Source organism: Triturus cristatus, chromosome 4_2, assembly GCF_964204655.1.
Source record: "Triturus cristatus chromosome 4_2, aTriCri1.1, whole genome shotgun sequence".
Taxonomy (NCBI): domain Eukaryota; kingdom Metazoa; phylum Chordata; class Amphibia; order Caudata; family Salamandridae; genus Triturus; species Triturus cristatus.
Genome location: NC_140586.1, coordinates 16,286,470 through 16,358,312, shown reverse-complemented (window position 1 = coordinate 16,358,312; position 71,843 = coordinate 16,286,470).

The window sequence follows — 71,843 nt, the reverse complement described above, 5'->3', positions numbered from 1 at the left end:
TCACTGATTTTGGTTTTTAATTTCTTGCACGGGTGAGAGAGGTGCCATTTCTTCTCTCATATGTCACTGAAACCACTATGTGAGTTAAGCTGCCCATCCCTTTGGATGGGATCATTGTGTATTACATCATCAGTTTTTGCTAGGGTCTCTTTATTGTCAATAATGCTGTCTTCTGGTGTTTGCCCCAGAGTTCACTGATAGTATTTCTAACGGATGCTTCTTCTGCATGTTTCTTGTATATAGAAATAATCTCAGGTGTCAAATTGGATCAATAAACTTTTAAGCCCTGCTTTCCTGGGACCAGATTTGCTACTACAGATGCACCACATTGGCACTGCCCACAACTCTGATGACATTCCCTTTTTCATATCTGTCCCAGAAGCTCAGTGGTTAGGAAGTATAGTTGAATATACTGCCTTTTGTTACCCCCGCCCCCTCTGTACTTCTACAGTAGCAGCGCTAACAGTTCTGTGGTCTGGGCTAAAACCACGTTTGAGTTGCATGCAACAAATGTCAGTATCCGTCTTAGCTACATCTTTGCAGTAATATTGCAGCTTCTGAAACCCTTTCCCGATCAAGTGTGCTTTCCTACTGTTGCTACACTGCTTCATCTGAAGTCCAGACTAATTCAAGCAATTGGCACTTGCGGGCTAGTTCTTATGCAGGTTATAGGTGATTGTACCGATGGTAAGCCAAAGGCCCTTCTTAAGGTGTGCCACTTTCAAAAAATATAGTTCCTAACACTCTAAAGCATATCAAGCATTCTTTGCAAGAACGGAGCTGGGCAGTATCAGATGTTCAAAGGGGTCACAGATTAGAGAGAGTCTGTGGAGTCTACCTGATTGGAGTATTGTTTCTTATAGCCGGCTCTTGTTCCAACACAAAAGGAAAGTTACAGGTGGCTACAGGCCATGTGAATTTGAGGGTGTGCAGTGCAAGTAATTCCACTTAGGGCTAAGCTATCGGGGACAAATCTAGAAACAAAGATGTCCATCCTGATTGTCATATAGGATCAGTTCTTTTTTTCTTGCAGAAGTTTGTCCTGGTAAGAAGTAAATATGGATCTCTCCAGCCCTATGTCAAAGACTGGACGCAGTGAATGTCTGTCCAGTTTCTCTCTTAATTTCTTGAGGATAAGGCGACTCCTCCCAGTATCCACAATATAGCTTTGCACAATGTAACATGTTAAAGTAATCACATGCTCTCCTTAAGAGGGTCCCAGTTAAGATGAAAAAACACAAAGGTCAATAAAGTGGCAATTTGATAATCCTTGAGTGAAGATGGAGATATTGTTGTAGTAGATAAGTCAGGAACCAAACTTTCCGAAGCACATGGAACAGAGAAGAGCCAGACCAAAGAATCTAATGGAATTCAACTGCATGAAGCAAAAATAAAGAAAACATTGTACAATGAACAGGACGAAAAATAGGGAAAAAATGTGTTTCAACTCGTCTTGCCTCTTGTGAATGCTTCACAGGAAAGATTTCTGCTTTATCTTGGAATAGGAACCTCTATTCGAGTTCTCTGGACAAACCACACCCTTGGAAAGGGTAGTTTATAAGCATGGCCTTGCCTCCTTCCTCAGAATTATGACCTTGACTAAACACTCAAATAAGACCAAGTTAGAAATCCTTTGCCGGCTGCTCCACGGCCACCTGCGCAGACTAAAGCTTTTACCTCCCAAAGTACATACACCTTTCTGGCTGAACGCGATCACTGACCGTCAGTACAGCCCAGGCAGTGAAGATGCGCAGTTGCAGGCTGGGTGTAGCGTCCAGCAACACACCGTCCGACTTTGGCAGTTAGTGGTGCCGGGGTGTTTCAATCTCACCAAGGCGGACGGTGCGGCTGGCAGACGTCGGAAGCTGAGGATAGAGTGATCTGCGCAGACTCAACCTCCTCAAACTGCTTCCCGCGTGCTGCGTGGCGTGTGTCATCAGTCTGCATTCTTTCTGGTGGTCGGACTCGGAACGTTACGACGCGTGTGGTGCCATCTAGCTGTCACACATTGCCAAACTGTGGTAGGAAGGTGTGTCTCAGTGAGTCTTACAATTTTTTTAATACAAAGAAAAAAAACATTTTAGGTGAAAAAGGGAAGAAAGGGAAGCAGATAGGTTTTTGGTAAACAGTAGGTAAACATGAGTAGTGCGTCACTTGCTGAGGTTGCAGAAATTCATTTCTTTTGCAGTTTTCCTGGTGTGCCTGGGTGAAAACGAACCCTTATTTACTACATCGCTGCCCGCGTATCCAGAGGACACAAGTCCTGTCATGGCCCTGCAGCCGTCTGTGCCAGACCCTCACGTCGTGTGTCACAATGCCCTCCTCCTCCTCCTCCTAAATGTTATCGTTCTGAGACGAATTCGGAAGGGTAGGAGCAGCCGCAGGTACTGGTCATCTAACGCCTTTTCTGGACGTTTTATTAAAACACCTTCCTGAGCTCCGCCCCGCCCGGACCCCCTCTTCCGGGGCCCCCTACCTACGCTCCCTGCACAGGGCCACCATGAGCCTAGAGCCGCCCCTGCTCTGACGAGTCTTGGAGGTGGGTCCAGGGGGATGACACTGTGGTGGGGGAGTGCTATTGCATCTAATGCGCAGTGAAGCTTTCTCCAGCCCCAGCTGCGTTGCTGGGGCTGGAAGAAGCAGGTACAGGCTGCCTGCCTGGGAGTGCAAAGTCATAGCGCTCAGTCTAATCCTGATGCTGGTTTCCTGCCAGAAGCAGGAAGAGCATGATAGAGCGGACAGCGGAGGCGATCAGGTTGGTAAGTTTATTTTATTTTATTCTGTCCCACGACCCCCTCCCCCCCCCACCCCAGCTCCCTCCTCCGGCCCGCCCCGCCTATTTGGCAGGGAACAGGCCGCGACTGTTGCTGTGCAGTATAATCCCAAACGTTTGGTGAGAGTTTAGTGTGACAGCACAGAGTTTGGGACCTCAGGTGCTTAATGTGGCTGGAGCAAGCACCCTGAAGTGCTTCTGGCCACAGCTAATGCTCACCAAAAACAATAATCTAGAAAAGATAGCATAAACGCCAGAGGTTTCTGAATAATGGTCACAAACATGTTTCCTATAAACAGTGGCGAGAAAGTGTCTTCACTTCTTCATGCCTATATGCCTACAGTTCGGAAGCACAATAGCAGGGCATTCATATAAGAGTGTTTGGATAAGTGTACCTCCTTGTGTGTGTGTGTAAGGGGGGTGGTGTGGGGGGAGGAGTTGACAGAAGGGGGGCGATGCAGTTGCTGCTGCTGCACAGGCAGTGACAAGAACTTCGGCAGCTATGTGTCCTTCCCTGAGAGCATCGTAGTACAAATCACTCTCTTGCTGTTTCTGTGAGAAGATGTCTAGGCAGCCAAAGGTAACACGTTCTGTGGCAACACATATCTAACAACTCACAGGTTGCTAAAGAACGTGCTCCCTTTGGCTGGCTTTGTTCCCATTGGGTCACTCGGAGAATGAATGAGGTGTTCCGATTGAAGGACCATCATTTAAAATGTTCTGTGTTGAAAAATCTAAAGGTGAACAAGTACAAGTGCTTCTACTTGATACACCTGCACATCTCTAGTTTAGAAAACATTTTATATCCACTGACAAGAAAAACAAGATAAATTATACTGGGCGAACAAAAATACCAGCTATCGTAACCCAGTCACCTACATAAGCCTAAAAAACGTGACGCAAGATTTCAACAATAACTAGAGACATATTAGGTATCTGGTCCTTTTGTGATGAAGTTCATGGAAGACATAACAGAAAAAGAGGGGTGTGTGTGTTATATCCTGAGGCTAATCGGAGTCAGTGAACATAGGAGAATGCCTACTTATTGCAGTGTCTATATCTTACAGTAACCAAAAACAAGCATTGGCATAGCCAATAGGTCTCGCTTTTGGGACCTTATAAGTATTTAGTTATGCAGCACAATAGCCTTGGTGTAACAACATCAACTGTTGCATGGCTAAACACTTATACGGTCCCAAAGGCGAGACCTATTGGCTATGCCAATGCTTGGTGCCAACCAGGGACCAACTCTCCTGACCAGGTGAATGACAAATATTCTACACAATCTCTACAGGACATATCCACTTTCGGCTATGCAAAGAAATTAGTCAACATAGGGAAAAAATATATGCCCAATTTAAAAAAATTGAGAAGCCGTGACCAGAAACCAAAACATCTGCTTCTTTCACCGCAGTGTAACCACTAGCTCACATCTCCTGCCATTCGTGGTATTCTCGGCCCAGTTTTACTAGGAAGTGTCGGCCCATTGAGAAAAATACTCATTTGGGCTATTTGTATACATAACCCGACATATCTCCAAGTGCCGCTGACTCCCGGCAGCATTCCCCTCAGAGGCTCCTGCTTGTCAGAGGGGGATCCGGCCCAGGAAGCTTAGCGGGCTCATAATAATGTTGTCGGGGTCGGAGGAACACTTAGCATATTTAATCTTCCAAAACATAAGTGCCAAGACTGACGGCAAAGTCAAACCTCCTGAGGGGGCGGCTAGCTTCAGAGTAACCCGCTGCAACCCACGGACACACATTGCAGGGTTTCCGGTACGTCCCATAGCTGGGCCCTTACCCCTGGGGTACCATGGAGAGTGCGCGCTTCACCGACTCCCATGTGAAAAGGAAGCGCAGAATCCTGCCCCACCGCCTCAGACACGGTGGTCTGCACCAAAGCGAGCGCAGATCCCACGGGCCACACAACCCTGACTGAAGCTTCCTACAAAACCCCTTGCTGCAGTGTTTGGTGCTATCGTGACAGATGCCAGGAGTGTGCTCCCTGAAAAGTGACCGGGGCTGGCTCAAGGTGGCGGGAAATGAGAGGGAAGCCCCTAATGTTGAGGTTCTATGCAGTCTCTGTTTCAAATATGTCTGCAGTGACAACCGGGGTCCGCTTTGTTACAAGGTGATCTTCCACGAAACTTATGTTAAAAAAGTTTGATGTTGGTAAATGAAAAAAACTCAAACAGCAGGGTGCAAAAAAACACTGGCCCGCAGGCAGAATTAACATGTTGCTCGCGGTCATATGTCAGCGGTATACGTCATAGTGAACTCAATGAAATCTTCAGAAATCTAGAATTCGAAGACAATTATGCAAGCACCTTGAAACTATTTTAATTTGAAAATAAGCAATTTCCAGCCTGCATCTTAGTCAGGAGGCCACACTAATGCTAACAGAACCACGTTTTCTACACTTCTTTTGCTTTGAACTTTCCAGTGTGTGTGAAGAACTGGACAAAAACACTGAGATTCGAAGTTTTGCACAGTTACGAAAGTTAGCGGGCAATAATAGGTGATCCTGCAAGGAACAAGACGGTAACACTTCCCCGTTATCAGAAGGCATAGCGTGCATTTGATGATGAGCAGAAGACTGTGGGAGGGGGTTCCTGAGACCCCGGATGCTGCCCACTGGGTTGGCTCCTGCCTGTACTGGGGTCTCGACTTGTCACAGCTCGTGACCTCTAACGCCAGTTCTATTAAGTAAATGCGCCCTTTGGTGCCAAATGTGTCATTTGTCATGTATGTGTGTGTGTATGGGGAAGGGAAAGGGTGAGGGGCGCTGCACCTCCAAACTTTACCTTCTGTTCTTTCCTCCCACCACCCATACCGTCATGTTCCTTGCAGGATCACCTATTAGTGTACGCTAACTTTCGTAACCGTGCAAAATTGCTTCAGGGCACTATCGATAACATCAGAAACAAATGCATGCTCGAGGGTCGCACCCTTATAAAAACACTCCCTGCTGACTCCGGATGCTGAGACACACGGTTCCTTGAGAAATGGCTGCTTTGGAAACCTCAAAATGAAACGAAATTACGTTAAAGACAGTGTTCGAGATATCGTCACATATATTGCCATAAATAACATGACTACAAAATAAAATCTGTAAGAAGGGCTCAAATATATATTAGTCGACCACTCATTCCAATAATCAGTGTAACCAGAACACAATACGTTTTAAACCGTGTGGAATTTATTGGTTTTACTTCTCCAGCCCGCTATATATTTACCCTAACATTCTGTTCACTATCATGATGGGCAAGTAGTGGGCCACTGTAAATTATACATTCCTGTGTAATGTGTCGGCAGCACAGCACTACTTATTAGAAATATGATTACCACACAATATACAGAATATGCACATTCCATGAAGCAGCAACACCTGCTTGTATGTAGTGCTGCATAGATATGTTAGCTTTGTGGCACTGTGGGAACAGTCACGCTGGTGGTTGTTTCCCCAGTCTGGAAGAATGAGAGGCTAACTTCACCAGCCAGGTTTGCAACAAGTGACTAACAATCTCAGACTACTATCTGCAGAAAATTAACCCACTGGGCTGCTGTGTATACTTGTTTGGTTCAATATTTTAATATTTTGTGTGAAAGCAATAAAAGAGAAGAGAGAGGCGCCCTGTTGTGAAAAGTAAACTCTAGGGTAGGTGAAGAGAGTGTTCATACACTTATGTTCGTAAATTTATAATCTGGGTCTTTTGAACTGCAGAGACACGGATTGGATAAGTTATAAACTGCGAACTGTAAATGACAATTCCTTTTATTTATGTTTTTAAAACAAAAACAAAAATAAAAGGCATTGTTATTTGCAATGTCAATATCTCAAACTCGCGTAACTGCGAGACCTATTGCATTGCAAATGCTTGTTATATACGGTGGAGAACCATAACCATATTGGTAGAATGATACTTGCAGCTGGTAATATTTTTCTTAATGTCTCAAAACAAATATTAAAAGTATAGAGGCCAACTGCCAGGCTTGGAGCAATGACACACTCTGAAAGGCGTTAGTGTGTAAGTGTGACTTCTGAGACAGAATTGCCTATCTTAACATATTCGAGTTTGTTTGGGGGACGATAGAGGACGTCATTATCAAGGGCCATCCTTTCTTACAATAATATGGGGAAAATGTCATTTGAATCACGCCAGCGATCGGGAAAGATTGAAATGCTGTGTTTGTTTGGCAGTTTTATATAGCACGAACTCGACCCGAACGTATTGGAGCGCTTTACAGGAGCACGAGCTACATTAAACAAGGACACATTAAACTTTATTGTAGACACAGGGAGATGAAATGATTTGCCCAGAATCACAGGATGTTGATCCGACGCCAAAACTGGAACCCGGTTTCCCAGTTCCAACGCGGACACCTCTGGCCTTTAAGCCACACCAGGGGTCTCTAAAGTGTGACCTGCAAGTTGCACACAGTGCTATTTCTGCAATGTGCTTCACGCTGTACCCATCAGCTGATTCATGAGTAAACGGCACAGTCATCGCTCAGCATTATCGCCATTTGAAAGTTCAGTTAATAGCGATATGCTGGCGAGCTGGCAGGCTAAGTTAAAACTGAATTACGTAATTTAACGTTAATTAAATTGCAAAGTGCAGTGAGACTCCGCTGGGATCTGTTGCCGCGTGTCTCCAGAAATACAACTGGCATTTGGGAACGGTGGCAGGCCCTTGGCATGGAGATATGCTCCAAGGCTTGGCAGTCAGAGAGTGACTGCGGATACACCCTTGCCGGTGGCATGTAAGATGAAGGGGGCGCCTTGGGCTCCACGGGGTCCGACGAAGGCTCACCCCGGGCCCCAACGGTGAAAGATATTGGGCAGCTGCTGGCCACGGATGTAGTGTCTGTGCATGGACACGCTCTAGTGTTCTAACTTCCAGTGATACACTATACACCCACCCACCACCGACGTCACTGTGTCAGGTGACGCGGTTAATAAAAAGGCCGAGAGCACGTGCTCGTGGGCATTCCCACTACACTAACTATGTGTCCTGCGTGAGTCTTTGCAGCGCAGCATGAGGGCCTAGTGCCCATCATTACACTGGCGACGAGGGGGCTGTGCCCGTGCATGCAGCAGCCCAGCAGATGAGAAAAAGGGGGAGAGAGCTGCCTGTGTGAAGGCCTCCCCCCCAGCAGGCGAGAAGCGCCTGATCGCCTGCGGGCAGGTGAAGAGCCCCAGGCTGAGGACGGTGACCGGGAGCCCACCTCGCACCGCCGCGATGACCTGCGGGCGTACACACCAACCCAAAGTGAAGGAGAGGAAGTCGGGTGCCCACCCCGACCCCGTCGACCCTGCCGCTGTGCCCGGAAGTGCCCTGAAGTAAGGCAAGCCGAGCGGAGCCCACCCGCATCGGCTGCGACCCCGCAAGGGGCGTGAACCACGAGGTGCCCACCCGCGGAAAGGAGTAGGCCTGCCGGCCGGAGGTGAGGCCGCAAATCGAGGAACTGACGCGGGGCTGCGCGATATAAATGTGCAACCCCAAGTGCGAAGCGGCCAGCGGGAGCCCACCCCGCTCCCTACGCCCCGCAGCTGATGCCCCGACAGCCAGACTGTAAGAGTGAAGCGGCACGAGCGGAGCCCACCTGCAATGGATCGGCAGCGGCTCTCACCCCCACAGCCAGCGCGGCACGAAAGCGGAGTGAGGCTGCGGCGGCGAGGAGACAAGAGACCCCTGACCCCGTAATGTGGCCTCCACAACTCGCAACCTGCGGCCCTCACCCTGCCCATGCAGCGAAGTAGCTGAGAGGCGGCTGCAAGCAGGGAGGGCGAGGAAGGGAACAGCGCTAGCACCCCCGACACAGCCCAAGAGGGAAGAAGCCGGCGGCGAGGACGTCAGGCGGTGCCCATCCCTCACCCCAATGAACACTCCCAGCCAGCGGGAGTGGCCGGAGCGTAATGAACACAGTCGGAGCAATGCTGGGGCACAAAAGGTAAAGCGCCCCCCCCCTCCCCCTCAGTGGTGCCTTCAGGCGTGTGCCTCAAATCGGTTGTAGGCGGCAGATCAAAGGCACAGTGAAGCGCGAAACAAAAAAAAAACCAAAGAAGCGCGAGGTGCCCGCGCGGCCCGTGAAGTCAGAAGGGGCGGAAGCAAAAAAAAAAAGAAAAAACGGTAACGGCCCACAGCGCAGCTGAATAAATAAAGCAGAGCCTACCCGCAGTGACGAAGGAGCACTTCTCACCCCATTCGCGCACTGACAATGCCTGTGCCCTCCTGCCCCCAAACACACACATGTAAAAGACTTACCTGCTGTCTGGTGGTGTCCTGCTCCCGATGTTCTGCTGGCTCCAGCTCTTCTACATGGCCGGGTGAAGCCTGGAAGAGTGAAAGGAAACAAGACAGAAAGTTCTAGCAGCAAAGAAGGTTGCTGTGGAATGAAATAGGAAGCAACACTGCCATCTAGTGGCCGGTTCCAGCAACTGCACTGGAAGCAATGCAAACAGCATGTTCAAAGCCAGCAAACAAGGGGAAGCCATGGAGGCGGACGACAGTGTGCCAGAGGGACGCAGTGCCATCCCACAGCGACAAGGAGAAAGGAAAGGGTCTAGCCACACCCACCCCAGTGAGGATTGCGCTGTCACCGCATCAAGTGGAGCGAACCCTCGAGCGAGCTAAAGGACTCAGCGCAGATGTACCCCGGACGCGGAAGGTACACAGCAGCGCCTACAAGAGAGGAACCCACTGAAGAAGATGGGCGCAGCAAGAATCCAACGACACTGAAGGGTAAGGATGCAGAGACACACAGTGGCGCCAAGAAGCCACCACAACCAGAGATCACACGGTGCAATGAGCAATGCTACACTGAAGATGTACCACGACGGTACGAAGATGAGCGCGCACCAGCACCCGACATTCAGCGAACACAGGTAGTCACACGACGTGACGTACCTCGTGAACACAGGTAGTCACACGACGTGACGCACCTCGTGAAGCCGACCAGCCGGATGGTCGCACCACAATAGCCAACCCACCAGGGGTTGCGAAAGGAGGTGACCGACGCAAGGGTCAAAGTGAATATCACACCAACCAGTGACCAGCCAGGTGGTCAACACACAGAAGCCAACCCACCAGGGGTTGCAAAAGGAGGTGACCAACGCAAGGGTCAGTGAAACTACAGAACAAGAGGTCTGACGAAAAGACAGAAGGTATCCTGCCAGTGATCGGCAGAGTGGACCGTCAAGTGGTCCAAGAAGTTCAAGAACGAAGAAGACCAAGAATATGGCCACACGAACTTCGACAACCAAAGTAGCCGGTGAAAGGAGAAGACGAAGAGAAGGTCACAACGCTAACTCGGGATGCTAAGGAAGATGGAGAGAGTGAAAAACGTGCAGAGTGCGCGCGCTGCATGGAGAAGCCTGGCCAGACCAGAGGAAAACAGGAACGGTCCAGATTACGCCGTGAAGCGAATGAAGATATCAGAGTGGCACGTTGGCCACTACAAGAACAAGAAGAAAGAAGATATCGGAGTGGCACGTTTGCCACTGCAAGCAAAAGAAGAAAGAAGAGATCGGAGTGGCACGTTGGCCGCTACAAGGAACAAGAAGAAAGAAGAGATCGGAGTGGCACGTTTGCCACTACCAGAAAAAGAAGAAAGAAGAGATCTGAGTGGCACAGTTGCCACTGCAAGAAGAAGGAGAAGAAGTCAGAGTGACACGACATCCTCACGGAGAAAAGAACTGAGGAAAAGAGAGAAGGGGTGGCAAGACTACTCACACCCCGAAGATAAGGAAGGCGACAAGTGTCAGAACACGGAGCGCAAGTCCTGAGAACACCCGTGGCACGGAGAGAAGACCATCTGCTTCACGATGCTTCAGCACACCTGGGATCTGCAGAGGTGAGCAGGCTGGACCATTCGGAACATCCACCTCTGGGGTCACACGGACACTGGACAACGCCAGCTGTGGTGACTCAGGGGCAGAGGCCTCAGGGAGGCCAGTGAGAGAGCGTCCCAGCGACGAGAGATGGTCATCAGCCGCCCTCCAGCAAAGGTCCCAGGAAGATGAAGACATCGCGCGCGAAGACAGGAGCCAACAGCTACCCTCCAGGTACGACTGCGGAACCTGAGGTGAGACTTGTCGTCTCCTCTGCACCCACACTGATCTGCGTGCGAGTAATACGATACAGTACACCCAGCCCAGGACAAGTTTGATAAAGAGGGCCTCAGGGATATCCCGTGGCAGGGGAACACCCGCGAGAGGGGCATCATGGTGAGAGGGGTGTCTTGCAAACAACCCATCTTGTGCCAAGCAGAACACACGCAAGAGATGAAGAAAGGACAGGACTGAAAGATGAACCGCAAGAACTCCAACTGCGTTTGTCGCCATGGAAGTAAAGGGAAGAAAAGACTGTGAGGACAACTTCAAGGCAGAGCCGTCAACAGACAGGATCTATCGAGCACCCATGGCTGGTGCCACAGTGAACTGTTGGTCTCCGTGGCAGGAAGAACGTCGTCTGTGACTCCAAGCAGCTGAGGCGTAAGAGACTCTGCAGAAGTTTGGTCACTGTATCACATCTGTGTATATCTTTCTTTCTCCCACAGGTTGAATTTTGACTTTGGGTTTTCGTCATTAAAAATTGGGAGCGATGTAGTGTCCGTGCATGGACACGTTCTAGTGTTCTAACTTCCAGTGATACACTATACACCCACCCACCACCGACGTCACTGTGTCAGGTGACGCGGTTAATAAAAAGGCCGAGCGCACGTGCTCGTGGGCATTCCCACTACACTAACTATGTGTCCTGCGTGAGTCTTTGCAGCGCAGCATGAGGGCCTAGTGCCCATCATTACAACGGGGAGGCGGGCGTGTAACCACGTCGACGAAGTTTGGCCACATCTAATCCTTGGTGACTTGTAAGTAAAGATGACCTTTGAACCTAGGATCACAGCCATTTTATGTGTCAGAGGCGGACTTGGTTAGCGAGCTCCGTAGTTTACTAGGCCCGTGAACGAGTTGCACCTTCTGTCCAAATCTCTTTTATGGGACTTGCGGTCCTGCTCGTGTCATTTTAAATTAAGGAGTTCAAGTCCTACATTGACTCTCTGCCCGCTTATGGAGCTGGGAAACTTCAGATCTCTGACACTACTGAAAACGTAGGAGAAATCATGACTGGCAGATGGGGGCCCTTGAAAGGCTCATCGGACTGGTGCAGCTACTCACATGTCATTAATTGCCTAGCACATTAGTGTCTCTGTCTGGCCCTGCCAGCCTTCCTCATTAGAATGGGGCAAGGGGCGTTGCCGATGTAATTAAAGGTGCGGCTTAAAAACACTTAAGGTAAAAATCTGTGCTTAGCATAGTGTGTTGCCGGACTGGTATTTTGCTGCTTTTGTCATTGCATCCAGATATATAATGCAACAAGTAACATTACACCTACAACACACAAGTACTATTGGCTTTGCCAATGGTTGATAGTTGCATAAGATAACAAGCTAGAAATTTTTTTTACCCCTGAATACGCTGGACACTTCTGCCCCTAACCAAACAATTTTCTAAAGAGGCAGTGTGAGAGCACAAAGTTTTCTGCAGTTTTCATGCAGGCAGTCATCAGCATCTGTGGTAGAAGTGAGTCCTGTTTTAATAAAAAGAAATTAGGCCTCACTTATTTTAATTGTTTTTTAACGGACTGAGCACTGGTGTTTGTGAAATGTGGAGGCAAAAGAATATGAGAGGTTGAGGTAAAAAAAAAAACACTGGTGTGAGATGCGGACATGAAATTGGGGATATGGAAGCATAAGGAAAACAAAAAGAAATAAGAATGTGACTTATCCAGATAGGGGTGAGAACATGAGAGGTAGAGAGGAGAGAAACTGGATGGAGACAGCCGTGAAAGAATGTGAGAGGAAACTGTGGAAGATAGAGGTGAAATAATAAGATGGTGATGAACGAGAAAATAGGCAAGATGGAAACAGAATGAGAGTGGTGGATGAAAAATCGAAATTGTTAAAGTCAGAACGAAACCAGGAGAGGAGAGCAAAAAAAACAAGCATTGGCCGCACGCGCGCCTCGCGCTTAAAGTAAAAAAAAAAAAACAAGCCCTGGAGTTGTGTGTGTGCGCGCGCGCGCTAGAATCAGGGGGGAGGAGGGGGGCCTGCGCGATTTACTTGCGGGAGCGATAATTGCTACCATATGGCGACGCTCGCTCCCGCAAGTAAATCGCCTCACGTGCACGCGTTGCCATTGAAGGCAATGGAACGCGTGCACGTGTTTGGCGCAAACCTGGAGCGATTTCTAAAGGTCTCTTTCCTATGCAGCTCATGCGCGCTGCGTAGGCGAGACCTAAACAACCCCAAAACAAAGTAAGAGAGACAGAAAAAGAGAGAAGGAGTCAGTGTGAAGAAACACTATAGTGAATCAGTGTGAAAGAATTTGTCAGCCCTAGAGGATCCCTTGTCCTTTCTCTCCAGTCCCAATTCCCCATATCCCCTCGGCGCTGTCTTGGATGGCGTGTTGGCTGCACTGGATCTAGAAAGGGTGGGTGGGCATCGGAGGTCGAGCTGCATGCATTGCTCCTTCTGGACAACCAGCCAAGGAATCTCAGGTTACTCAATCTAACTACGAGTTCTGTTACTTAAATGTGTGCCTCAGTTACATAACTAAAATCTGGCATGGCTAGGAAAATGGGGCAGGAGTAAGGCTATTGATGTACCCTTGGTGAGGGATTGTAGGTCACAGGTGGGCTCCACTGTGAGGCACAGTGGATGCTGGAAAGTGAAGGTGACTTCAGACACATCCATTTTTTTTTACATGGTGTCGGTTCTGTGGGTGTGCTCTTCGGCTGGATGCAGGGGACAACACCTTCCAAACCAGGTAGTGAAGTGTTTATCAATCAATCAATATAAGCTTTATTCAGTTTTAAGTATAAAAACCATAAAATCAATACAGATATACAATTATACATCCAATAAAACCCATCCTAAAAACATACTAAGTTTACAAACACTTATTTAGCCACAATCTTTAAAAGTAAACCCATACAAAATATTTAATCACAGCTATTTCTCAGCCGTACAACAACTTTAAAAACAACTGAGAATGTTGAGAATTATATCTCCTGAGAGCATCTGCAAATAGACAATGGCATGGCGGACCTGAGATAAAATGGCCCTTTTTAGTACAAGGGAAAGGTATAATTTCCTAGGACAGCATAAAATTCACAAAGCATAGTAAAATCTAATGTGTCCTTAGGAGACCTATTGTCGTAGCCACAGGACAAAAGCTTTTGACCCAATTCCCACAGCAAGGGTAGGCTAAGAAAAAAGGCAATAAATCCAGCTTGTTAATAAAAGCAGATCATGCCGGCTTTTAACACACAAAAGGTAGGGTTTGGTGGAGGCCACAGTTTTCATCAAAATATATCGATGAATTCAGGGCTTCAGTAAAGCACCCTCTTCCCTGGCCGACTGACTCCACTTAAAAAAGTGGTCTTTCACCAGGTTATGGTCCTTCTTACTGAACCCGCCTGGGTTATCAAATAATTCCACCATACCTAGGCTCAAAAAGGAATCACAAATATATTTAAACCAAGGGATACAAAGAAAATAATCAAGAGACACGCAATCTTTTATAATATCCTTGCTCAATTGTATTCCAGATCGAGACCAGATACTCACCCAGAGAGAAAGAGGGCAAAAGGATAAGATGTCAGATGAATAGGCAACACCCATTTCTTCATGTACCACAAATGTGGGGGCACTTTGTGGAACACAAACAAAGCGTCTCAAAAAATGTTCACAACCGTTCGCAGCTTATCCGGGTTAATGTATCCACAACTACTATATGCTACTTTGGAGATACACTTAGCCCTATAAATCTGTAAGATGGCCCCGGTGGGTCTGCTGCCCAGCCGTGATGTGAAGTTAAAAACGACAGCATTTGCCCTAACGAAATCCACCCTATTTCTGTTTACCAAAGGATGCCAACATAAGGCAGAATCGAACAACAAACTTAGATAGGAATACAAACTAGTTTTTAACACGAGGACGGTCCAACTTTGAATGTGGACGATTTAGTGGAGGGTGGGCCAACCACCGTCACATATACAATTTTTTGTCAATCACAAGAGATCTAGTTCCTCCATAAAATAGACAAAGGAATCCAACAAAGACTGTAGACCCCTAGCAGTTCTTGCCATTAAAACCGCATCATCTGCATATAATAAGACTGGTAGGCAAGGCTTCCCCACCTGTTTGCAATCTACCTTAATGTCTACTAAGACTAGCCCCAGTTTATTAGTATATTAAAAAGAAAGGGGGCCAGGACTCATCCCTGCTGCACCCCTCTTTGGGTGTTTAAAACCTTGTGTAACCATTAGATCTTTAGAATAATGTACTGCAGCACCGGTATCGCTATGAAGATCTAGAAAAATAAAACAATGTCCTGGTCCACCTCCATAATTTGCATGATCTGTCAGAGCTTGGATCTATTGACACAGTCAAAAGCTGTTGAGAGATCCATAAATACCAGGGGAATGGAACCAGGATGAGCAATGGTGTATTTGCTATAAAGTATGAATTCAGGCATTGATAAACTGTTGTCTGCCCAGAACGAAATCCATACTGGACCTCGGATAAAACGTTGGTAAATCAGCCCAATTAGATAGCCTCTCCAAAAGGATACACCCCACCACCTTGACCACCGAGTCAAGCAATGCAATAGGCCTGTAACAGTGAGTACTGTCCCTGTCCCCCTTCTTAAAAACAGGAACGAGGATTGACGTTGCCCATGAGGAAGGGGGACCAACCATCACTGCCGCATTGATAAGGGTGGTCAAGATTGGGGTCCAAACCTCCACGTCTTTCATGAAGAGGTCGGGTGGTATTCCGTTTGGGCCTGGAGCTTTATTCTTAGACAGTCCATGGATACCCTTCCTAACCTCCTCATCTGAGAATATGAGAATAGCTTTCTCAGCTACCACGTCCACATCCCCATAGAATGTGGAAAATGGGAGGTTATGGATTTTCTCAAAGTGGACCACCCAACTGTCTTCAGAAATATATGCCTCCAAAGGGGAGGCAGCATTAGCTGCAGAAAAGAGGCAGTTGATGAAGCTCCAAAATTTAGAACTACTTCTCAAGGTGCTGGTCTCAGTCAGAACAGACCAGGCCTTCTCCTCTAGGATGGCCTTGCGTCTGGTTAATTCTAATTTGTAAAAGCTACGAGTCTTCTTTACGAAGGAGGAATCCCTTGGTTTAGCATACGGTGCACACTTGAGATTTCTCAATGACTGAGAGCATCCTGAGTCAAACCACCTTTGCAAGAGACACTGTTGCCTTAATAGAGGGGCTTTCAAGAAGTATGAGATAGGGTCCGAAATTATAGAAAAAGCCTTCAGAACACTCACTGAGCTGCGTAGTTGGGAGGCAAAGATTTAAAAATCCTTCGTAAATGGAGTATAAGGGGAATTATAAGAAGAATCTGGAGTTATCTTTGACTATCTAAGCCTTCTACCATCATCTGTGGCTTTGATGACCCCTCTTTTACCCACCCTGGGGTTTGGGCCAACATGGACCAAGAAGAAGTTACACAAACCGGGTTATGATCACTGAGGTGGCGCAGGGGTATCACAAAATCAGAAATATAAGGAAAAATAAGTGCAGAAACAAAAATAAAATCAATGAATGGCTCACACCCCCACTCTATGAAGGTAGGACTAATGATCTTCCTCACTGGGGACAGCTTACCCAGTGATGGGACCAAATCAAACTCGTTCAATATGGCATTACATCTGGTACCCAGTTGGGTGTGCTCCAAATGCATTCCAGTCATAAGAAAACACCCAAAAGCATCTACACCTCCTATCTTTCGGGACCCTCAGAAATGTAGATTAAAATCACCAGCAACCACTACATTTGTGATGAACAAATTCAAGTCGTTCAAATTCCCTTGACAAGAGCCCAAAACATCAATATTACTGATCCCTGAGGGGGAGGAGATGGCATTTTAAAAGTTCAACAGAAGCAACTTACGAGACCCTGTAGAAAATACAAGAGCTTGCAGTGTAGGCACTTCTGTTGAGTGGATTACCAGACTTCATCTGAGAAACAAAAATGACTGACTAATTGACAAGCCCCCCTTTGGTCTACCCGCCCATGAGGGGGTTGCAGATGAAATAAAATTCTTATACCTATCCAAGAAAAAACAATTCTGAGTAGTCAACTGTCCTGTAGGCAGATTACATCAAAGCTTTTGATAAAAGACAGCCACTTGGGGGTCAGCAAATTTACAAGCATGTCCATCGATGTTCCAACTAATTACTTTACACTCATTACATTCCTTGTGGTCATCAGCCAAAAGGTCTAAAGGACTCTGACCTAGAGAAGAATTCTGCAGCACAGTCTGGGGAATGACCCCAACCAGTCAATCACATCCATCCAGAGAAGATAATGAGGCACCGTGGAACTAGAAACCCCTGCTTATGGCCCAATTTGTAGTTAACAACTGGAGCAGGCTGTAATGATCGCGGATGTTCTGCAGGAGCGTCCGGAGCCTTGGAGACAAGTCCACAGTCGTCCCCCACGTTCCTCCGACTCTATCAAACTCTAGAGTACGGAGAACCCGCTGGGGAAAACAGGGAAACAAAACAAGGATAGGTGGGGGGACAGGTAGGTCTTGACGGATGATCCTGGCAGGAGGAACAGCAGGAAGTTGATGGTTCTTGACTGGAAGAATGATAGGGCCTCTCAGCTGTAACACAAAGATGGTTATAGGAATATCTATATACCTCTACCCTTGACCCTTCTAGTCTCACACCCCAGTCACCTACCAGGTTTATCGCCAGCCGCTCTGGTAATAGTCTGCGGGAATAAGTAGGTATGGCTCTGCACGAAACACCTGTGATAAATCCCCAGAGTAGTACTCAATCTCACTATGCGTAAGTAGTCACTTTTAGGGCTGTGGAAAACAGAGGCAGGGATCATAAACAAAGGAGGGATAAGATTCCACACTTGCATATAAGATGTTTAGGAAGAACCAGTACCGTGCTTCTTATGAAGAACTATGGGAAACCTAACCCACTGCTCACTGGTCCTTGCAGTAATCACCACCTGACACCTGATACGTGTTCCAGAGGACGTAGGGTAGGGATACGAAGTGGAGGTAAGGAAACTTAATACGTGGTAAGAACACAAAGTATGACTCTAACTATTCAAAAGACACGGAGTCGCCTTAACAGCAGGCTAAACACAACACAACTCAAGCCTAATAAGGCTTATTCTGGATTCAGCAAGAGAAGCAGTGCTGAAGAGGGGGACCCACGAACCACCTAGCAACCTCTGCCTCCCATGTAAGGAGTGTCGAGTGACGGGCGACCCCCACACTACTAACGAACAAGCAGACCTTACTTGGGAAGGACTTCGTCTGCCTCTACAGCAACCAGAGGTAGAAGGCGCAACACGCGCGGCCGCTCTTAGGGATAGAACACTGCTACGCTTCACCAGGACCAACAGCGTGACAACCACAGGAGCCGGGACTCGTCCGCTTCGACTCGTCCGTGACTCGATACTGGAAACAGGAAATGCGTCAACCGGAAGTCAGGCACAAACACACGGGACGGAAATGGGGCTCAGTGCAAGAACGCGAAGCGGCGTTTGCACGCCCTTCGCCGTTTAAATACTCACTGCCCTCAGGGGCATGACCGCGGGGCATGACAGCACACTCCCCCCACAACGCCCTCCCCCTGGCTTGGGTTTATGCGGGTACCTATGGTGAAACAGCCGCACCAACCGGGGAGCATGAACGTCATCAGCAGACACCCAAGAACGTTCCTCCACCCCGTAGCCTTTCCAATGCAGTAGATACTGGAGTGATCTACCAGCGAAGCGGGAGTCTATAATAGCTTCTACCTCAAATTCGTCAGCATCTTGGATGGTGATAGGAGCGGGCCTCCTGGGGATTCGTGTACCCGGTTCAACAGGTTTAAGCAATGATACGTGGAATACAGGATGGATTCTAAGGGACGTAGGCAGTTCGATCTTCACTGCCACCGGATTGACCAGCTTCACCACCCTGTAGGGTCCGATGTATTTGGGATTGAACTTGCGAGGACCACTGAGTTTTATGTGTTTCGTGGAAAGCCACACCCTATCCCCAGTAGCATATATAGGTTCCAACCTCCGGTGTAAATCTGCCCCCTCTTTGTATATCACCTTGGCCAAATCTAGGTCTACCAACGTCTGTTTATGTATGTCGTGTAACTTTCGTACTAAATCAGTGGCAGCAGGAGTCGGACTGCCAATAGGAATCCCTAGAGGCAACAGCTTGGGGTGAAAACCTTGTGAACAAAAGAAAGGAGTATGGAGGGTGGAAGAATGTGGGCTGTTGTTATATGACATCTCTGCCACCCACACCCACTCATCCCACTCAGCTGCGGAGTGTAGGGCTTGAATCCTCACATATTGTTCGAAGCACTGATTAACCCTCTCGGTTTGGCCATCCGACTGCGGATGATGGCTGGAAGAGAGTCTAACGTCAATCTGCAGCATATCACAGAGGTACTTCCAAAACCGAGACACAAATTGGGCCCCCCTATCCGAAATCAAGACCGAGGGAAGACCATGGAGACGGACAATATGTTGCAAGAATATAGAGGCTAATGCTGCTGCTGTGGGTAACCCCATCAAAGGGACAAAATGAGCGGTCTTTGTAAAATGATCCACCACCACAAGCAAGGTGTTATTCAGTCTTTTGGTGAGCGGTAGTTCCACGATGAAGTCAAGGGACACGGTGTGCCACGGGCCAGGAGGAGAGGCGAGGGGGAGCAGCAGGCCCACCGGGTTCTGATGAGAAACCTTGGTTTGCGCACAGACATGACATGACTTCACATACCGTTCTATGTCCCTCAACATAGTGGGCCACCAGAAACGCTCTCGTATAACCCTGGTAGTTTTCTTAATGCCTGGATGTCCCGACAAAGGGTGTGAGTGATACCAATCCAATACCTGAGCTTGTAAGTCAGCAGTGGGCAACACCACCCCTCCACGAACACAAACATAACCATCTTTACTAACCCAATCCTCAGCCCCCACAAAGTCAGGCATATTCACAGAGAGTTGACTCTGACGAATCCGATCCCTGAAGATGTCCTCTGTGAACACCCCACCTATGATGCGCCCTTCAGGGATGACAGGGGGCACGTCATCTGGCACGTCGGGAAGCCGAAATCCCAACCGGGACAGGGCATCGGCCTTACCATTCCTCCTCCCAGGGCGAAACTTGATAACGAAGTCGTATTCGCAGAAGAACTGAGTCCATCTGAGTTGCCTCATGGACAGGGCTTTGGTTGACTTAAGGTATTGGAGGTTGCGATGGTCTGTGTATACAACAACCGGGAAACGTGCGCCTAAGAGGTATTGCCGCCACTCATCAAAGGCCTTCTTGATCGCTAGGAGTTCTTTGTCTCCCACCGCATAGTTGTATTCTGCAGGAGTGAACTTGTGGGAAATATAAGCCACAGGATGGCATACCCCAGTCTCCGGATCAGTTTGACTCAGCACCCCTCCCACTGCCACTTGAGAGGCGTCCACCTCGACCACATAGGGCAAGGCCGGATCTGGATGTCGTAAGACAGGAGCGCGCGTGAAGGCCTCCTTCAAGCTCTGAAAGGACGAGTCAGCAGCTGCCGACCAGACATACGGAACCCCCTTTCGCAATAAGGTCGTGAGAGGGTGTGCCAACTCTGAGTACCCCTGAATAAAACGCCGATAAAAATTGGCAAAACCCAAGAATTTCTGTAGGTCTTTAACGGTACCAGGTGCCGGCCAGGAGAGGACGGCCTCGACCTTAACAGGATCCATGCGAAGTCCGTGCGGGGAAACAATAAAGCCCAAAAAGGGCACTTCTCGTGTATGGAAGGTACATTTTTCCAACTTGCAATATAGGTTGTGTGTCCGTAAACGTTCTAAGACTTGTCGGACGTGGCCAACGTGTTCGGCCATGGAAGAGGAGAATATTAGTAAATCATCAATATAGGCGATGACATGGAGATCCAGCATATCCCAGAGTACTTCATTTATAAAGAACTGGAAGGCAGCTGGAGCGTTACAAAGCCCAAAGGGCATCAATAAATACTCAAACAATCCGTATTTAGTACAGAAGGCAGTCTTCCATTCATCTCCCTCCTTGACACGCACTAGGTGGTAGGCGCCCCGCAAGTCCAGTTTGGTGAAAAAGTTGGCATTGCGTACTCTGTCAAGGAGAGAGGTAATCAGAGGCAAAGGGTATCTGTTTTTAATAGTGACTTCGTTCAATCTCCTGTAATCGATGCAACACCTAAGACCCCGATCACGCTTAGGAATAAAAAACAGCGAGGAGGAGGCAGGAGATCTGGAAGGCCTGATAAACCCTTTCTCTCACATCACATCCAGGTATTCTCGGAGGTATATATTTTCCTTCTCAGTGAGGGCGTACACTCTACTGCTCGGGATTCGGGCTCCTGTCTCCAAATCTATTCGACAGTCGTACACCCTATGTGGTGGAAGGACGTCCGCCTCTTTGGAATCAAACACTGTGCTCAAATCATTGTAACAGAGGGGCAACTCAGGTACGGGTTCTGTCTGGTCTACCCCGAAGGTCGTTTGAGCATGAGCTGTTGCTATCCTAGAATCAAGAGGCGCTATTCGACGAAACGTGAGTGTGGCGGCTTGCCAGTCAATGATAGGGTTGTGTGTCTGCAACCAGGGGATGACTAAGAGGACTGGTATCTGAGGTGAACAGATTAAGTCAAATTCGATTGTTTCCTGATGGTCCGGGTCTATATGCATGTGGAGACTGAATGTCCTGTGGGTTACTGGGCCTGAAACGAGAGAACGGCCATCTATCGTAATGACCGTATTGGGCACCTCTTTTTTGATGCAGGGAATTAACTTATCTCTTGCCCATTTCTCGTCCATAAAATTACCCGAGGCCCCTGAATCGATCATTATGGCCATGTGTAACCCTAGCTGTTCCACCGAGAGGTAAGCTGACACATATAGATGATTCACTGGTCTGGATTCCGGTTCAGAGGAGGAGACTGTTAGTTCAGAATTGCCCAGGATTCCTGTCTCCATGCATCCCAGGCTTTCTAGTTTCCCGAACTCTTGGGGGAAGTTGGTTTAACAGGGCATGACCGCAGAAAGTGACCGGCCTTCCCGCAGTAGAGACAAAGTCTGTTGGTTCTTCGCCTTTGTCTTTCTTCTGGTGTTAGCGGCCCTCTCACTATACCTATTTGCATGGGTTCACTCTCATCAGGACCTTTAACCACCTCTACTCCTTTCGCTTTGGTGGGAACATATCGTGAATCCCCCTTCCCTTTCTCCTGCTTCCGCTCCTGAATACGGTGTTCGATCTTAACTACAAGGTCTATCAGCTCAGGACAGGCTGTGGGAAGGTCCACTATTTGCGAGAGGGCGTCCTTTAAATCATCGTGCAGCCCTCTATAAAACAGTGTACCGCGCTTTTCTTCGGGCCAGTTAGACTCAACTACTAGTCTTTGAAATGTAGTGATATAGGACACCAGGTCTTGACTACCTTGTTTCAAGGCCAATAACTCAGAGTCTGCGGAGTGTGTATACGTGTGCCTGTCGAATAGCTTGCGGAACTCTCTCTTAAAGGCAAAGTAATTATACAATAAAGGGTCATCACGGTCTACTAAAGGTATGGCCCAGTCTGCAGCCGCCCCACTAAGGTAGGAAACCATGAACGCAACCCGGCCTGATCATTAGGGAAGCAGGTGGCCTTACAAGAAAAATGTAGCTGGCAGTGACTAAGAAAGGCGGCGCACCGAGAAGCATCACCTGAGAACCTTTCTGGAGGAGCTAACGGGATGGAAGTAGGGGTGGTGACCTGTATCACAGGGTTGGTTGCGTCAACTCTCCCTCCCGTAGCCCCCGTGTCCTGTCGTTGCTGGAGGGTATCTATTCTGGCAGACAGTGCCTGGGTTTCTGCTTGTAAGTTGCCGAGTGTTAGACCTGGCACCTTGGCGTGAGTCTCCCTTCCTCTTTTTATCGCTGTGCCTCATGTGTTTTTATGGTGTTGGCCGCTCAGCGCGCTGTGCCACTGCCAACCAGTGTCGCGGTGCGAGTGCTCCCTATGTAAATTATATATGTTGGTTGGATTCCATGATTGGATTGTTTGATTTACTGTCAGACCCCAGTAAAGTGCGCCAGGAGCGCCAGGGCATGTAAATGCAAACACCGCTGGTGGGCTTGCAGCGCGGGTTGTGCCACCCACAGAAGCGGCCGGTAAAATATGTCTAAGGTCTGCCATCGCAGAACCTGCGTGCAGTCTGGTACTGACATGCTGGCTGGCAAGGGCCCACACTTGCCGGTCCCTAAAACCTTCTCCTTAGCTGCATGTTAGTCACCCCTCTGGTAGGCCCACGGGCAGGGTGCGTTGTGAGCGTAAGGTAGGACAAGCCTAGATGCGTGGCATGTCCTAGTAGTGAATTACCGCCATCTTGTTGTTCACTACTGTAAGGCTACCCTGTTCTCATAGGCCAGTATGGGCGGCCTGGATTGTTACACCCTATGATCCTAACCGACCCAGGGAACATGGTAGAAGATTGAGTTTAGTATGCCTGAACTCGGAATAATAAGGTACATCTTTTCCCAAGGTTTATTTTAATATTCCGGGTTTGCAAATGCCGCTTTTAGAAAGCTGGCCTTTGCTTGCCTAAACGTTTCAGCCCGCCTCTGCGTGATGTGTATCTGATGTCTGGCTGGTGTGAGTGACAGGGCTGGGGGAACCCAGATGGGCAGGACTAGGTAGCCTGGTGGTGAATAGGACGATCGACAGGTAGATGGGTGGGAGGAGTACTCCTAGGCTCTGAATAGGACAGTGCTCTGCCACCTCAATGCCGGCTCCGCCCCCTGTGGAGCGTCTGATGACTCTGCCCTGCACTCTGAAAGGAGAAGCCTGCATCGCGTAAACAAAGTGCTCAGAAACCGGACTGGACTAGGCAAGGGCCCCCCTGGCCTGGGAGAACAAAAGATTTGCTGTATAAATGTAGGAGCCCTGCTCCTAAGAAACTAGATCCGCTTTTGACCAAGAAGAATCTCTGCCTGAGGAGGAGGCACCGGGAAAGCTGTAGGAGGAAGACTGTCCCTATCCTGGGGGATTGGCCTACAGTGGTGACCTTGCTGCCAAAGGGGAGAAGAGAAACTGTTGCTGAAGACTTTGCTTTATTTTTACTTTCAAGACTTGTGCTTTTCCAAAACGATCTCCAAGGGCTTGGAACTGAGCTTGCCCCCTGAACTGAGCCCCAGGACCATTGGGCTCTACCTGATCTTCACTCGCCTGCCGCTGGACTGTGGTGTCCTTTCCCTCGCCGGAGCTGTGACCCTCGTGCCCCAGTCCCTCCCTGAGCCGTGACCAGGACTGCTTAGCCGCTCCCGCCTTGGGAAGAGCCTCGCTCGATCGGAACCGCTCCCCCTACGCTGTGCTGGGCTGCCCCTGTCACCTCGCTCGCTGGAGGCTCACTGCGCACCTTCACCCTCCCGCCGGAATCGGCGTTGTGAGCATCTCCAAGCCTCGGACGGCCCGGACGTAACCTGCGTGCCCGGCTGCCCCGCTTTGTTCACCCGCCACCTGCAACACCCCGCTCTTGTCGTGAGCCTGAAGATCAGACCCCCATCGTGAAGTGTGGGAGCCTCGGACACCGCCTCGCCCTTCTGTCGAAGAGCCGCTGAAATCCCGCACCCGCCTTTGCGTCAAGAAACAAGGTACTGTACTTACAAACTCGACCGCGAGCTCGCATCGGATCCAGGGTCCGCAACGTTCTGATTTCCCTGTCATCTGCCGTGTGCTTCCCGGGCGCCGCCTCAGCACGAAGTACGCTGAGGCCTACAGTTACCTTGTGCCCGCCTAAAGAACTTTCCGTAACAAAGAGACTTTACCGTATTTCCAAGAATTGTGGCCCCATCAGTTCAACGTTACTGGGCCTTGTATTTGAATCTGCTGAATCTACATAAAAGCTTATTTTTATATACTTCCTGATTGGTGTCCGTTTGTGGTGCATGCAAGGGGTTTACTGTATGTGTAATTGCATTTGCTTAACCGTGTACGCCTGAGACTTAGCCTAGACTGCTCGCGCCACGCACCTAGAGGGTGAGCAGGGGTTATTCTGGGGAGTCATCCTTCGCCCTGACAAGAAGTAAAGGGTCCCTGCTTGTTGTGGGTACACACCTGCATCAACCAGAGCCCCCTCATTTCTAACATTGGTGGCAGCGGTGAGGATTTACGGATTTGCATTTGTTGTTTGCGTATAGTGAATCACTGATCACCACGTAGTAAGAGCAGACCAGTAACACAGCCACAAGACTAGCAATTGTTTTTGTTTTGCCAAGAATCTCCGTTGTTAAAGCCATGCCTGGTTCACTTCCCGCTGGAAGGGCAGCCTCTATAATCTCTGGATTTGAGGACATAGATTGGAAAGAAGGCGCACTTCAGAATCATACCAATGAAGAATTGAAAGGTTTTTGCTCCAAGTTCAGGATTGCCCAAACGGGATTGAAAAACAAGGCCCAACTCGTGAAGGCGCTGAGGGCCTGGTATGAGTCGAAGGCACCAGAGAATCAGGTGGAAATGGTTCCACCAGAAAGTGTCCATGAGTTTGGCAGAGGCCTGTCGCCAGAAGAGTTGGCAGACAGGGCAGCAACCCGGGCACACGAGGTGGAGATGGCAAAACTTCATGGGCAGATGGATATGGAAAAACAAAGATTAGCCATGGAAGAAAAGAAACTACAATTAGAGCATGACATGAAGCTGAGGGAGCTGGAGCTGAAAGCAAAACGTTTGGAGCTTAATCCCTCTGGTGGCAGCACACCGCCAGTAACGGCGGAACCAAGAGTTTATATTCCCAAGGATGTAGTGAAGGAGTTCTTCAAGAATGACGACATCGGGCAGTGGTTCAGAGCCTACGAGGTAGCCATGTCTTCCCACCGGGTCCCTGAGAGAGATTGGGGAGCGGGGTTGTGGGGACGGTTCCTGAGTGAAGGGCGGGACACACTGTTAGATTTAACTGCTGATGTTCATAATTCTTATGCCCATATGAAGGAAGCATTGATGGCTAGGTATGGGTTGACCCCTGAGTTATATAGACAGAGGTTCAGGGGTTGCACTAAGATTCCCAATAGTACGTATGTGGAGTATGTGACTTTCATTTGCAGAGCACTGGATGGTTGGGTAAAGGGTAGTAAGGTAAATGATTATCAAGGGCTTCTTGATTTGATGGCATGGGAGCACTTGTCCAGTAATTGTTTTCCTGAGCTACGCCAGCACCTGATAGATAGTAGGCTGACTAACCCGAGGAAGCTTGCTGAGGAGGCGGACCGCTGGGTCAGTACCAGGGTCCACAAGGGTCCCGTGGGAGATTCCGCCAAAGGTGGGCAGGGTCCCCAGCAGAAGAGTGGGGGGGACAGGGGTAAACAGAAGCAGTTCCAAAAAGGGCCCCAAAGTAGTCCCCAAGGGAACCAAGGGAAGGGTTCTCAGCCTCCCCCACCCCAGAAACCGACCGGGGCCCCGACAGGTCCTCCTGTTCAGAAGGGGCCCGTAAGATGTTACAGGTGTAACAATTTGGGGCATTTTGCCTCTGATGTGAAGTGTCCATTGTTTGGTAAACCAGCACCCACTGGTGCTCCACCCCGGCAGGTGACTAGTGTAGCCTTGGGGGAGGAGAGGGATGTCCAAGGTGGGTGGGGTCTCGCAGAGATGTCCCTGGTCTCGCTAGGAGACCGTGAAGTGGTCCCTCCAACCCAGCTGCCTGAGAACACTAAGAAGTACAGGCAGTGGGTGACCATAAATGGCCATAGAGTGGAAGCTCTTAGAGATACAGGAGCCAGTGTGACAGCTGTCAGGAGTCACCTGGTGTCTCAGGAGCAGGTGGTCCCCAATGCATTCTATCCCGTTGTTGCCGCTGACAACACAGAGAGGCACTGCAAGGTGGCTCAGGTTCCCTTTGAGTGGGGGGGGGGTCTCTGGTACTCTTCAGGTAGCTGTGAGGCCCGCCATGCCTGTAGACTGTCTGTTAGGGAACGACTTGGAGAGCTCACCTTGGGCTAAGGTGGAGCGGAGTGCTCACCTGGAGATGTTGGGTATGCCGGATTGGACGTGTGTCACCACACGGTCCATGGCAGCCAGTAGAGGTACTCAAGAGGTCCTGGAGCCTGAGAGGGAGGCCCAGGAACCGGCCTCAGAGAGAAGGAGCAAGGGGCGCGGGAAGCCGGCCCCTGAAGTTCCCACGGTCCAGGAGGAAGCAGACCTTGAGGGGGATGCCCTGGAGCCTACAGGGGAACAAATAGCTGAACTGGGAGACCTGCCGGAGCTGACCCATTGGCAGCAGGAAGGGGGTCCCACCAGGGAGGACTTTTGCAAGGCACAGAAGGAGTGCCCTTCTCTCGTGGGTATGCGGCAGCAGGCTGCAGACCAGGCCGCAGGTGATCAGTCAGGATCACATTTCGTTTACTGGGAGAACGACCTCCTATATACAGAGCCTAAGGTTGCTGAGTCTGGGTCAGCCCGTGCGCTGGTGGTACCCCAGGACTTCAGAGCCTTCCTACTGGGGCTGGCTCACGATGTGCCATTGGCAGGGCATTTGGGGCAGGACAAGACCTTTGAAAGGCTGGTCACCCACTTTTATTGGCCTCAAATGCGCAGGAGTTCAGATACTCACTGCAGGACATGCCAGACTTGCCAGGCAAGTGGAAAGAGTGGAAGGAAGCAGAAGGCTCCACTCCAGCCATTCCCTGTGGTCGGTACCCCATTCCAGCGAGTGGGGATTGACATTGTAGGGCCACTGGACCCCAGGACAGCGATGGGCAATAGGTTCATCCTGGTCCTGGTGGACCATGCCACCCGGTACCCGGAAGCCATTCCTCTGAGGACAGTGACGGCCCCCGTGGTGGGACGTGCACTGATGGGAATTTTCTCCCGAGTGGGATTCCCTCTAGAGGTGGTGTCTGACCGAGGTACCAATTTCATGTCCAAGTACATGAAATCTCTTTGGCAAGAGTGTGGTGTAACCTACAAGTTCACCACACCTTACCACCCCCAAGGAAACGGGTTGGTTGAGAGATTCAACTGAACCCTCAAAGGCATGATAATGGGCCTAGAAGGACCCATGAGGCGTAAGTGGGATGTCCTCTTACCATGCCTTCTCTTCGCTTACCGTGAGGTGCCGCAGAAGTCTCTGGGGTTCAGTCCCTTTGAGCTTCTGTATGGTCACCCAGTCAGAGGACCTCTAAGTCTGGTCAAGGAAGGCTGGGAGCAATCTCCCAGGAAACCTCCCCAGAATGTATATAGTTACATGCTGGCCTTCAGGAATCAGACTAGGCGATTCAGGCAACTTGCTGAGGCAAATCTGGAAGCCAGCCAGGAGGAGATGAAGCGGTGGTACGACCAGAATGCCACTCTGGTAGAGCTTCAGCCTGGACAGAAGGTATGGGTCTTGGCCCCCGTGGAGCCGTGTGCGCTCCAGGATAAGTGGACCGGTCCCTTTGAGGTGGTGGAGCGCAAGAGTCCTGTTACCTACGTGGTGGACCTGAAGTCTCCTAGGAACCCCTTAAGGGTCCTACATGTCAACCGCCTCAAGCCCCACTTGGAGAGGTCCCAAGTGGGCATGCTCTTGGCAACAGATGCTGGAATGGAAGAGGAGACAGAACCTCTTTCTGACCTTCTGTCAGCCAAGGAGCAAGATGGGTCAGTGGATGGTGTCATCCTCTCTTCCACCCTGACCCCTGAGCAACAGAATGATTGTCGCCAGTTGCTGGGACAATTTTCTGATCTGTTTTCCCTGGTGTCACTGATTGGTGCGTCCATGATGTGGACACTGGGGATAGTCCACCTGTGCGGCACAAGGCCTACAGGGTGACTGACAGGGTGAGGACATGCATCAAGGAGGAGGTCTCCAAGATGTTTGCACTCGGGGTAATTGAGTCTTCTAGCAGTCCTTGGGCCAGCCCCGTGGTCTTGGTCCCAAAGGCTGCAGCGCCGGGAGCCACACCCGAACTCCGGTTCTGTGTGGACTACAGAGGACTCAATTCGGTCACTAGGACCGACGCACACCCCATCCCCAGAGCTGATGAGCTCATCGATCGGCTAGGGGCTGCCAACTACCTCAGCACGTTTGATTTAACGTCTGGGTATTGGCAGATCGCCTTGACCGAGGGGGCCAAAGAGAGGTCAGCATTTTCCACCCCAGATGGGCACTACCAGTTCCGGGTTATGCCATTTGGGATGAAGAATGCCCCTGCCACCTTCCAGAGATTGGTCAACCAGGTGTTGGCTGGGCTGGATTCGTTCAGTGCAGCCTACCTGGATGACATCGCGGTGTTCAGCTCCACTTGGGAAGAACACCTGCGACACCTCTGGGAAGTGTTGATGGCGCTGCGCAAGGCAGGCCTCACGATCAAGGCGAGTAAGTGCCAGATCGGGCAGGGTTCCGTGGTGTACTTGGGACACCAAGTTGGGAGTGGCCAGGTGACACCCCTTCAGCCCAAGATAGAAACCATCCTGAATTGGGAGGCACCCAAAACCCAGACCGAGGTGAGAGCCTTCCTAGGTCTCACTGGGTACTACAGGAGGTTTGTCAAGGGGTATGGCAACATGGTTGCCCCCTTGACAGCGCTGACTTCGAAGAAGCAGCCCAGGAAAGTGATTTGGACTGACACCTGTCAGAAAGCTTTTGAGGCCTTGAAAACTGCTATGTGCACGGCGCCCGTGCTCTTGGCTCCCAACTTCTCCAAAGAGTTTATCGTTCAGACAGACGCTTCAGAGCATGGTGTGGGGGCTGTTCTTTCACAGATTAATGAGGAGGGCCTAGATCAATCCGTAGCCTTTCTTAGCAGGAGGTTACTTCCACGGGAACAGAGGTGGAGTGCTATTGAGCGTGAGGCATTTGCTGTGGTCTGGGCGCTGAAGAAGCTAAGACCCTACTTGTTTGGGTCTCACTTCCGGGTTCAGACGGACCACAGGCCCCTCAGATGGTTGATGCATATGAGGGGTGAGAATCCAAAGCTGTTGAGGTGGTCCATTTCCCTACAGGGTATGGATTTCACGGTGGAACATCGCCCTGGTACAGATCACGCCAATGCTGACGGTCTGTCCAGATTTTTCCGCCTTAGTGATGAGGAACTCCCTGGGGTAGGGTAGTTCTCCCCACTTTTCAGCTGGAGGGGACACGTGTTAGACCTGGCACCTTGGCGTGAGTCTCCCTTCCTCTTTTTATCGCTGTGCCTCATGTGTTTTTATGGTGTTGGCCGCTCAGCGCGCTGTGCCACTGCCAACCAGTGTCGCGGTGCGAGTGCTCCCTATGTAAATTGTATATGTTGGTTGGATTCCATGATTGGATTGTTTGATTTACTGTCAGACCCCAGTAAAGTGCGCCAGGAGCGCCAGGGCATGTAAATGCAAACACCGCTGGTGGGCTTGCAGCGCGGGTTGTGCCACCCACAGAAGCGGCCGGTAAAATATGTCTAAGGTCTGCCATCGCAGAACCTGCGTGCAGTCTGGTACTGACATGCTGGCTGGCAAGGGCCCACACTTGCCGGTCCCTAAAACCTTCTCCTTAGCTGCATGTTAGTCACCCCTCTGGTAGGCCCACGGGCAGGGTGCGTTGTGAGCGTAAGGTAGGACAAGCCTTGATGCGTGGCATGTCCTAGTAGTGAATTACCGCCATCTTGTTGTTCACTACTGTAAGGCTACCCTGTTCTCATAGGCCAGTATGGGCGGCCTGGATTGTTACACCCTATGATCCTAACCGACCCAGGGAACATGGTAGAAGATCGAGTTTAGTATGCCTGAACTCGGAATAATAAGGTACATCTTTTCCCAAGGTTTATTTTAATATTCCGGGTTTGCAAATGCCGCTTTTAGAAAGCTGGCCTTTGCTTGCCTAAACGTTTCAGCCCGCCTCTGCGTGATGTGTATCTGATGTCTGGCTGGTGTGAGTGACAGGGCTGGGGGAACCCAGATGGGCAGGACTAGGTAGCCTGGTGGTGAATAGGACGATCGACAGGTAGATGGGTGGGAGGAGTACTCCTAGGCTCTGAATAGGACAGTGCTCTGCCACCTCAATGCCGGCTCCGCCCCCTGTGGAGCGTCTGATGACTCTGCCCTGCACTCTGAAAGGAGAAGCCTGCATCGCGTAAACAAAGTGCTCAGAAACCGGACTGGACTAGGCAAGGGCCCCCCTGGCCTGGGAGAACAAAATATTTGCTGTATAAATGTAGGAGCCCTGCTCCTAAGAAACTAGATCCGCTTTTGACCAAGAAGAATCTCTGCCTGAGGAGGAGGCACCGGGAAAGCTGTAGGAGGAAGACTGTCCCTATCCTGGGGGATTGGCCTACAGTGGTGACCTTGCTGCCAAAGGGGAGAAGAGAAACTGTTGCTGAAGACTTTGCTTTATTTTTACTTTCAAGACTTGTGCTTTTCCAAAACGATCTCCAAGGGCTTGGAACTGAGCTTGCCCCCTGAACTGAGCCCCAGGACCATTGGGCTCTACCTGATCTTCACTCGCCTGCCGCTGGACTGTGGTGTCCATTCCCTCGCCGGAGCTGTGACCCTCGTGCCCCAGTCCCTCCCTGAGCCGTGACCAGGACTGCTTAGCCGCCCCCGCCTTGGGAAGAGCCTCGCTCGATCGGAGCCGCTCCCCCTACGCTGTGCTGGGCTGCCCCTGTCACCTCGCTCGCTGGAGACTCGCTGCGCACCTTCACCCTCCCGCCGGAATCGGCGTTGTGAGCATCTCCAAGCCTCGGACGGCCCGGACGTAACCTGCGTGCCCGGCTGCCCCGCTTTGTTCACCCGCCACCTGCAACACCCCGCTCTTGTCGTGAGCCTGAAGATCAGACCCCCATCGTGAAGTGTGGGAGCCTCGGACGCCGCCTCGCCCTTCTGTCGAAGAGCCGCTGAAATCCCGCACCCGCCTTTGCGTCAAGAAACAAGGTACTGTACTTACAAACTCGACCGCGAGCTCGCATCGGATCCAGGGTCCGCAACGTTCTGATTTCCCTGTCATCTGCCGTGTGCTTCCCGGGCGCCGCCTCAGCACGAAGTACGCTGAGGCCTACAGTTACCTTGTGCCCGCCTAAAGAACTTTCCGTAACAAAGAGACTTTACCGTATTTCCAAGAATTGTGGCCCCATCAGTTCAACGTTACTGGGCCTTGTATTTGAATCTGCTGAATCTACATAAAAGCTTATTTTTATATTCTTCCTGAATGGTGTCCGTTTGTGGTGCATGCAAGGGGTTTACTGTATGTGTAATTGCATTTGCTTAACCGTGTACGCCTGAGACTTAGCCTAGACTGCTCGCGCCACGCACCTAGAGGGTGAGCAGGGGTTATTCTGGGGAGTCATCCTTCGCCCTGACAAGAAGTAAAGGGTCCCTGCTTGTTGTGGGTACACACCTGCGTCAACCAGAGCCCCCTCATTTCTAACACCGAGCATGCCGGCAACATCCGCAAGCGTAACCACACCAAGTTCCATAACGCTCGGGCAGAATATACTATTAAAGGCTTCGCGTTCTGTAATGATCGCGGATGTTCTGCAGGAGCGTCCGGAGCCTTGGAGACAAGTCCACAGTCGACCCCACGTTCCTCCGACTCTATCAAACTCTAGAGTACGGAGAACCCGCTGGGGAAAACAGGGAAACAAAACAAGGATAGGTGGGGGGACAGGTAGGTCTTGACGGATGATCCTGGCAAGAGGAACAGCAGGAAGTTGATGGTTCTTGACTGGAAGAATGATAGGGCCTCTCAGCTGTAACACAAAGATGGTTATAGGAATATCTATATACCTCTACCCTTGACTCTTCTAGTCTCACACCCCAGTCACCTACCAGGTTTATCGCCAGCCGCTCTGGTAATAGTCTGCGGGAATAAGTAGGTATGGCTCTGCACGAAACACCTGTGATAAATCCCCAGAGTAGTACCCAATCTCACTATGCGTAAGTAGTCACTTTTAGGGCTGTGGAAAACAGAGGCAGGGATCATAAACAAAGGAGGGATAAGATTCCACACTTGCATATAAGATGTTTAGGAAGAACCAGTACCGTGCTTCTTATGAAGAACTATGGGAAACCTAACCCACTGCTCACTGGTCCTTGCAGTAATCACCACCTGACACCTGATACGTGTTCCAGAGGACGTAGGGTAGGGATACGAAGTGGAGGTAAGGAAACTTAATACGTGGTAAGAACACAAAGTATGACTCCAACTATTCAAAAGACACGGAGTCGCCTTAACAGCAGGCTAAACACAACACAACTCAAGCCTAATAAGGCTTATTCTGGATTCAGCAAGAGAAGCAGTGCTGAAGAGGGGGACCCACGAACCACCTAGCAACCTCTGCCTCCCATGTAAGGAGTGTCGAGTGACGGGCGACCCCCACACTACTAACGAACAAGCAGACCTTACTTGGGAAGGACTTCGTCTGCCTCTTCAGCAACCAGAGGTAGAAGGCGCAACACGCGCGGCCGCTCTTAGGGATAGAACACCGCTACGCTTCACCAGGACCAACAGCGTGACAACCACAGGAGCCGGGACTCGTCCGCTTCGACTCGTCCGCGACTCGAAACTGGAAACAGGAAATGCGACAACCGGAAGTCAGGCACAAACACACGGGACGGAAAGGGGGCTCAGTGCAAGAACGCGAAGCGGCGTTTGCACGCCCTTCGCCGTTTAAATACTCACTGCCCTCAGGGGCATGACCGCGGGGCATGACACAGGCCTCTGATCAAGATGTAAAATGAAATCTGCTAGTCTGTAGAAAAATCCCAAAGGACAAATCATGATGGAATTGACAGGGCCATTATAAGGAGGACGATTGATAGATTCTAAGATTCTGCCTTTCATGTGTGGTCTGTTAAAGTTAATAAGGAAACAGTCACCTGCAAGATTTTTCTTGGCCCGGCCTAACTCACTCTACGTACCATATTGATGTTTCTTTCCAGCCGGGACCCTAGGGTGGTATTTAAATACAGGCAGTTCAGGACTTTATTTTTTAATTGGTGAAAGTCCTCCAAGGAGCCTGCTGGGAAAGGTGGTACGTTCCCCAACACTACCACATAACAAGTAGCTTATGGTGGTAAGTTAAGGGTTACCAGCCTGAGCGGGAAGGGGCTTGGTACACTATTTTTGTCCCTATTGGCCGCCTCGTTAGATGTTTAAACTGACCCTGACTCAGATCGTTCCGTCCCCTTTCCATAATGCAAATCCACTCTCGTCAGTAAAAAAGTGGGTTTTGACTGCTTTGATTGATTATAGTAACTGATAATGAAGCCAGAACTCTGGACTTTCTGGACTTTTGATGACCCCGTATTGCTAGACTTGGCTAAATGTTGCGCATCACTTAACCCGAAAAAAAAGTATGGGTCAGGACTCAGGTCCAGGTGGATTAAAGGCATGGGGCTCTACCGAACACATCGGATTTGTCACAATTTGGTTAAGAAGAACCTTTTCAAAGGCTGCTAAACATGAGCTAATACATTCTAATTTGGCCTCAAGTTCAGCTATTAAGGAACCATGAAAAGAAATCATCAAAGCCATCATATCAGACTTTGCCATAGTCACAGGGGCAAGGTAACCAGAGGAAGTGTCATCAATAACCCTAGGACACTTGGGCTTAGTCCCAGTGGTCATGCGTTTTCTTTTGCTTCTCACCCTGGGACCTAGTACAGACTGTAAAACAGGTGGAGGCGTGTTGACAAGATCTTGGGAGCGCGTAAGACGCTCAAGGGCCTCGTTGGGGGGGAAGCTGATGTAGTATCATCCTGACCTCTACCTATCACAGAGGCTATTGGTAATAGACACAGATTCTGGTTGGGAAAGCCTGGTGAACCAGAAGGTAAAGTTAGTAAGGGGGAAAGGGGAGAATAGGAAAGGCGATAGGCAACTAGTTCCATCTCCTTGTCCAAAACCCCTACGGCATGCTGTAAAAAGGCATGCATGGTGGCAACCTTACTTGTACATGCCTTAGTGGCATCTGCCAGGGGTAATGTTGGAGGGAGGACCACCGGGGAGTCGGGGGGACTACTCCGGGGCACCTTCCTACCGCAATGTTATAGCCGAGCGCCGCTGAGAAGCCTCCTAGGAGAGGTCCTTCTCCTGTGATCGTACTAGGCCCAGTAACACCACCGCACAGGACTCAGTATCAGTTGCTTATCTTGGTACTTTATCAATGGTAGCACATTCAATATATTTACAGGGGGATCGAGTGATCCTGAAAGAGTCTCAATGTCTGTGTAGAGATAGGGTAGCGGGACAGTCTTAGTACCAGCCTGGTACGGGGAGGCTCTGCGCCAGACCTTGCGTGCTGGTCTCAAAGCAGCTCGGACGTGGAGAGCCGCGACGGTGTCTGCAGGGCTCGGGTGGTAGTTCCGCTTGGGTCGAGCCGCGACACAGTCAGCAGGGCTCCGGTGGTTGGTCCGCTTCGGTCGAGCCGCGACGAGGTCAGCTGGGCTCTGATGGTAAGTTCAACAAGGTCGGGCCGCGACAGCGTCAGCAGGGCCCCAAAGGTTCGTGAAGGTCTTAAGCACGGTGGAGCCGCGACGTCGTCAGCAGGGCTCAGAATGTGGTTTCAGGATGAGTCTTTCTCCGTAGGGTCAGCCGCGATCCGATCAGCAGGGCTCTTGACTCCGGGATACAACTGTCGTCTTGTTGCCGGGTCGCCCCAGATATAGGTCTGGAACCCTTTGATGTCCGGACCCTTGCGCCCGGGGGGGGCGGAGAGGCCGGGTAGGGAGCGGCCAGACGCCCAGCAGGAGAGGCGCCAGGCCTCAGAGAGCTGTGGGGCGATCGCACCTAGGTGTGGAAGGACGGTTGGGGGTCCCATCGATACTGCCCTCCGCCGGGAGTGGGAAGGGTTCACGTGGTATCCCCCGGGCCAGGGGTTGGCGCCTCGATGTCGGGCCTCGCTGGGACCGAGGCCGGGTGGAGCGGGGTCACGTAGGTGGTTACGTAGAGTCACGTACAATCCAAAATGGAGGAGCCCCGAGGTGCATGGGACCTCGTGCGGCTTAGCGAGGGGGAACAGGACCACGCCACGAGGCCGGCTCCAACACGCGTCCCCCCCAGCTGAAGGCAGGGAGAGTCACCCATCTCCTTGGGGGTTCTCCTCGCCGAGGCGGAAGAATCTGGACAGGCCGTCAGCATTGGCGTGGTCGTTGCCGGGCCGGTGCTCCACGGTGAAGTCCATCCCTTGCAGCGAGATGGACCATCGCAACAACTTGGGGTTCTCGCCCCGCATTTGCATTAGCCACCGCAAGGGCCGGTGGTCAGTTTGGACTCTGAAGTGGGTGCCGAAAAGGTAGGGCCGGAGCTTCTTGAGAGCCCATACCACAGGGAAGGTTTCCCGCTCGATGGTGCTCCACCTCTGTTCTCGTGGCAGCAGTCGGCGGCTGATAAAGGCCACAGGTCGGTCGAGGCCCTCGGCGTCCATCTGGGAGAGGACCGCCCCGACCCCGTACTCCGAGGCATCGGTCTGAACCACAAATTCCTTGCTGTAGTCAGGGGCCTGTAGAACAGGGGCAGCACACATGGCCGCCTTGAGGGCTTCAAAAGCGGTCTGACAGCGGGGCGTCCAGTGCACCGCCTTGGGCTGTTTCTTGGAAGTGAGCTCCGTGAGGGGCCCCACAATGCTGCCATAATCCTTAATAAATCGCCGGTAGTAGCCTGTGAGGCCTAAGAAGGCCCGGACAGCGGTTTGGGTTGCAGGGGGCTCCCACGCCTGGATGGCATCGACCTTTAACTGGAGGGGCACCACCTGGCCACTCCCCACCTGGTGGCACAGATAGGTCACAGATCCTTGACCGATCTGGCATTTGCTGGCCTTAATTGTGAGCCCGGCCCTTTGGAGAGCGGCCAGGACTTCTCCGAGGTGTCCTAGGTGCGCGGCCCAGTGGTTGCTGAAGACGGCAATGTCGTCGAGGTAGGCCGCGCTGAAAGCTTCTAGCCCGGCCAGGACCTTGTTCACCAGCCTCTGGAAGGTCGCTGGGGCGTTCTTCATACCGAAGGGCATCACCCGAAAGTGGTAGTGCCCATCGGGAGTGGAAAAGGCGGATCGTTCCTGGGCGCCGGAAGTGAGCTTGATCTGCCAGTACCCAGCGGTGAGATCAAAGGTGCATAGGTAGCGGGCGGCCCCTAAGCGATCGATCAGCTCGTCTGCTCGTGGCAGGGGGTGGGCATCGGTCTTGGTGACTGCGTTCAGGCCCCGGTAATCTACACAAAATCTGAGTTCCGGGGGGGTGCCGGGGGCGGCAGCCTTCGGCACCAAGACCACCGGGCTGACCCACGGGCTGTCTGATGGCTCGATGACTCTGAGGGCGAGCATCTTGGAGACCTCGGTCTGTATGCAGGCTCGGACTCGGTCGGGTACTCTGTAGGCGCGGTGCCGCACAGGGGGGCTGTCCCCGGTGTCCACATCGTGGACGCACCAGGGGATCACCCCGGGCGTGAGAGAGAAGAGGGCAGCGAAGGGTTGCAGCAGCTTCCGGCAGTCATGGCGCTGTTCTGGGGTCAGGGTGGCGGAGAGGTGGACGCCCTCCAAGGAGCCGTCTTGGCCCGAGGACCCCAGGAGGTCTGGTAGGGGCTCGGAGTCGCTTTCGCCCCCATTGTCGGTAGCCAGCAGCAGGCTTAGTTCAGTTCGGGCAAAGTGGGGCTTGAGCCGGTTGACGTGTAGGACCCGGAGGGAGTTCCTCGGGGACTCCATGTCGACCAGGTAGGTGACGGGGCTCTTCCTCTCAACCACCTTGAAGGGCCCGGTCCACTTGTCCTGCAGGGTGCAGGGGTCCACGGGTGACATGACCCAGACTTGCTGGCCCGGCTCGAACTCGATGGTCGAGGCATTTTCGTCATACTAGCGTTTCATGTCTTCTTGGCTGGCTTCGAGGTTGGCTTCTGCCAGGGCCCGGAACTTCCGAGTCTGGTTCCGCAGGGTCAGGAGGTACCCGTAGACGTCGGGGGGGGCATCTTGGACATTCGCCTCCCAGCCCTCCTTGACCAGGCTGAGGGGCCCTCGGACGGGGTGCCCATACAACAGTTCGAAGGGGCTGAAGCCCAGGGATTTCTGTGGTACCTCTCGATAGGCGAACAGGAGGCAGGGCAGCAGGACGTCCCATCTCCTCCTCAGGGGCTCTTCCAGGCCCTTGATCATCCCCTTCAGGGTTCTGTTGAACCGCTCGACCAGTCCATTCCCCTGGGGGTGGTAAGGGGTGGTGAATTTGTAGGTGACCCCACATTGTTGCCAGAGGGATCTCATGTACTTCGAAATAAAGTTCGTACCCCTGTCGCTCACCACTTCTCGGGGGAACCCCACCCTGGAGAAGATGCCCATCAGGGCCCGGCCCACCACTGGAGCTGTCACAGTGCAGAGTGGGATGGCCTCGGGGTATCGGGTGGCGTGGTCGACCAGTACCAGGATGAAGCGGTGTCCCAGGGCGGTTCGGGGGTCGAGGGGCCCCACGATGTCGATCCCTACTCATTCGAACGGGGTGTGGATGGCTGGAAATGGTTGGAGGGGGGCCTTAACTCGACCCCCAGTCTTTCCGCTAGCCTGGCAGGTCTGGCAGGACCGGCAGTGATGGTCCACGTCTCTCCGCATTCGGGGCCAATAGAAATGGGTCACCAGGCGGCTGTAAGTTTTGTCTCGCCCGAGGTGTCCGGCGAGGGGCACGTCATGCGCCAGGTTCAGGAGGAACTCTCGGAATCGGAGGGGAACCACCAACACCCGGCCGGCTCCCAGTTCGGCGACTTTCTGCTCGCTATACAATAAGTCGTTGTCCCAATAGATCCAGTGGGTTCCCGTGGGGTCCCCCGAGGCCTGGGCGGCCGCTTGCTGTCGGGCCCCCTCGAGGGACGGGCAGGCCTTCTGCTCTTGCTGGAATTGTTCACGGGTGGGGCCCCCGTCATGGCGCCACTGGGCCAGCTCGGGGATCTCGCTGAGGGAAGCGGCCTCGTCGGGAGAAAGTTCGGAAGGCCCGGCCTCATCGTCAGGTTCCTCCGTGCCGGAGGAGGGTGGTAGTTCTGGCCCCGTAAGCTTGTCGGGGGCCGCGGCAGCGGCTGGTTGGGCGGTCATGGACCGGGTGGTGGCGCAGGCCCACTCGGGCAGCCCTAGCATCCCCAGATGCTCTCGGCGCTCCACCTGGGCCCAGGGGGAGCTCTCTAGGTCATTCCCCAGGAGGCAGTCCACTGGGGCGTCGTCGCGGACAGTTACTTTGAGGGTGCCTGACACTCCTCCCCACTCGAAGGGGATCCTGGCCATCTGGCACATGCTTTCGGTGTTATCCGCGGTCCGGACAGGGCATAGGACATGCGGCAGGATTTGTTCGGGGGTCACCAGGTGGCAGCGGACAGCGGTCACACTGGCCCCAGTGTCCCGGAGGGCTTCGGCCCGTTGTCCATTGATGGTGACCCACTGCTGGTACTTCTGGGTGTTGCTTGGGATGGCAGCTCGGGGCACCATTTCTCGGGAGCCCAGGCATACGAGTGACATGGCAGCGGGTTCCCACTCGGGGGACCCGTCCTCGCGGTTTTCCTCCTCTTCCTCTCCTTCCCCCAGGGCTGCGGCTGCTATTTGTCGGGAGGGGGCCCAGCGGTCCCGCTCCGTCGGTTCACGGGGCAGGCCGGGTCGCTCGCATAGTGGCCGGTCTGTTGGCAGCCGAAGCAGGTCACTGTTGGTCGGGGTCCAGGCCTGGCGATGGGGGTCCCCCTTCGGACCAGGGTCGGGGACGTGTGGTTGGCGGCTTGGCCTCGTGGCGGGCTTCTGGGCGGCCCGGTAGGGAGTTCTCGACTGCGGTGGGACCCCCCTCCTCCGCCCCGCTGGCGAGGAGGTCCCGTGGTACTCCGTTGGTAGTCCCCCACGGGGTTCCGGGTGACCCGGGTGTTGACCCATCGGTCGGCTTCGGCGGCGAGCTTCCGGGGCTCGGTCAGCTTACTGTCCAGGAGGTGTTGTCTTAGTTCCACAAAGCAGTTGTTGGCGAGGTGCTCCCAGACAATGAGGTCGAACAGTTCGTTGTACGAGGTGACCTTGCTCCCTTTTATCCACCCTTCAAAGGCCCGGCTGAAGAAGTCCACGTATTCGACCCATGTGGTACCGGGGAGCTTCTTACAGTCCCGGAAGCGCTGCCGGTACATCTCGGCTGATAGTCCGTAGCGTGTGAGTAGGGCTTCTTTCATGTGGTCGTATGATGTCATCACCGCGTCGGGGAGTTGCAGCAGGGTATCCCGGCCCTCACTGAGGAACCTCCCCCATAGGCCGGCACCCCAATCCTTCCGGGGTACCCGATGGGAGGTCATGGCTACCTCGTAGGCTCGGAACCACTGCTGGATGTCGTCGTTTTTGTAGTATTCCTTGACGACATCCTTGGGGATATGAACCTTTGGCTCGGTTAGTGGCAGAGCGTCCCGGGCCCCGGGGGTGCTGGTCTCCCCCGTTTTGGATTTCAGTTTGAGTTCCTTGAGGCCCCTCTCGTGCTCGAGGGTTAGCCGTTTCTCTTCTAGTTCTCGCTGCCGTTTCTTTTCTTCGATTTCCTCCTGCAGCCGTAGTTGCTCCAAGGCTAGTTTCTTCTCCGCCAGCAGGAGTTCACCGTCCAGCCGGAGTCGTGCGAGGTCCATTTTGTGTGTCCGGGCCCTCTCCCGTTCTTGCATCTCCTCGTGGGACAGGCCGGCTTCCGGGATGCTTCGTCCCCCCTCGGTCGGGGTTATGGTCGGTGGCAGGTTTCCGCCCCGGGCCGAGGTTCCTTCGGCTCGGGGTGGAGTGGTCTCGGATTCTGCCCAGGCTTTCAGGGCTTTCTGCATTTCTTCCTTGGTGCCCAATCCTGTGGTTGGGATCCCTTTGTCCTTGCAGAATTGTTTCAGTTCTTTGTGGGTGTATTCTTCCAGCTATTCCAGCTGGAAGGTTGCGGCGACGGTTGCTTCTTGGCCGTTCATGGTTCCCTTCTTTCCGTCTGGTTAGGTAGTGGTTGCGTTACTTGCCTGTATGATTGCGTCTGGCTCGGATCCCGTCGCTGGCCACCAAATGTTGGAGGGAGGACCACCGGGGAGTCGGGGGGACTACTCCGGGGCACCTTCCTACCGCAAAGTTATAGCCGAGCGCCGCTGAGAAGCCTCCTAGGAGAGGTCCTTCTCCTGTGATCGTACTAGGCCCAGTAACACCACCACACAGGACTCAGTATCAGTTGCTTATCTTGGTACTTTATCAATGGTAGCACATTCAATATATTTACAGGGGGATCGAGTGATCCTGAAAGAGTCTCAATGTCTGTGTAGAGATAGGGTAGCGGGACAGTCTTAGTACCAGCCTGGTACGGGGAGGCTCTGCGCCAGACCTTGCGTGCTGGTTTCAAAGCAGCTCGGACGTGGAGAGCCGCGACGGTGTCTGCAGGGCTCGGGTGGTAGTTCCGCTTGGGTCGAGCCGCGACACAGTCAGCAGGGCTCCGGTGGTTGGTCCGCTTCGGTCGAGCCGCGACGAGGTCAGCTGGGCTCTGATGGTAAGTTCAACAAGGTCGGGCCGCGACAGCGTCAGCAGGGCCCCAAAGGTTCGTGAAGGTCTTAAGCACGGTGGAGCCGCGATGTCGTCAGCAGGGCTCAGAGTGTGGTTTCAGGATGAGTCTTTCTCCGTAGGGTCAGCCGCGATCCGATCAGCAGGGCTCTTGACTCCGGGATACAACTGTTGTCTTGTTGCCGGGTCGCCCCAGATATAGGTCTGGAACCCTTTGATGTCCGGACCCTTGCGCCCGGGGGGGGCGGAGAGGCCGGGTAGGGAGCGGCCAGACGCCCAGCAGGAGAGGCGCCAGGCCCCAGAGAGCTGTGGGGCGATCGCACCTAGGTGTGGAAGGACGGTTGGGGGTCCCATCGATACTGCCCTCCGCCGGGAGTGGGAAGGGTTCACGTGGTATCCCCCGGGCCAGGGGTTGGCACCTCAATGTCGGGCCTCGCTGGGACCGAGGCCGGGTGGAGCGGGGCACGTAGGTGGTTACGTAGAGTCACGTACAATCCAAAATGGAGGAGCCCCGAGGTGCATGGGACCTCGTGCGGCTTAGCGAGGGGGAACTGGACCACGCCACGAGGCCGGCTCCAACAGGTAACATTTCCCCATGTATAGCCAAGCTTGCCCAAATACAGCCCCTACGCCCAAGGTCTTTCACACCACTTTTTGCTCAACTCCTATCTTAAGTTTGACAGTCTTAACAGGATAATCCCAATGTGTTGGCTTTAATGCTAATACAAATATATGTCCATTAAGCACTGTGGTAAAGCTTCTTTGCCACTTATTATATACTAATTGTTAGAAATGGGGGTCTCTAGTTGGCAGAGGTAAGTACCTTTATCCAAATAGGGACCCTTGCTTCTAGTCAGGGTAAGGGGGACCCCAGGGGAGGTGATGCCTATGTTCCTTACTCTAGTGCAGGGGAGGTGAGAAGTCGGTTCCTTACTGTGTCACTGATGGCGGCGAGGCGGCGGTTCCTTCTGACAGTGCAGTGTCGATGTATTCGGGAGTCACCCACATCGAAGATCGGCTCCGCGTTAATGAAGCACCGGCGTTGATGAAGTCGGGGCTGCAGTGCGAATCGGGACTGTGCGTCGTGGACGTCACAAGCGGTGTACTCAGCTCCGTTGCAGGCAGCGGCCTCGATGACGGCTTCAAAGTGGATGCAGCTCGGCGTCAGCAGGCGTTAGGGCTACAGTGCAAGTCGAGCGGTGCTTCGTGCTCTTCACGAGCAGTGCCCACAGCTTTGGTGCAGGTTACGGCGTTGCTTGCCATCGTCAGTGTTGCAATTTCTGTCTTTAGCAATTGAAAAAGCAGTTCCAGATGCAGAGAGACAGAAGGGATAAAGTCTTTGTGTCCCTGAGACTTCAGAACAGGAGGCAAGCTCAGTTTCAAGCCCTTGAAGATCTTCTTCTTCAAGCAGGTGGAAAAGCAAACATCAAAGTCCTTCTCTCCTTTCCTTGGCAGCAAGTAGCCACAGCAGGCCAGCCCCAGACAGCAAACAGCGGTCCAGAAGGAAGCAGACCTTGAGGGGGATGCCCTGGAGCCTACAGGGGAACAAATAGCTGAACTGGGAGACCTGCCGGAGCTGACCCATTGGCAGCAGGAAGGGGGTCCCACCAGGGAGGACTTTTGCAAGGCACAAAAGGAGTGCCCTTCTCTCGTGGGTATGCGGCAGCAGGCTGCAGACCAGGCCGCAGGTGATCAGTCAGGATCACATTTCGTTTACTGGGAGAACGACCTCCTATATACAGAGCCTAAGGTTGCTGAGTCTGGGTCAGCCCGTGCGCTGGTGGTACCCCAGGACTTCAGAGCCTTCCTACTGGGGCTGGCTCACGATGTGCCATTGGCAGGGCATTTGGGGCAGGACAAGACCTTTGAAAGGCTGGTCACCCACTTTTATTGGCCTCAAATGCGCAGGAGTTCAGATACTCACTGCAGGACATGCCAGACTTGCCAGGCAAGTGGAAAGAGTGGAAGGAAGCAGAAGGCTCCACTCCAGCCATTCCCTGTGGTCGGTACCCCATTCCAGCGAGTGGGGATTGACATTGTAGGGCCACTGGACCCCAGGACAGCGATGGGCAATAGGTTCATCCTGGTCCTGGTGGACCATGCCACCCGGTACCCGGAAGCCATTCCTCTGAGGACAGTGACGGCCCCCGTGGTGGGACGTGCACTGATGGGAATTTTCTCCCGAGTGGGATTCCCTCTAGAGGTGGTGTCTGACCGAGGTACCAATTTCATGTCCAAGTACATGAAATCTCTTTGGCAAGAGTGTGGTGTAACCTACAAGTTCACCACACCTTACCACCCCCAAGGAAACGGGTTGGTTGAGAGATTCAACTGAACCCTCAAAGGCATGATAATGGGCCTAGAAGGACCCATGAGGCGTAAGTGGGATGTCCTCTTACCATGCCTTCTCTTCGCTTACCGTGAGGTGCCGCAGAAGTCTCTGGGGTTCAGTCCCTTTGAGCTTCTGTATGGTCACCCAGTCAGAGGACCTCTAAGTCTGGTCAAGGAAGGCTGGGAGCAATCTCCCAGGAAACCTCCCCAGAATGTATATAGTTACATGCTGGCCTTCGGGAATCAGACTAGGCGATTCAGGCAACTTGCTGAGGCAAATCTGGAAGCCAGCCAGGAGGAGATGAAGCGGTGGTACGACCAGAATGCCACTCTGGTAGAGCTTCAGCCTGGACAGAAGGTATGGGTCTTGGCCCCCGTGGAGCCGTGTGCGCTCCAGGATAAGTGGACCGGTCCCTTTGAGGTGGTGGAGCGCAAGAGTCCTGTTACCTACGTGGTGGACCTGAAGTCTCCTAGGAACCCCTTAAGGGTCCTACATGTCAACCGCCTCAAGCCCCACTTGGAGAGGTCCCAAGTGGGCATGCTCTTGGCAACAGATGCTGGAATGGAAGAGGAGACAGAACCTCTTTCTGACCTTCTGTCAGCCAAGGAGCAAGATGGGTCAGTGGATGGTGTCATCCTCTCTTCCACCATGACCCCTAAGCAACAGAATGATTGTCGCCAGTTGCTGGGACAATTTTCTGATCTGTTTTCCCTGGTGTCACTGATTGGTGCGTCCATGATGTGGACACTGGGGATAGTCCACCTGTGCGGCACAAGGCCTACAGGGTGACTGACAGGGTGAGGACATGCATCAAGGAGGAGGTCTCCAAGATGTTTGCACTCGGGGTAATTGAGTCTTCTAGCAGTCCTTGGGCCAGCCCCGTGGTCTTGGTCCCAAAGGCTGCAGCGCCGGGAGCCACACCCGAACTCCGGTTCTGTGTGGACTACAGAGGACTCAATTCGGTCACTAGGACCGACGCACACCCCATCCCCAGAGCTGATGAGCTCATCGATCGGCTAGGGGCTGCCAACTACCTCAGCACGTTTGATTTAACGTCTGGGTATTGGCAGATCGCCTTGACCGAGGGGGCCAAAGAGAGGTCAGCATTTTCCACCCCAGATGGGCACTACCAGTTCCGGGTTATGCCATTTGGGATGAAGAATGCCCCTGCCACCTTCCAGAGATTGGTCAACCAGGTGTTGGCTGGGCTGGATTCGTTCAGTGCAGCCTACCTGGATGACATCGCGGTGTTCAGCTCCACTTGGGAAGAACACCTGCGACACCTCTGGGAAGTGTTGATGGCGCTGCGCAAGGCAGGCCTCACGATCAAGGCGAGTAAGTGCCAGATCGGGCAGGGTTCCGTGGTGTACTTGGGACACCAAGTTGGGAGTGGCCAGGTGACACCCCTTCAGCCCAAGATAGAAACCATCCTGAATTGGGAGGCACCCAAAACCCAGACCGAGGTGAGAGCCTTCCTAGGTCTCACTGGGTACTACAGGAGGTTTGTCAAGGGGTATGGCAACATGGTTGCCCCCTTGACAGCGCTGACTTCGAAGAAGCAGCCCAGGAAAGTGATTTGGACTGACACCTGTCAGAAAGCTTTTGAGGCCTTGAAAACTGCTATGTGCACGGCGCCCGTGCTCTTGGCTCCCAACTTCTCCAAAGAGTTTATCGTTCAGACAGACGCTTCAGAGCATGGTGTGGGGGCTGTTCTTTCACAGATTAATGAGGAGGGCCTAGATCAATCCGTAGCCTTTCTTAGCAGGAGGTTACTTCCACGGGAACAGAGGTGGAGTGCTATTGAGCGTGAGGCATTTGCTGTGGTCTGGGCGCTGAAGAAGCTAAGACCCTACTTGTTTGGGTCTCACTTCCGGGTTCAGACGGACCACAGGCCCCTCAGATGGTTGATGCATATGAGGGGTGAGAATCCAAAGCTGTTGAGGTGGTCCATTTCCCTACAGGGTATGGATTTCACGGTGGAACATCGCCCTGGTACAGATCACGCCAATGCTGACGGTCTGTCCAGATTTTTCCGCCTTAGTGATGAGGAACTCCCTGGGGTAGGGTAGTTCTCCCCACTTTTCAGCTGGAGGGGACACGTGTTAGACCTGGCACCTTGGCGTGAGTCTCCCTTCCTCTTTTTATCGCTGTGCCTCATGTGTTTTTATGGTGTTGGCCGCTCAGCGCGCTGTGCCACTGCCAACCAGTGTCGCGGTGCGAGTGCTCCCTATGTAAATTGTATATGTTGGTTGGATTCCATGATTGGATTGTTTGATTTACTGTCAGACCCCAGTAAAGTGCGCCAGGAGCGCCAGGGCATGTAAATGCAAACACCGCTGGTGGGCTTGCAGCGCGGGTTGTGCCACCCACAGAAGCGGCCGGTAAAATATGTCTAAGGTCTGCCATCGCAGAACCTGCGTGCAGTCTGGTACTGACATGCTGGCTGGCAAGGGCCCACACTTGCCGGTCCCTAAAACCTTCTCCTTAGCTGCATGTTAGTCACCCCTCTGGTAGGCCCACGGGCAGGGTGCGTTGTGAGCGTAAGGTAGGACAAGCCTAGATGCGTGGCATGTCCTAGTAGTGAATTACCGCCATCTTGTTGTTCACTACTGTAAGGCTACCCTGTTCTCATAGGCCAGTATGGGCGGCCTGGATTGTTACACCCTATGATCCTAACCGACCCAGGGAACATGGTAGAAGATCGAGTTTAGTATGCCTGAACTCGGAATAATAAGGTACATCTTTTCCCAATGTTTATTTTAATATTCCGGGTTTGCAAATGCCGCTTTTAGAAAGCTGGCCTTTGCTTGCCTAAACGTTTCAGCCCGCCTCTGCGTGATGTGTATCTGATGTCTGGCTGGTGTGAGTGACAGGGCTGGGGGAACCCAGATGGGCAGGACTAGGTAGCCTGGTGGTGAATAGGACGATCGACAGGTAGATGGGTGGGAGGAGTACTCCTAGGCTCTGAATAGGACAGTGCTCTGCCACCTCAATGCCGGCTCCGCCCCCTGTGGAGCGTCTGATGACTCTGCCCTGCACTCTGAAAGGAGAAGCCTGCATCGCGTAAACAAAGTGCTCAGAAACCGGACTGGACTAGGCAAGGGCCCCCCTGGCCTGGGAGAACAAAAGATTTGCTGTATAAATGTAGGAGCCCTGCTCCTAAGAAACTAGATCCGCTTTTGACCAAGAAGAATCTCTGCCTGAGGAGGAGGCACCGGGAAAGCTGTAGGAGGAAGACTGTCCCTATCCTGGGGGATTGGCCTACAGTGGTGACCTTGCTGCCAAAGGGGAGAAGAGAAACTGTTGCTGAAGACTTAGCTTTATTTTTACTTTCAAGACTTGTGCTTTTCCAAAACGATCTCCAAGGGCTTGGAACTGAGCTTGCCCCCTGAACTGAGCCCCAGGACCATTGGGCTCTACCTGATCTTCACTCGCCTGCCGCTGGACTGTGGTGTCCTTTCCCTCGCCGGAGCTGTGACCCTCGTGCCCCAGTCCCTCCCTGAGCCGTGACCAGGACTGCTTAGCCGCCCCCGCCTTGGGAAGAGCCTCGCTCGATCGGAGCCGCTCCCCCTACGCTGTGCTGGGCTGCCCCTGTCACCTCGCTCGCTGGAGACTCGCTGCGCACCTTCACCCTCCCGCCGGAATCGGCGTTGTGAGCATCTCCAAGCCTCGGACGGCCCGGACGTAACCTGCGTGCCCGGCTGCCCCGCTTTGTTCACCCGCCACCTGCAACACCCCGCTCTTGTCGTGAGCCTGAAGATCAGACCCCCATCGTGAAGTGTGGGAGCCTCGGACGCCGCCTCGCCCTTCTGTCGAAGAGCCGCTGAAATCCCGCACCCGCCTTTGCGTCAAGAAACAAGGTACTGTACTTACAAACTCGACCGCGAGCTCGCATCGGATCCAGGGTCCGCAACGTTCTGATTTCCCTGTCATCTGCCGTGTGCTTCCCGGGCGCCGCCTCAGCACGAAGTACGCTGAGGCCTATAGTTACCTTGTGCCCGCCTAAAGAACTTTCCGTAACAAAGAGACTTTACCGTATTTCCAAGAATTGTGGCCCCATCAGTTCAACGTTACTGGGCCTTGTATTTGAATCTGCTGAATCTACATAAAAGCTTATTTTTATATTCTTCCTGAATGGTGTCCGTTTGTGGTGCATGCAAGGGGTTTACTGTATGTGTAATTGCAGTTGCTTAACCGTGTACGCCTGAGACTTAGCCTAGACTGCTCGCGCCACGCACCTAGAGGGTGAGCAGGGGTTATTCTGGGGAGTCATCCTTCGCCCTGACAAGAAGTAAAGGGTCCCTGCTTGTTGTGGGTACACACCTGCGTCAACCAGAGCCCCCTCATTTCTAACACCGAGCATGCCGGCAACATCCGCAAGCGTAACCACACCAAGTTCCATAACGCTCGGGCAGAATATACTATTAAAGGCTTCGCGTTCTGTAATGATCGCGGATGTTCTGCAGGAGCGTCCGGAGCCTTGGAGACAAGTCCACAGTCGTCCCCCACGTTCCTCCGACTCTATCAAACTCTAGAGTACGGAGAACCCGCTGGGGAAAACAGGGAAACAAAACAAGGATAGGTGGGGGGACAGGTAGGTCTTGATGGATGATCCTGGCAAGAGGAACAGCAGGAAGTTGATGGTTCTTGACTGGAAGAATGATAGGGCCTCTCAGCTGTAACACAAAGATGGTTATAGGAATATCTATATACCTCTACCCTTGACTCTTCTAGTCTCACACCCCAGTCACCTACCAGGTTTATCGCCAGCCGCTCTGGTAATAGTCTGCGGGAATAAGTAGGTATGGCTCTGCACGAAACACCTGTGATAAATCCCCAGAGTAGTACCCAATCTCACTATGCGTAAGTAGTCACTTTTAGGGCTGTGGAAAACAGAGGCAGGGATCATAAACAAAGGAGGGATAAGATTCCACACTTGCATATAAGATGTTTAGGAAGAACCAGTACCGTGCTTCTTATGAAGAACTATGGGAAACCTAACCCACTGCTCACTGGTCCTTGCAGTAATCACCACCTGACACCTGATACGTGTTCCAGAGGACGTAGGGTAGGGATACGAAGTGGAGGTAAGGAAACTTAATACGTGGTAAGAACACAAAGTATGACTCCAACTATTCAAAAGACACGGAGTCGCCTTAACAGCAGGCTAAACACAACACAACTCAAGCCTAATAAGGCTTATTCTGGATTCAGCAAGAGAAGCAGTGCTGAAGAGGGGGACCCACGAACCACCTAGCAACCTCTGCCTCCCATGTAAGGAGTGTCGAGTGACGGGCGACCCCCACACTACTAACGAACAAGCAGACCTTAGTTGGGAAGGACTTCGTCTGCCTCTTCAGCAACCAGAGTTAGAAGGCGCAACACGCGCGGCCGCTCTTAGGGATAGAACACCGCTACGCTTCACCAGGACCAACAGCGTGACAACCACAGGAGCCGGGACTCGTCCGCTTCGACTCGTCCGCGACTCGAAACTGGAAACAGGAAATGCGACAACCGGAAGTCAGGCACAAACACACGGGACGGAAATGGGGCTCAGTGCAAGAACGCGAAGCGGCGTTTGCACGCCCTTCGCCGTTTAAATACTCACTGCCCTCAGGGGCATGACCGCGGGGCATGACACAGGCCTCTGATCAAGATGTAAAATGAAATCTGCTAGTCTGTAGAAAAATCCCAAAGGACAAATCATGATGGAATTGACAGGGCCATTATAAGGAGGACGATTGATAGATTCTAAGATTCTGCCTTTCATGTGTGGTCTGTTAAAGTTAATAAGGAAACAGTCACCTGCAAGATTTTTCTTGGCCCGGCCTAACTCACTCTACGTACCATATTGATGTTTCTTTCCAGCCGGGACCCTAGGGTGGTATTTAAATACAGGCAGTTCAGGACTTTATTTTTTAATTGGTGAAAGTCCTCCAAGGAGCCTGCTGGGAAAGGTGGTACGTTCCCCAACACTACCACATAACAAGTAGCTTATGGTGGTAAGTTAAGGGTTACCAGCCTGAGCGGGAAGGGGCTTGGTACACTATTTTTGTCCCTATTGGCCGCCTCGTTAGATGTTTAAACTGACCCTGACTCAGATCGTTCCGTCCCCTTTCCATAATGCAAATCCACTCTCGTCAGTAAAAAAGTGGGTTTTGACTGCTTTGATTGATTATAGTAACTGATAATGAAGCCAGAACTCTGGACTTTCTGGACTTTTGATGACCCCGTATTGCTAGACTTGGCTAAATGTTGCGCATCACTTAACCCGAAAAAAAAGTATGGGTCAGGACTCAGGTCCAGGTGGATTAAAGGCATGGGGCTCTACCGAACACATCGGATTTGTCACAATTTGGTTAAGAAGAACCTTTTCAAAGGCTGCTAAACATGAGCTAATACATTCTAATTTGGCCTCAAGTTCAGCTATTAAGGAACCATGAAAAGAAATCATCAAAGCCATCATATCAGACTTTGCCATAGTCACAGGGGCAAGGTAACCAGAGGAAGTGTCATCAATAACCCTAGGACACTTGGGCTTAGTCCCAGTGGTCATGCGTTTTCTTTTGCTTCTCACCCTGGGACCTAGTACAGACTGTAAAACAGGTGGAGGCGTGTTGACAAGATCTTGGGAGCGCGTAAGACGCTCAAGGGCCTCGTTGGGGGGGAAGCTGATGTAGTATCATCCTGACCTCTACCTATCACAGAGGCTATTGGTAATAGACACAGATTCTGGTTGGGAAAGCCTGGTGAACCAGAAGGTAAAGTTAGTAAGGGGGAAAGGGGAGAATAGGAAAGGCGATAGGCAACTAGTTCCATCTCCTTGTCCAAAACCCCTACGGCATGCTGTAAAAAGGCATGCATGGTGGCAACCTTACTTGTACATGCCTTAGTGGCATCTGCCAGGGGTAATGTTGGAGGGAGGACCACCGGGGAGTCGGGGGGACTACTCCGGGGCACCTTCCTACCGCAATGTTATAGCCGAGCGCCGCTGAGAAGCCTCCTAGGAGAGGTCCTTCTCCTGTGATCGTACTAGGCCCAGTAACACCACCGCACAGGACTCAGTATCAGTTGCTTATCTTGGTACTTTATCAATGGTAGCACATTCAATATATTTACAGGGGGATCGAGTGATCCTGAAAGAGTCTCAATGTCTGTGTAGAGATAGGGTAGCGGGACAGTCTTAGTACCAGCCTGGTACGGGGAGGCTCTGCGCCAGACCTTGCGTGCTGGTCTCAAAGCAGCTCGGACGTGGAGAGCCGCGACGGTGTCTGCAGGGCTCGGGTGGTAGTTCCGCTTGGGTCGAGCCGCGACACAGTCAGCAGGGCTCCGGTGGTTGGTCCGCTTCGGTCGAGCCGCGACGAGGTCAGCTGGGCTCTGATGGTAAGTTCAACAAGGTCGGGCCGCGACAGCGTCAGCAGGGCCCCAAAGGTTCGTGAAGGTCTTAAGCACGGTGGAGCCGCGACGTCGTCAGCAGGGCTCAGAGTGTGGTTTCAGGATGAGTCTTTCTCCGTAGGGTCAGCCGCGATCCGATCAGCAGGGCTCTTGACTCCGGGATACAACTGTCGTCTTGTTGCCGGGTCGCCCCAGATATAGGTCTGGAACCCTTTGATGTCCGGACCCTTGCGCCCGGGGGGGGCGGAGAGGCCGGGTAGGGAGCGGCCAGACGCCCAGCAGGAGAGGCGCCAGGCCCCAGAGAGCTGTGGGGCGATCGCACCTAGGTGTGGAAGGACGGTTGGGGGTCCCATCGATACTGCCCTCCGCCGGGAGTGGGAAGGGTTCACGTGGTATCCCCCGGGCCAGGGGTTGGCGCCTCGATGTCGGGCCTCGCTGGGACCGAGGCCGGGTGGAGCGGGGTCACGTAGGTGGTTACGTAGAGTCACGTACAATCCAAAATGGAGGAGCCCCGAGGTGCATGGGACCTCGTGCGGCTTAGCGAGGGGGAACAGGACCACGCCACGAGGCCGGCTCCAACACGCGTCCCCCCCAGCTGAAGGCAGGGAGAGTCACCCATCTCCTTGGGGGTTCTCCTCGCCGAGGCGGAAGAATCTGGACAGGCCGTCAGCATTGGCGTGGTCGTTGCCGGGCCGGTGCTCCACGGTGAAGTCCATCCCTTGCAGCGAGATGGACCATCGCAACAACTTGGGGTTCTCGCCCCGCATTTGCATTAGCCACCGCAAGGGCCGGTGGTCAGTTTGGACTCTGAAGTGGGTGCCGAAAAGGTAGGGCCGGAGCTTCTTGAGAGCCCATACCACAGGGAAGGCTTCCCGCTCGATGGTGCTCCACCTCTGTTCTCGTGGCAGCAGTCGGCGGCTGATAAAGGCCACAGGTCGGTCGAGGCCCTCGGCGTCCATCTGGGAGAGGACCGCCCGACCCCGTACTCCGAGGCATCGGTCTGAACCACAAATTCCTTGCTGTAGTCAGGGGCCTGTAGAACAGGGGCAGCACACATGGCCGCCTTGAGGGCTTCAAAAGCGGTCTGACAGCGGGGCGTCCAGTGCACCGCCTTGGGCTGTTTCTTGGAAGTGAGCTCCGTGAGGGGCCCCACAATGCTGCCATAATCCTTAATAAATCGCCGGTAGTAGCCTGTGAGGCCTAAGAAGGCCCGGACAGCGGTTTGGGTTGCGGGGGGCTCCCACGCCTGGATGGCATCGACCTTTAACTGGAGGGGCACCACCTGGCCACTCCCCACCTGGTGGCACAGATAGGTCACAGATCCTTGACCGATATGGCATTTGCTGGCCTTAATTGTGAGCCCGGCCCTTTGGAGAGCGGCCAGGACTTCTCCGAGGTGTCCTAGGTGCGCGGCCCAGTGGTTGCTGAAGACGGCAATGTCGTCGAGGTAGGCCGCGCTGAAAGCTTCTAGCCCGGCCAGGACCTTGTTCACCAGCCTCTGGAAGGTCGCTGGGGCGTTCTTCATACCGAAGGGCATCACCCGAAAGTGGTAGTGCCCATCGGGAGTGGAAAAGGCGGATCGTTCCTGGGCGCCGGGAGTGAGCTTGATCTGCCAGTACCCAGCGGTGAGATCAAAGGTGCATAGGTAGCGGGCGGCCCCTAAGCGATCGATCAGCTCGTCTGCCCGTGGCAGGGGGTGGGCATCGGTCTTGGTGACTGCGTTCAGGCCCCGGTAATCTACACAAAATCTGAGTTCCGGGGGGGTGCCGGGGGCGGCAGCCTTCGGCACCAAGACCACCGGGCTGACCCACGGGCTGTCTGATGGCTCGATGACTCTGAGGGCGAGCATCTTGGAGACCTCGGTCTGTATGCAGGCTCGCACTCGGTCGGGTACTCTGTAGGCGCGGTGCCGCACAGGGGGGCTGTCCCCGGTGTCCACATCGTGGACGCACCAGGGGATCACCCCGGGCGTGAGAGAGAAGAGGGCAGCGAAGGGTTGCAGCAGCTTCCGGCAGTCATGGCGCTGTTCTGGGGTCAGGGTGGCGGAGAGGTGGACGCCCTCCAAGGAGCCGTTTTGGCCTGAGGACCCCAGGAGGTCTGGTAGGGGCTCGGAGTCGCTTTCGCCCCCATTGTCGGTAGCCAGCAGCAGGCTTAGTTCAGTTCGGGCAAAGTGGGGCTTGAGCCGGTTGACGTGTAGGACCCGGAGGGGGTTCCTCGGGGACTCCATGTCGACCAGGTAGGTGACGGGGCTCTTCCTCTCAACCACCTTGAAGGGCCCGGTCCACTTGTCCTGCAGGGCGCAGGGGTCCACGGGTGACATGACCCAGACTTGCTGGCCCGGCTCGAACTCGATGGTCGAGGCATTTTCGTCATACTAGCGTTTCATGTCTTCTTGGCTGGCTTCGAGGTTGGCTTCTGCCAGGGCCCGGAACTTCCGAGTCTGGTTCCGCAGGGTCAGGAGGTACCGGTAGACGTCGGGGGGGGCATCTTGGACATTCGCCTCCCAGCCCTCCTTGACCAGGCTGAGGGGCCCTCGGACGGGGTGCCCATACAACAGTTCGAAGGGGCTGAAGCCCAGGGATTTCTGTGGTACCTCTCGATAGGCGAACAGGAGGCAGGGCAGCAGGACGTCCCATCTCCTCCTCAGGGGCTCTTCCAGGCCCTTGATCATCCCCTTCAGGGTTCTGTTGAACCGCTCGACCAGTCCATTCCCCTGGGGGTGGTAAGGGGTGGTGAATTTGTAGGTGACCCCACATTGTTGCCAGAGGGATCTCATGTACTTCGAAATAAAGTTCGTACCCCTGTCGCTCACCACTTCTCGGGGGAACCCCACCCTGGAGAAGATGCCCATCAGGGCCCGGCCCACCACTGGAGCTGTCACAGTGCGGAGTGGGATGGCCTCGGGGTATCGGGTGGCGTGGTCGACCAGTACCAGGATGAAGCGGTGTCCCAGGGCGGTTCGGGGGTCGAGGGGCCCCACGATGTCGATCCCTACTCATTCGAACGGGGTGTGGATGGCTGGAAATGGTTGGAGGGGGGCCTTAACTCGACCCCCAGTCTTTCCGCTAGCCTGGCAGGTCTGGCAGGACCGGCAGTGATGGTCCACGTCTCTCCGCATTCGGGGCCAATAGAAATGGGTCACCAGGCGGCTGTAAGTTTTGTCTCGCCCGAGGTGTCCGGCGAGGGGCACGTCATGCGCCAGGTTCAGGAGGAACTCTCGGAATCGGAGGGGAACCACCAACACCCGGCCGGCTCCCAGTTCGGCGACTTTCTGCTCGCTATACAATAAGTCGTTGTCCCAATAGATCCAGTGGGTTCCCGTGGGGTCCCCCGAGGCCTGGGCGGCCGCTTGCTGTCGGGCCCCCTCGAGGGACGGGCAGGCCTTCTGCTCTTGCTGGAATTGTTCACGGGTGGGGCCCCCGTCATGGCGCCACTGGGCCAGCTCGGGGATCTCGCTGAGGGAAGCGGCCTCGTCGGGAGAAAGTTCGGAAGGCCCGGCCTCATCGTCAGGTTCCTCCGTGCCGGAGGAGGGTGGTAGTTCTGGCCCCGTAAGCTTGTCGGGGGCCGCGGCAGCGGCTGGTTGGGCGGTCATGGACCGGGTGGTGGCGCAGGCCCACTCGGGCAGCCCTAGCATCCCCAGATGCTCTCGGCGCTCCACCTGGGCCCAGGGGGAGCTCTCTAGGTCATTCCCCAGGAGGCAGTCCACTGGGGCGTCGTCGCGGACAGTTACTTTGAGGGTGCCTGACACTCCTCCCCACTCGAAGGGGATCCTGGCCATCTGGCACATGCTTTCGGTGTTATCCGCGGTCCGGACAGGGCATAGGACATGCGGCAGGATTTGTTCGGGGGTCACCAGGTGGCAGCTGACAGCGGTCACACTGGCCCCAGTGTCCCGGAGGGCTTCGGCCCGTTGTCCATTGATGGTGACCCACTGCTGGTACTTCTGGGTGTTGCTTGGGATGGCAGCTCGGGGCACCATTTCTCGGGAGCCCAGGCATACGAGTGACATGGCAGCGGGTCCCCTCTCGGGGGACCCGTCCTCGCGGTTTTCCTCCTCTTCCTCTCCTTCCCCCAGGGCTGCGGCTGCTATTTGTCGGGAGGGGGCCCAGCGGTCCCGCTCCGTCGGTTCACGGGGCAGGCCGGGTCGCTCGCATAGTGGCCGGTCTGTTGGCAGCCGAAGCAGGTCACTGTTGGTCGGGGTCCAGGCCTGGCGATGGGGGTCCCCCTTCGGACCAGGGTCGGGGACGTGTGGTTGGCGGCTTGGCCTCGTGGCGGGCTTCTGGGCGGCCCGGTAGGGAGTTCTCAACTGCGGTGGGACCCCCCTCCTCCGCCCCGCTGGCGAGGAGGTCCCGTGGTACTCCGTTGGTAGTCCCCCACGGGGTTCCGGGTGACCCGGGTGTTGACCCATCGGTCGGCTTCGGCGGCGAGCTTCCGGGGCTCGGTCAGCTTACTGTCCAGGAGGTGTTGTCTTAGTTCCACAAAGCAGTTGTTGGCGAGGTGCTCCCAGACAATGAGGTCGAACAGTTCGTTGTACGAGGTGACCTTGCTCCCTTTTATCCACCCTTCAAAGGCCCGGCTGAAGAAGTCCACGTATTCGACCCATGTGGTACCGGGGAGCTTCTTACAGTCCCGGAAGCGCTGCCGGTACATCTCGGCTGATAGTCCGTAGCGTGTGAGTAGGGCTTCTTTCATGTGGTCGTATGATGTCATCACCGCGTCGGGGAGTTGCAGCAGGGTATCCCGGCCCTCACTGAGGAACCTCCCCCATAGGCCGGCACCCCAATCGTTCCGGGGTACCCGATGGGAGGTCATGGCTACCTCGTAGGCTCGGAACCACTGCTGGATGTCGTCGTTTTTGTAGTATTCCTTGACGACATCCTTGGGGATATGAACCTTTGGCTCGGTTAGTGGCAGAGCGTCCCGGGCCCCGGGGGTGCTGGTCTCCCCCGTTTTGGATTTCAGTTTGAGTTCCTTGAGGCCCCTCTCGTGCTCGAGGGTTAGCCGTTTCTCTTCTAGTTCTCGCTGCCGTTTCTTTTCTTCGATTTCCTCCTGCAGCCGTAGTTGCTCCAAGGCTAGTTTCTTCTCCGCCAGCAGGAGTTCACCGTCCAGCCGGAGTCGTGCGAGGTCCATTTCGTGTGTCCGGGCCCTCTCCCGTTCTTGCATCTCCTCGTGGGACAGGCCGGCTTCCGGGATGCTTCGTCCCCCCTCGGTCGGGGTTATGGTCGGTGGCAGGTTTCCGCCCCGGGCCGAGGTTCCTTCGGCTCGGGGTGGAGTGGTCTCGGATTCTGCCCAGGCTTTCAGGGCTTTCTGCATTTCTTCCTTGGTGCCCAATCCTGTGGTTGGGATCCCTTTGTCCTTGCAGAATTGTTTCAGTTCTTTGTGGGTGTATTCTTCCAGCTATTCCAGCTGGAAGGTTGCGGCGACGGTTGCTTCTTGGCCGTTCATGGTTCCCTTCTTTCCGTCTGGTTAGGTAGTGGTTGCGTTACTTGCCTGTATGATTGCGTCTGGCTCGGATCCCGTCGCTGGCCACCAAATGTTGGAGGGAGGACCACCGGGGAGTCGGGGGGACTACTCCGGGGCACCTTCCTACCGCAAAGTTATAGCCGAGCGCCGCTGAGAAGCCTCCTAGGAGAGGTCCTTCTCCTGTGATCGTACTAGGCACAGTAACACCACCACACAGGACTCAGTATCAGTTGCTTATCTTGGTACTTTATCAATGGTAGCACATTCAATATATTTACAGGGGGATCGAGTGATCCTGAAAGAGTCTCAATGTCTGTGTAGAGATAGGGTAGCGGGACAGTCTTAGTACCAGCCTGGTACGGGGAGGCTCTGCGCCAGACCTTGCGTGCTGGTTTCAAAGCAGCTCGGACGTGGAGAGCCGCGACGGTGTCTGCAGGGCTCGGGTGGTAGTTCCGCTTGGGTCGAGCCGCGACACAGTCAGCAGGGCTCCGGTGGTTGGTCCGCTTCGGTCGAGCCGCGACGAGGTCAGCTGGGCTCTGATGGTAAGTTCAACAAGGTCGGGCCGCGACAGCGTCAGCAGGGCCCCAAAGGTTCGTGAAGGTCTTAAGCACGGTGGAGCCGCGACGTCGTCAGCAGGGCTCAGAGTGTGGTTTCAGGATGAGTCTTTCTCCGTAGGGTCAGCCGCGATCCGATCAGCAGGGCTCTTGACTCCGGGATACAACTGTTGTCTTGTTGCCGGGTCGCCCCAGATATAGGTCTGGAACCCTTTGATGTCCGGACCCTTGCGCCCGGGGGGGCGGAGAGGCCGGGTAGGGAGCGGCCAGACGCCCAGCAGGAGAGGCGCCAGGCCCCAGAGAGCTGTGGGGCGATCGCACCTAGGTGTGGAAGGACGGTTGGGGGTCCCATCGATACTGCCCTCCGCCGGGAGTGGGAAGGGTTCACGTGGTATCCCCCGGGCCAGGGGTTGGCACCTCAATGTCGGGCCTCGCTGGGACCGAGGCCGGGTGGAGCGGGGCACGTAGGTGGTTACGTAGAGTCACGTACAATCCAAAATGGAGGAGCCCCGAGGTGCATGGGACCTCGTGCGGCTTAGCGAGGGGGAACTGGACCACGCCACGAGGCCGGCTCCAACAGGTAACATTTCCCCATGTATAGCCAAGCTTGCCCAAATACAGCCCCTACGCCCAAGGTCTTTCACACCACTTTTTGCTCAACTCCTATCTCAAGTTTGACAGTCTTAACAGGATAATCCCAATGTGTTGGCTTTAATGCTAATACAAATATATGTCCATTAAGCACTGTGGTAAAGCTTCTTTGCCACTTATTATATACTAATTGTTAGAAATGGGGGTCTCTAGTTGGCAGAGGTAAGTACCTTTATCCAAATAGGGACCCTTGCTTCTAGTCAGGGTAAGGGGGACCCCAGGGGAGGTGATGCCTATGTTCCTTACTCTAGTGCAGGGGAGGTGAGAAGTCGGTTCCTTACTGTGTCACTGATGGCGGCGAGGCGGCGGTTCCTTCTGACAGTGCAGTGTCGATGTATTCGGGAGTCACCCACATCGAAGATCGGCTCCGCGTTAATGAAGCACCGGCGTTGATGAAGTCGGGGCTGCAGTGCGAATCGGGACTGTGCGTCGTGGACGTCACAAGCGGTGTACTCAGCTCCGTTGCAGGCAGCGGCCTCGATGACGGCTTCAAAGTGGATGCAGCTCGGCGTCAGCAGGCGTTAGGGCTACAGTGCAAATCGAGCGGTGCTTCGTGCTCTTCACGAGCAGTGCCCACAGCTTTGGTGCAGGTTACGGCGTTGCTTGCCATCGTCAGTGTTGCAATTTCTGTCTTTAGCAATTGAAAAAGCAGTTCCAGATGCAGAGAGACAGAAGGGATAAAGTCTTTGTGTCCCTGAGACTTCAGAACAGGAGGCAAGCTCAGTTTCAAGCCCTTGAAGATCTTCTTCTTCAAGCAGGTGGAAAAGCAAACATCAAAGTCCTTCTCTCCTTTCCTTGGCAGCAAGTAGCCACAGCAGGCCAGCCCCAGACAGCAAACAGCACAGCGGCAGTATTCCTCCTCAGCTTATCCGGCTCTTCTCCTTGGCAAAGGTTCCTCTTGATTTCCCAGAAGTGATCTAAAAGTCTGGGGTCTGGGCCCCTCTTTTTAAACACAAAAATCATTTTTTCTCTGAAGGCAGAGTGTCTGTACCCAGCCAAAACCAGTTCTGTCCTCACTGGTGCAGCTTCCTGGCAGGAGGTAGAGACAGCATTGTTGAAGGCAGACCAGGCCCACGCAGGTGAAAGGAAATCTCCTCCCCCTACTCTAATTGCAGCCAAGGTCTATTCAGCCCAGCCCTGACTCATCAGACTTCTGGAGCCACTGCCCCTCTCCAGCCCCTGTCATCTAAAAGCCAGACATGCAATACACAAACCAAGCAGAGGCACACCGGATGGCTAGGCAAGAAAATACCTGCTTTCTAAAAGTGGTATTTTCAAATACAGAATTTAAAAATCACCTTCACTAAAATATGCACTTTAACATTCTGAGTTAAGGCATACTAAACTTTACTTTTCTATCTTGTTCCCAGGGTCAGTTATGTTTATAAGATGTTATACACAAACTCCCCATTCTGTCCTATGGGAACAGATAGCCTTGCAATAGTGAAAACGAAATTGGCAGTATTTCACTATCAGGACATACCACACACATCAGCGCAGGTTCTACCTTTCACATACAATGCACCCTGCCCACAGGGGTACCTTGGGCCTTCCTTAAGGGTGACTAACATGTTGAAAAGGGAAGGTTTAGGGACTGGCAAGTGTGTGCACTTGCCACGTCAACATGGCAGTCCCAGACATTTTACAGGCTGCTTTGGTGGGTGGGACACCAGGGCTGCAAGCCCCCCAGCAGCATTTGATATACAGGCCCTGGGCACACACAGTGCACTTTACTAGGGTCTGACAAGTAAATCAAATAGCCAGTCATGGAAACACTAATCCATAATACAATTTACAAAAGGGAGCACTTGCACTTTGGCACTGAACAGCAGTGGCAAAGTGCTCAAAAGAATCTAGCATTGGCATGTTCTGTACCATGGCGGTGTTCCACCGTAAAGTCCCCTGTAGGGAAATGGACCACCTCAACAGCTTTTGATTCTCACTCCTAATTTGCAGAAACCATCTGAGGGGCCTGTGGTCTGTCTGAACCCGGAAGTGAGTCCCAAACAAGTATGTTCTCAGATTCTTCAGCGCCCAGACCACAGCAAATGCCTCACGTTCAATCGCACTCCACCTCTGTTCCCGTGGAAGTAACCTCCTACTAATGAAGGCTACAGGTTAGTCTAGGCCCTCTTCATTCAGCTGTGAGAGCACAGCCCCCACACCATGCTCTGAAGCATCTGTCTGCACAATGAACTCTTCTGAGAAGTTGGGTGCCTTAAGCACGGGTGCTGTGCGCATGGCAGATTTCAGGGCATCAAAAGCCTTCTGGAAGGCGTCAGTGCAATTCACTTTCTTGGGCTGCTTCCTGGAAGTCAGCTCTGTCAAAGGGGCAACAATGGTGCCATACCCCTTGACAAATCTCCTGTAATACCCTGTGAGTCCTAAAAAGGCTTTCACCCCTGTCTGTGTCTTGGGGGGGTTCCCAATCCAGAATGGTATCAATCTTGGGCTGTGGGGGCGCCACCAGGCCGCTCCCTACCTGGTGCCCCAAGTACACCACTGAACCCTGCCCAATCTGACACTTGCTTGCATTGATCATGAGGCCTGCCCTACGCAGCAGCTTCAACACTTCCCAGAGGAGGTGCAGATGTTCCTCCCAAGTGGCACTGAACACTGCAATGTCGTCCAGGTAAGCGGCACTGAAATCTTTCAGCCCAACCAAGACCTGGTTGAACAACCTCTGAAAGGCGGCAGTGACATTCTTCATCCCAAAGCATCACCCATAATTGGTAGTGTCCATCTGGTGTGGAGAATGCTGACCTCTCTCTTGCCCCATCAGTTAAGGTGATCTGCCAGTACCCAGACATCAAGTCAAAGGTACTGAGGTACCGGGCAGTCCCCAACTGATCGATGAGCTCATCAGCTCTGCGGATGGGGTGTGCGTCTGTCCTGGTGACTGAATTGAGCCCTCTGTAGTCCACCAAGAACCAGAATTCTGGTGTGGCACCAGGTGCAGCAGCCTTCGGGTCCAAGACCACTGGGCTGGCCCAAGGGATGTTTGAGGGCTCAATCACCCCTAGCGCTAACATCTTGGAGACCTCCTCCTTGATGCAAGCTCTGACCCGGTCAGTCACTCTATAAATCATATGTTTTACTGGAGGACTGTCCCCAGTGTCCACATCATGGACACAGCACTGAGTGACACTGGGGGTCAGGGAGAACAGGTCAGAAAACTGCCCCAACAGTTGGTGGCAGTCACTCTGCTTTTCAGGGGTCAGGGCGGGAGAGAGGTTCACACCGTCCACTGACCTATCTTGCTCCTTTGCAGAAAAAAGCGGTAGAAATTACAAATTACAAAGGAGCAGCACCTACCAGAACCAGTGGGCAATCAAGCAGCTCCAAAAACGTAAACAAAAGTACTCCTGCTCACCAAAACGCCAGCTCCAAGTGATGGGGACAAATAACTCGTACCCAGTGCCCAAAGTCAAGAGGGGGGCGCATCCCAGCCTCCTCCAGGCTATGACTGGTGCAGACGGGTCCGCCCTTGGCCTGGGCTTCGGCCAGGAGCGTTCCATGGGAGGAGGGTGCTTTTCAGTGCGACGCGTCGGAGAAGCTGGTCACAGGCTCCAAGGGATTTCTTGAATACCTAGTCCCCAGCACCACCAACAACACAGGTTATGCTGGCGAGCAGCAGGTAACAGCACACGTCCCATGCTGCGGTGGGAAGAGGGGGCTCTTTAGCATGTGTTGCAGGGGAAGCTGGTCACAGGCTCTAAGGGATTTCTGGGAAACCGAGTACCTAGCACCACCAACAACACAGGTAAAGCCGGCCAGCAGCAGGTAGCACACGTCCCACACCACAGTGGGAGGAGGGTGCTTTTCAGCGCACGGCGCGGGAGAAGCCGGTCACAGGCTCCAAGGGATTTCTGGGACACCGAGTTCCCAATGCTACCAACAACACCGGCAAAGCCGGCCAGCAGCAGGTAACAGCACACATTGTTTATCAATTGTCTTGTTATATTTTCAAGTTAGTGGGTGTTTACATAACATATGTTTTATAATATATGTATAGTTTACGTATGATGCATACAATTTGCATAAACTATAACTATACTTTATAGTATTAAATATACTGTTGTAGTTGTTATATAAAAGGGGTCTCTCTTGGGTGTTCTAAAATTGTAAGTGCGGGAAACGGAATGTGCTTAGTTGTTGCACTACTTTCACAGTCACTTGTGAAGGGGTCTCACCAGGTACTGCCCTTTCTCTTACTGTGGGAAGTATCTGTGTCACCTCTCAAGTGCCTCAAGAAAGATTGTAATTTACATTCCTTAGAATTTAAAAATGTTTCTTTCAACAGGTTTACATCCACAAATTGCATATAAAAAATCTTCACCTGCTATATTCCTTATAATCCTGCATAAAGAACGACCATCAATGAAACTTGTACTTACTTCCATCCCTTTTTTAAATGCACATCTGCTTCCCTGCTAACTTCTTCCTGCCGCTTCTGCAACTCTAATTCTCATGCCTATCTGTCTTTTAGCTCTTTTAGAAACCATAATAATATCTATTAATTCCTGCAAGCATTTGCTTCTGATGTAGCCCCCTCTAATGATCATATTTATTTCGATAAGGCATCACAAATAAACGAAAATGAAAGCATGGAATGAGAATGCAAAGCTAACCACAATAACTAATGGACTGACCCCTAACTTTGGGCACCCAGGTAGCATGCTCATTAGGAGTAGTAAGTGCTATATAAATGTAATTTAAACATATCATTCTTTCATCACAAAACTCCAAAAAGAGGTTGAGCAATCCCTTAGGCCAACTAAATAACCACTAGTTGGAGCTTAGAAGTTAGATTACATAGTGACGGTTGCATTTTAGAAACAACTATGTCAATTTTAAAGGAAATGGACGATTTTATTTGATTTAAAAATATAAGTTTAACTTAGCATTGTCTTCTACAGCACTTAATGGCACAGAATTTCTCTTTCTCGCCTCTGTAAAACACAGGAATTAACTTTACTTAATTTAATACACCTCATCTCTGCACCAAAATTTGGATTCAGCGGAGTGGCTCTGACAAACACAAATCGGAGACAATATGTGTGTCCAATAGTTGATTTTCTATCATTGGCAGTGGTGAGGACCCTTTCTAGTAGAAATGTCTCCTTTGGAAACACAAACGAAGGCTAAAGATTGCCAGAACTCACATTGACCTGTAACATCCAAGTTCAGTTTTTCCAAGCTTCTGACATATACTTGATGAATAAAAAACAAAATTCTAGCTGACGCGACAAGAATTTTTAATTCTACTAAGGACACAGAGGCAAGGATTATGCTTCTCTTAACTTTACTGACAAACACAGCAGCTAATAAGCTTTAAATTTGCATCATCCCGGAAGGACAGCCCCCTCCATTGTATGCACCAATCACATATAAGTCCCATACATATCAGTCTCTGTGTGACCTTCCCCTTCCTCTTTCTTTGCGAAACCATCAACTGCAGTCTTGAACTCGACTGTCAAACCGGAACGGCGCCGACCACGCCTCCAACCATAACTGGGAACTTGACCCTAGAGAAATCTTACGAGACTTCTGAACAACTCCATCCAGATCGTTCAGGTTTGCTTGCCTTGATCTCCTACAAAGAGAGTAGTAGTCGTAATATGCCTTTCATGAACCATATGCGTTTCATAACCATCATGACATTTACTAGTTAACATCCTCATATTTCCAATATCAAAATGGGTGGGAGAAAAAACCAAATCATCACCATGAATTATACATAAAACATTTAATAAATCTTGCAATGAACAAGTTATCACATAGAATACCATCAACATGTTACCTGGGTGGGATAATCATCGCCTCCGTGTCCTTAATAGAATTGAAAATTCTTGTTGCGTCAGCTAGAAAATGTTTTATTCTATGTCAGTCCACGGAGGCTCAGATTATGCTAGTTTAAAGTTGCTCCATAACCGTCGAAGCCACATCAACAATCGGTTTATGATAAAATGTCTTAAACGTTGAGTCAGAGGACCAGTCTGCCGCAGTCCTAATATCTTGTAACCGGGAGCCCGTATAAAGGGCCTTGAAGCCATAGCTCCTCTAACAGAATGCACGTCAAACATGGCAGTATCAACACCTGCTAGTCTCAATAACCAAGTAACCCACCTGGCTAAAGTCGCTGCAGTGACTGGGCAGAAAGGTCTCTGAAGTGAAATTAACAATTGCCCTGCAACATCATTCCTGAACTCTCTAGTACAATCTTCATAACATTTTAAACATTGAACCACACATAACTTGGTATGATGAGGAAAGGCAGGGTATGAAATACATCTGGAATGTGTTTTTGTCCTCTTGGAAATCGTGAAAGAGACTCCCGAAGGAGTAAATACTCTACCTGCTATATCCAAAGCTCGCACATCCGAGACTCGTCTGCAGGAAACCAGGCATAAGAGCATCGTAAGTTTTGCCGACAATTGTTTACGTGATAATCCCTCATTGGCTGGCCAAGTCTGAAGGAAACGTAAAACTACATTAACATCCAATAAAACAGAAAACTTGGGTTTCGGGGGGTTAACCAACTGGATACCCCTCACCACTTTACACACCAGGAGGTGTTCCCCCACCGGTTTACCTTCCATGTGTGGATGACCCGCCAAAATCGCTGAACGAAAGTTGTTAACTGTTCGATATGCCATTCCTGAACTGGCGAGTTCCGAAAGGAAATTATTTTGAGATGGACACCGGATCCCACGGGATCTGCTTGAAGTTCAGAACACCAACTAACCCATCTACACCAAGCCAACTCATATCGTTTGTGCGTCGCAGGTGCCCATGATTGTGATAAGAAAAACAGAGTCTCCTGTGAAACTCCAGGCACTTGCCATTGTCGCCTGAAAGTCTCCACGCCATGAGTGATAATTGGCCCTGCATTACCAGCGGGTGAGGCAACCCCAGAGGGTGCTCCAGAATTTCCGGAAACTACGGTAGTTGTACCGGAAGTTCGCACGACAAGGCTAGCGCCACCAGAAACCATGCTTGTGCTTTCCAACATGGTGTGACTAGTATCACCTCCGCCTTCTGTCGACGGAGTTGCGCCAATACTCTCGGAATCATGGCGAAAGGTGGAAATGCATATAGAATGTCCGTCGTCCGTGACTGAAGGAATGCGTCCAAGCTGATCGCCAGAGGATCTGGTCACCAACTGTAGAACTGAGAAAGTTGTGCGTTGAGTCTGGACGCAAATAGGTCCACTGAACATGGACCCTATTTGTTGTTCAACTGATTGAAAACCCTGGGATGCAGTCTCCAATCGCTGGCATCCCTCAGAAAACGTGAATTCCAATCCGCCACCACATTGGAAGAACCCGGAATGTATTCCGCGGTTACCGTTATATGATGGGCCAGGCAATAATGCCAAAAGTCCTTGGCTATCTCTACCAGAAGATGAGACCTCATACACCCCAGACGATTGATGTATCGTACTGCTGACACATTGTCCATCCGCAATAGAATACAACAACTCACTCATTGCGTTAAGAGTGTCCGTATCACAAACGAGCCCGCAAGAAGTTCCAGGCAATTCATTTAGAGTTCCAGTTCCTACCGGGACCACCGATCCCCAGTCTCCACTGAGCCGCAGCGGGCTCCCCAGCCCCATCTGCTGGCATCTGATTCTATGACTATCTCCGGACTGGCTGTGAAAATGGCCTTGCCATTCCATGCATCCATGTGTTCCAGCTACCAAGTCATCTCGGTCCGTGCTTCTCTGGAGATTGAGATCTGCTCTGCATAACTCAGACCCTTGCGTAAATGTAGAATCTTCAAACGCTGAAGCGCCCTGTAATGTAAGGGTCCTGGTAATATCGCTTGGATTGATGCGGCAAGGAGCCCCACCAATCTGGCCAGCGTCCTCAAGGATAAAGTCTGAGAGGCAAGCGCTCTCCTCAACTCCTTCTTGATAGCTACTCTCTTTCTCGATGATAATAGTAACTGAGCCGTAAGCGAGTCTACTTGAAACCCCAGGAATTTCATCGACTGCATTGGAGTCAGAATGGACTTCTGCGCGTTGATGACAAACCCCAATTCTTGTAAGAGTTGGACTGTCCAGTTCAGATGACGAAGAACCGTGACCAGATCCTGAGCCATAATCAGAATGTCGTCCAAATAAATTCACCAACAGTATGTCCCTCAATAAATGTAAGCCTTCCATTTTGAAATGGCGATACACGACCCAGGAATTGAATTCCCTTAGATTGAGCACCAGTCTGAAACCTTTGTCCTTTTTGGGCACTAGAAAGATGGTACTTACAAAACCTAGCGGATGAGGAATTGTGTGCACAATTGCCCCTTTTCCCAACAATGACTGAACCTCGTTGTCTATGAAAGACATCTCTGCATGGGAAAAATGTAGGGGAGGAGGAATCTGAACCTGATGGGGTGAGGCATAGAACTCTATCTGAAACCCTCTTACCGTCTGAAGGATCCAAGGATCTTGTGTGAGATTCTCCCACATATGGTGGAACAAAGCAATCCGACCTCCCACCAAGCAATCCGACCTCCCACCTTGGTATCCCCAGTTTGCATTAAGCTTACCTGAGTAAAAGGTGTCTCCGGAGGAATTATTCTGTCCTCTGTAACCTCTGTGTTGTTGCCACTTTGAACGTTGGGCACCACCCCTGCCACGTTGCTCGAAGCCTCGAGTGGTCTGGTTAAATCTGTGGCCGGTCGCTCGACCCCTGAAGAGCCCGGCCCTATTAAAAAGGCCAGTATGAAAATCTTTTTTGATGTTCGCTTGAGCCTTATCCAGGGCGGAGAATGTGTTCACATATTTCCCCATCTCCTTCACGAATTTCTCCCCGAACAGCATGCCATCAGCAAGCATGCCTGGTTCAGTATTCGCCATTTCTGCAAGTTGCGAATCAATGCGCATAAGGAAGAACCTTCTCCGTTCTGCCGAAAGAGCGCAGTTTGCGTTCCCTAGAAAACACATAGCTCGCTGCGCCCACTCCAGAACCTCCGTGGGGTCCAATGGAGTGTTGGAGTCTTTGGCGGTGACCACGGCATCCAATATCTTAGTCAGGGGTCCGGTCACGTCAAGGAGTTTATCCTGATAGCCCCTCCAAGCCCGGTCGAGTCCCTTCTTGGGATCCGTCGCAAACTTTTTCATAAACGTGGCCATGTTCGGTCTATTTCTGGGGTGTCCGCCACTTTTCCCATCAGGGATTGTCTGGGACATTCGGAACGCAAGGTGGCCCTGACTTCCTTTATGAAACCTCTCCGGAGGTTGTCCTGCACATAGTGCGCCACCTCGACACAAGGAACCCACTCAGTGGATCTTTGGTGTATAATGTTTCTGGGGTCAAACAATAAGTTTTTATTGACAGGATTGTCTTCGACATTGTGGGATTTGCGTTTCCGCTTCTTTACCTTCTGTGAAACCTGCGACTCCTGATCTGGGTCAGACGTGTCAGGCGCGGCAGGAGATGACTCTTCAGTCTCCTCCGTCTGCGTCGCGGGTGCTTTACGGGCCTTGAAAGAACTCACAAAACCATGGTCGTGCATCACATTACGGGCCATTCTAGCAAGGACCTCAGCCGAGGTGTGACCAGAGGTCTCACCTTGCGCAGCACCTAACTTACATTTGCCATAGTTCTTCAATGGCTTGGTAAAAGGCTGTAACGCCTGTTTACAGAGCCCTGGACGTGGGTATCCAGGGCTTCAACCAATTGCTCCTCCATATGGTGCTCTTCAGGTTCATCATATTCTGCGTACTCATTAAACTCCTGATCTTCCTCCTCGGCGTAGTACGCCATTGTTGCTGCAGGAGGTCTGAAGGAGCTTGAGGGGGGGCAAAACCTAGGGGTGTTCTTGTCTGCACAGGCACTGTTGAAACTGTCCCTATACTAAACACCAACTGTCCCTATACCAGCACAATATGCCAAAATATAGATTATACAGTTCACGTGCAGGAAGCCACCCCTAATCTCCTCTAAGGCAAAGCCCTGCTCCTGTAACTGCTCCAGTCAGCGTTATAATGGGACCGGGGATAGAACAGTCAGGATGCTCGCTGATGCGTGAAGCACCGATCGCTAACGCTGGGATCGGCTCTTCGCACATGCGCAAATCGTGGGCATGATAAGAGGACTGTTCCCCGTTTAGCGCACAAAGCGCGTCCCGCTCCCGCTCCACAAATACCTGCCCACGGAGCGCTCAAACACCGAAACAACCGTCGAGACACTAAGCTGTGAATTTACACCCAAAAAACTGTGACAAACCACAAATTTAGAAATTCGCGGTAAATCAGCAAAGCGACACTGCGCGTCCATGGAAAACGCCATATTGGCGCCCACACTCAAGTAGTTTAACCTTTGACAATCAAAATTAACAGAACAAAGTACATCCAAACTTCAATAAGTCGAGAGAAAGGAAAAGTACTTATCTTGCTGCTGCAGCAGTAAAGAAAGAGGAGGAGGAAGGTCACACAGAGACTGATATGTATGGGACTCATATGTGATTGGTGCATACAATGGAGGGGCTTGTCCTTCCGGGATTATGCAAATTTAAAGTTTATTGGCTGCTGTGTTTGTCAGTAAAGTTAAGAGAAGCATAATCTGAGCCTCCGTGGACTGATAGAATCAGTTTTACATTTTCTAAAGCATTCTGAAGTACATTTCAAATGAGGCAAAAGTCCTGTCAAACACTTTTAGAAGAGTTTTGTCATGTTTTTGTCATATAAGTTACATTATGTACTGTAATGACTCAACTGGAGGATTGGAAATATATTTTCAATTTTGAACTTGATGTTGTGCTTTAGTTAACATTGTTTTTCCCACTCTTTCCCTTCTCACTCCCCACAGTTGGGCGGTTCCTATCGTTCACAAGCCTTGTGTGGATGAGCGAGAGCCACTCAGCATTGCTTGTTCAGCCCACCACAGCTGTGGCCTACGAAAGAAGGCTGCAGTATGAGGATGTAAGCACGATGATGAATTGATGATGAGGGGGTGTACCTATCCCTCACCTCTCTCACAGGCCTCAAGGATAACCAGAGGATTGAACAAGGCTCTTCCAGCGCGAGACCGGGAACATGGCGGCCGGTTAGTCCAGCCGTGAGCTATCCCCATATACCTCCGGACTTCGCTTTGAAAATAGTCGTCTTTAGGAAGGCCCTGAGCTGAGAAGTCGGTACTTATAATTACATGGAATTCTCTGTTTAATCACGCAAGCTGTGTGCAGTCATTCCTTACCTCCATTTCCAGCTCCTTGCGTTTCCGTCTCTGGCGGGCGGCGCAGGCTGTAATCACTAAGCTTCGGCGGGGTGAGAGAGAGAGGCGGCTCAGCTGCGATGGCGGCGGTCACTGCCATTTTTTTACGTCTTTGCCGGGTTGTGGAGCCAGCAGAACCAAAGGGCAAAGGCATTTTGGCACGGTGTTTTATCTTGCATTTAGTTCTGTGCCGCAGTTTTCTTCTCTCCAATGCCCCCTTGAAAGGAGTCATTTTGGGGTCTCTATTCAGCCGCCGCTCCCTTCACGGACGAAGTACGTTGGGCTTTCCCTCCTCTGCCACATCGCCCCTGGTTGCCTGAAGCTGTGTGTCTCCCCTGCAGCCGCTGGCCGACATCGCGCGGCCGTCGCAGGGGGAGACTACAGCTCCCAGAGGGCTCAGCGTTTCACCAGCTGCCTGCAATCTTCGCGCCCGGAGGCGCTTAAGTGAAGGCTCACCCCTCGGTGGAGCGGGTCTCTATTCAGCCGCCGCTCCCTTCACGGACGAAGTACGTTGGGCTTTCCCTCCTCTGCCACATCGCCCCTGGTTGCCTGAAGCTGTGTGTCTCCCCTGCAGCCGCTGGCCGACATCGCGCGGCCGTCGCAGGGGGAGACTACAGCTCCCAGAGGGCTCAGCGCTTCACCAGCTGCCTGCAATCTTCACGCCCGGAGGCGCTTAAGTGAAGGCTCACCCCTCGGTGGAGCGGGTCTCTATTCAGCCGCCGCTCCCTTCACGGACGAAGTACGTTGGGCTTTCCCTCCTCTGCCACATCGCCCCTGGTTGCCTGAAGCTGTGTGTCTCCCCTGCAGCCGCTGGCCGACATCGCGCGGCCGTCGCAGGGGGAGACTACAGCTCCCAGAGGGCTCAGCGTTTCACCAGCTGCCTGCAATCTTCGCGCCCGGAGGCGCTTAAGTGAAGGCTCACCCCTCGGTGGAGCGGGTCTCTATTCAGCCGCCGCTCCCTTCACGGACGAAGTACGTTGGGCTTTCCCTCCTCTGCCACATCGCCCCTGGTTGCCTGAAGCTGTGTGTCTCCCCTGCAGCCGCTGGCCGACATCGCGCGGCCGTCGCAGGGGGAGACTACAGCTCCCAGAGGGCTCAGCGTTTCACCAGCTGCCTGCAATCTTCGCGCCCGGAGGCGCTTAAGTGAAGGCTCACCCCTCGGTGGAGCGGGTCTCTATTCAGCCGCCGCTCCCTTCACGGACGAAGTACGTTGGGCTTTCCCTCCTCTGCCACATCGCCCCTGGTTGCCTGAAGCTGTGTGTCTCCCCTGCAGCCGCTGGCCGACATCGCGCGGCCGTCGCAGGGGGAGACTACAGCTCCCAGAGGGCTCAGCGTTTCACCAGCTGCCTGCAATCTTCGCGCCCGGAGGCGCTTAAGTGAAGGCTCACCCCTCGGTGGAGCGGGTCTCTATTCAGCCGCCGCTCCCTTCACGGACGAAGTACGTTGGGCTTTCCCTCCTCTGCCACATCGCCCCTGGTTGCCTGAAGCTGTGTGTCTCCCCTGCAGCCGCTGGCCGACATCGCGCGGCCGTCGCAGGGGGAGACTACAGCTCCCAGAGGGCTCAGCGTTTCACCAGCTGCCTGCAATCTTCGCGCCCGGAGGCGCTTAAGTGAAGGCTCACCCCTCCGCGTCGCGGGACGCGCGCGGGTGTCGCCGGGCTGAGCCCGGGCAGAGGGCGGGCCGTCTGTGGCCGTCAGGGGCCAAAGGAGGCCGGGCTGGGCCACCCCCCTAACTCTGGGTCTGAAATTACCATCAAACGGATCTTTCGTGGAGATTGCTATCAACTGTGTTTGCTACTCTGAAGGTAAATGGGAGTACTGCCACGCTTGTTTTGCTTCTAAGGATTGTGACGATATCTTCAGCAGTATTTGTGTGCACTACTGCTTAAACTGGTTGTTTTTGTTCCTTGGTCCGGCTAGCTTGCCTCTATGGCTAAAAATATTTTCAAAGTTGTGGCCAAGGGGGGCGTGGGGACCCTGGATGCCTTTTTGAAGAAAGCTGAAACTGTTGTTGCCAGAGAAATTGCAAGTGTTGAGAGGAGGCTTTCTCTGGAACCAGTACTATCGTCTAACCATGGATCGCAATTGAATACCCTTATTGATGACATTGATGTGAGCTTGCCTAGTTGTCCATCTACTGTAGAGCCTGCACTAGAAGTGAGAGATATTGTTGTTCCTTTTGTAGTAGATTGTGCTGATGGTCCTCCTCTCTCACCCCGAACCACTCGCTCTGGACAATCTCGAGTATCAATGTCCGCCACTACTAATTTAAAAAATGGTAAAAGAAAAGCGACCAAGGGTCCAAATGGAACGCGTCAAAAAGTAAAACAATCTAGGACTGTAAAGTCTGCTATTGAGTTAGTTCCACAGGATTCCACATTGGCCCCTTTGGCTCAGGGGAATAAGACGCTTGGGGCAGGTGCGAACGTTGCTCAGGTTTCTGTTGTTTCTGCTGGTTTTAATTTGATTGAAATTTTAAAACTCATGGATGAGCAATTGAAGGTTTCTCTGTCCCCGGTTTTGAATAGACTTGATAAAATTGAGAACAGACTTACTTCGATTGAGCGCCACATAGCTGGTCAGGAAACAATTTTAGCAAATCGTAATTTACTGGAGAGACCCACCTTAGCAGGAGCTATTTCCAGAGTATCCGACCTAGCTGATTCCATGATACTTACCACTGTAGGTGTTACTAACCAATCTGCAGTGGCTGCTGATCCACCCGGGGGTGTTAACTTGAGTTCTCGGGATGTCCCAAGGAGAGTAAGCTTGCCCCCCACACAGGTAATCAAAGAATATCCTTTGCACTTGCCACCGGAGGCTTGTCCGTATACTGTCATTCTGGCAAATGTCCCTCCATCTACTGATGGAAAGGAAGAAAATTGGTCCTCTTTGAGGAACAAAGCCCTACATTTTTTAGCTGAAAAGACAGTTTTGGGGAGCCACCTTTTTGAGTGTTTTAAAA